We start from the raw sequence: 56,424 nt of genomic DNA on the forward strand, positions 1-56,424 counted from the left end.
CCCGCGGATCAATTCTCCATTATTTTCTATGGGAATAAATCTCTATAGGGAACAACAGAGTTCACAGCAGACATTTCCCTCCCCTCCCCCTGCTTTCTGACGACCCTGAAGCGGGGGGAGGGCCTCCAAATCGGGGGATCCCCTCCCCCCACCAGGGGATTGGCAACCCTAAAAGAAATGGAGATGGAGGCTGCTAGGAGGAGGGAAAGAAGAAACAGTGTGTGGAAGTGAGGTCCTCTACAGGTGTGCCATTGCACAACTGATGCAAACTGCTTTTGAGTCCCTATTGTGGAGAAAGGTAGAGTATAGATGAAATAAATATAGCTGAAGATGGGGTGTAGCTAAATGCTTGACTGGTGAAGGGGAAGTAGAGAAGAAAGCAGGGAGAGGGAAGAGGATAAGGGGGTTGCCAAGAGCGGGGAAATAGGAAATCATATGGGGAGGGAGATATAGGCATTCCTCACAAGTTCTTGCATGTTCTCCACTTTCCAAAGGGGCACGGCAGCCAGTATTTTGCAACTGGGCCACAGCTTTCCTGGGGAGAAGCTGCCGTAGGTTTGCCAAGTGCCAGCTGTGACTTGGAGTTCTCCCAGAATTATAGCTGATTTCCAGAACACAGAGATCAATTCTCCTGTTGAAAACAGTAGCCTTGGAGGGCGGACTCTATGGCATCACATCGCTGGTGAACTCCCTCTCCTCTCTAAACTCTGCCGTGCCCAGGCCCTGCCCACAAATCTCCAGGAACTTTACTATTCAGATTTGTCAACGGAGAGGGAAATGAGAGAAAGCTAAAGACAAGAGGGGCAGAGGAAGGTAGGTTGGCTGGTAGGTGGGAAGGAAGTAGGAAAAAAGGAGAAATGGGGGATGAGAAAATGAAATTTCACCTGCAAGTCCTTGCAGGTCCCTCATTTGTAATGTTTTCATGTGCGTTTTGTTGTAGAACGGCTAGTGCAGGTGTGTTGTTTTCAGCTAGGGTTGTCCTACCTTTGCACCAACAGAGGGATTGGGAGGGGGGCATTCCTGGAGAGGGAGGTGATGACATAGCATTACGTGGAAGTAACATCAGGGTTGTCATACAATGATCTGTTTTTGGGGCAAAACTCTATGGTAAAATTGCCCTCAAACAATACAGTTTTGCCCCAAAAGCAGAGTGTTGTTGTGCAATGTCCCCAGTGTGATGAGATCACTTCTGTGTGACATCATCATGTTGCGGACATCACTGTGCAACATTGATGTCTGAAGCCCCAAAAAGTTGGCCAACCTTACTGCAGCCTCTTTTCCCGTGCGGCTCAGTCTTTAGAAGTTTTTACCACCCCAGCAGCTCTGGCCTAATTTTCATTGTACTCCAGTTGATGGCTGTCTGTTTTATTTATATCTTTAACTGTTTTAATTAATTGCGTAATTGTGTATTTTACTGTCTGATATAACCTGCCCTGAGCCCACTTGCGGGGAGGGCAGAATATAAATCTACATAAAGAAATGTAAATAAAAGGGGGGATTCCCCAACCTGGCCTGGGGAATGAGAACCCTATTTTCAACCCTAAAGGTTCTGTTCCTTTCTTTGGATGGGAATCAATCAGTACACTTGAAACTGCACGATGATACTATGAATATTGTCTCTGTGTTTTGGCCTGAATGAAAAATCACTATGTAAGCCTTTCTAGACATGGATTGCTAAATGTTGATAGCACATTGGATTTTAATTCTCTGATCTTTCTTCTTTTTGCCCTTAATTAACACTGTTATTTTTCAATTGGCTGATTACCCACAGAGGTTAGTGCCCATAATTGCATAGTATAGCATGCAGATGTAAAGCAAATGGGAAAGCTCTGGATGACTCAGGCTGGCTGGAAAGCTAAATTCCACATATTATCCACTAAAAAATGTCCAGCTCATTGGCTGAGTCAAGGCTGTTTTTCCCTAATACTCTAGTGCTAGCAAAATTAACCTTCATTCTAGGCATTTGAATGCTTCCCATAAATAGTCATGAACACAGAAAACTAGCAACAGTCTGTTACATTTCAACCTACACTTTCTCCATTGAACTTAGGGCTGTATACGTGGTTTTCAAAGCCACCAAAGGATCTCACTTTAGACTTCTTTGTTTAACTTGAGGAACAGGATGGCTTAGATATTTACTAGAATGTTATTTATTTATCTATTTAAACATTTTAATGCTACCTCTGCACCCCACTGGGTCCCCAAGATGGCGCACTTTAAAAAAAAACTATTAAAACATTTGAAGAATGTTTTCTTCATACCATCCTTCAAACATTTAGCTCTATGTGTAAGTCTGCCCATCAGTAGAGACAGAGAGGCACATCTCTCTCTCGGCTTGACTTCGCGAACAAAGATTTAAGAAAGGTGCAGTAGTCCACGTCTGCTGCAGGCTCGCTGGTGGCTGACAAGACCAATGCGGGACAGGCAGGTCCAGCCACAGCGGCTGCAGGGAAAAGTCTGATTTAGGGTTGGTGCTGTAGCAGTGCGATTCTTCCTCAATCTCCTTTTGTCCTCAAGACCAGCTATGCGTGCGTTCTCAAAGGAAGAGACAGCCTGGTGGATGGTGTGCCTCCATGCTTTGCGATCTGAGGCTAGGTCAGACCACTGGTGATGGTAGTCCTTTGACAAAAAATAGCTTTGCAGGTAGGAGTCCTACTTTTGATGGGGCTTTGGAATGTGATCTGTTTTTACGCTATGTTTCTGTGATTCTACCTGAAAATTAAATACTATTCATTTTTCTCGGCTATGGCTTTACTATCAATTCAGATGAGTTTGGATCAGTGTCAGTCTCTTTAACGAAAGTTTTCCTTCCACTGTCACTCTAGAACATGCTTATGAAAATCAGCAAGCAACTGTGGCAATTTGTGGTTTGAGATGATTTCATATCCTGCTGTCACAACTGAAGTGCAGGCAAACAAAAAAAGAAAGAAATAGTCTTTTTCCAGCCATGTCTAGTAAACCTGTGGTTTGTCTGTTCTAGTGCATACTGAACGCAAGAAGAAAAAGGGTATTGAGATAGAGGCTGGTACAGTGCAGATACAGAAATATCATGCCGTTGTTGTAAATTAATATCATTCCTGTCTCTATTACATTTTTACATTCTCCCGTTCCTTCAAGGACCTCATGATCAATGTTCCTTCTAATCCACCCCACCCCTGCTGGGCAGAACACTTCACATCCTGAGCGGCATATAACTGCTATAATTTTAAAATGGCCAATGGGCAGTGCAAGACCCTTTGCAGCTGCAGATTGCTGCTGAGCAGCCACTCATGCACCCAGCTCTGAGGGAACACTGCTTGTGATTCTCACTTCCTCAGTTTTCCTGACAGCATTTTCCGCAGTACCTTCTCACCTCATTTTAGCAGTGAGTGAACCCACATCTGATGCTTTGACTTTGCCCCACTTGTTCCACAGTATGGCCGTTTTCCCACTGAGCTTACCTCGGAGCAACGTCCCTCTTCACCGCGCAGCGTCTGCAAAGATTTCCCACCAACTGTTCCGAGTAACCAAGTAGAGTCGCGGCTTTTGCATCGCTAACGTAAACTGGTTTTTAGCGGTTTCCATTTGTGACGCAAAAGGTCAGGAACTTTCTGGTTCCTCGGAGCAGCCTCGGAGCAGTTGGTGGGAAATCCACGCAGACGCTGCGCCGTGAAGAGGGACGTCGCTCCGAGGTAAGCTCAGTGGGAAAACGGCCTATGTCTTTTGCCTCAGGATTGGATTCATTCTATGCATTCCTCAACTAATTTCAAAGGGGGCCAAGCTGCCTCCCATCATGCACTATATCAGTGACATAGCTTTTTTTTTTTTTTTTGCACATGTGCAATTACATTACAACGTTATCAGAGTGGGGAGAATGAAAGCACCAGGAAACGTTGCGAGGGAGAAGTTTATAACTGTAGAAAGTGCTAGTATCCAAATAAATTTTCCTGTGTAAACAAGGCATCGAGATCGAAGGCTTTCGAGAGGTTTCATTTTAAAATTAGGAACCAGTGAGAGGTGGGCAGAGAAGAGCAACTAGAGTGCTGACTTTTCACAAAAGTCTGGGTGCCATGACCAAGAGGTCGGAGTAGGCTTCCCAATCCCCAGGTCCCAGCAGGGGATCCCCTGGTTTTATAGGCTTCCCCCCTCCCCCAGCCAGCTGGCCAGCGGGGGAAGCTCCACCCCCACAGCCATTATGCACCTCCAGAAACGATTCCCATAGGGAATGATGGGGAATTGATCCGCGGGTGTCAGGGGCACTGGGGGAGCTGTTTTTTGAGGTAGAGGTGCCAAATTTTCTGTATAGCATCTAGTGCCTCTCCCCAAAATACCTCCCTAGTTTCAAAAGGATTGGACCAGGGGGTCCAATTCTATGAGCCCCAAAAGAAGGTGCCCCTATCCTTCATTATTTTCTATGGAAGGAAGGCATTCTAAAAAGTGTGCTGTCCCTTTAAATGTGATGGCCAGAACTCCCTTGGAGTTCAATTATGCTTGTCACACCCTTGCTCCTGGCTCCACCCCCAAAGTCCCAGATATTTCTTGAATTGGACTTGGCAACCCTAGGTCGGAGTCTGTCTTTCGCTCTCCCATGGGGCTCAAGCTGGCCGCCCACCAGCTGCAGCCTCACCTACATGAGCTGCACCAGGCTCCTTTGCCCTTGGCTACCAGGAGGTAGTCAACTGGGAGATGCTGCTGCTGTGGTCAACTCGGCAAGGCCAAGGCACACATTGTAAAAAAAAACCCCAAAAGACATTGTAAACAAAAGAAGAAAACGCACATCGCTGTATCGTAATGGTTAAAATTGTGCTGTAGCGCAATGTTATTTTTTTTAAATATATGTCAATTTAAAATGGGGAGGCTTGTGTGCAAGCCGGAAAGGTCAGGGAATCTGGGATTGCCCATTGTCTTCCTAAAGGAGCAGCTGCAGTACTTGGTGGCGTACATAAAGTGACCATTCAGAAAAAAACCAAGATGAGTAGCCATGTTTGTCTGTAGCAGCAGAAAAGAGTAAGACTCCTGTAGCATCAGAGGCAACCCGTCCCCTAGGCGGCTGCCTAGGGTGTGAGCCGGGAGATGGCACTGGATGTAGGCCCTCCATCCATCCCTGTCTCCAGGGCGATTGATATCGCCTGGGAGAAGAGGCCCCTGGTACTATAGAGTCCCCCCAAAAAAATTGCTAGAGCATCCCCACACGAAACCATAGAGTTTCCCATGAATTCCTAGAACATCTCTGCGCAATGCGCTTAGGCGTCCCAAATCTCCCGCCCTGGCGGGAGAACACTGGATTTTGAGCCTCCTCCCCCGGTATGCAAATATTCGGAAGCGGGAGAGGGGGCCATGCTTCCCCCTCACAGCGTCGGGCCGCCGCCGCCGCAGCAACACCAGTGCAGCGCCGCCACCACAAGCGCTGCTGGCCCAGGCCCATCACTGCGGCTGCGGCCCGAGCTACAGGCTGCCAGTGCCTGAGGAGAGCGGCAGAGGGTCTCCTCTCCCCCCACCCTTTGATCCTGCCTTCTGGGAGGGACTTGCGAGATTTTTTTTTACAATAAATACCAATTGCCCTTCCTTCCGAGGAGCGGCTGTAGCTGGGAAGGAGCGATCAGGAAAGTCAAAGGGAGGAAAGGTAAAACAGAAAAACAACAACCCCATGCAAGCCCCCCCCCCCCCCCCCGTCTGAGGCTGCCAATCACAGGCCGTTTTCCAACTCGACCCCGAAGAAAAGCTAAAACCGGCATGAGGAAGCCCGCGCCTGCCTGCACTCTTTGCTTTCTTCCTGAGTGAGAAGGAAGCCGTCCACTTTCTTAACGCTTGCAAGGTCCGGGTAAAGTTAGAGAGTCCAGCGGCTCCTTTAAGACCAGCAAAGTGCTATTCAAGGTATGAGCTTTCGTGTGCACGGCACGCACACCTCAAATACGCAAGGTCTGGGTAAATAATTTTAAAAGCACATTATGCGGTGGGAAAAAAGGCCAGCAAGGCATCGCAACCAGCCAGGCAAGACTGCCTCCCTAGCGAGAGAGAGCATGTGACTTACCAGACTGGGGAGGAAACTGACTGCTGGGCATTCATTATTCCCTATGGAAACCAATTCCCAAAGGGAATAATGGAGAATTGATCAGCGGGTATCTGGTACTCTGGGGGGGGCTGTTTTTTGAGGTAGAGGCACCAGATTTTCAGCATAGCATCCGATGCCTCTCCTCAAAAGACCCTCCAAGATTCAAAAAGATCTGACCGCGGAGTCCAATGCTATGAGCCCCCAAATAAGGTGCCCCTATCTTTTATTAATTCCAAGGAGGGAAGGCATTGAAAAGGTGTGTGGTCCTTTTCAATGTGATGGACAGAACTTCCTTTGGAGTTCAATTATGCTTGTCACAACCTTGCTCCTGGCTCCACCCCAATGTCTCCTGGCTCCACCCCCAAACTCTCCTGGCTCCACCCCCAAAGTCCCCAGATATTTCTTGAATTGGACTTGGCAACCCTAAATGCGCTCCATGTGATATGTCACTTCCAGGTGATGTCAGGGTATGAGCTTTTGTGAGTCACTGCTCACTTATTCAGAAAAAAAAGGTTGTTCGGTGGTTGCTTTTTTAAAAATTCCCATTTAAAGCAAAACGCTCTGCTCCCTTTGAGGTTCAAACGAAGGATTTCCTGATTATGAGGCTGACGCTGCTGGCTCCCTGCCTCTCCACTGCCTCAGGCTCCCTCTTGCAGCCCGGTTTAAAGGAGGAAGCCTGAGACTTCTGAGCTGGTGGGGAGAGCTGCACAGCCTGGAGAAAGGAAAATGGGAAGCCTTCCCCAAGGCGATCCCATCTCCAGTGGCCAGAGGGTTAGATGAGACGCACCTTCCCAGGCAATCTCAACCTCACTTTCTCCTGGCTGCAGCCAGGAGAGGGGGAGATGGGAATCACTTGGTCTGACGATCCCAACCCTGTTTTCTCCTGGCCTCAGCAGAACGAGCAGTCACGTCCGTACTGTTTCACATTATAACATTGGTGTGTAGTAATAGCCAGAATTGCACAATCAATAGTATGTCTTTAAAAATAGTGAATGTCTCCAGGACAATCTGGGAGGAGGGAAGTAGGCAGGGTGAACAAGCATAATTGATGATGCAACATAAAATGGCGGTGTGGTGGTGGGGGGGAATTGACTATAGGAATTCCTTATTAGAAAATTACGAAGTTGGGGTCTGGATTTTTATTTAAAAAAAATCACTGAATATGATGAATCTGAACACTCGGGAAAAGGGGGTGCAAAATTCAGATCTACTCCTGGGGAGGCAAAATTGTGGAAATGTTGCACAGTTCAAATCCGGGCTTTTTTTTTTTGTAGCAGCAACTCCTTTGCATATTAGGCCACACCCCTCTGATGTAGCCAACTCTCCTGGAGCTTACAGAAGGCCCTGTACTAAGAGCCCTGTGAGCTCTTGGTGGATTGGCTACATCAAGGGGGTGTGGCCTAATATGCAAAGGAGTTCCTGCTACAAAAAAAGCCCTGGTTCAAATATTTAAGAACAGATGCAGGAGGTTGGTCTTTTGTGTAAATGGTCTGGGTAAGGTCATTCCTGGTGGGTATCCATTATAGTTTTTAACAGCAAAATAAAACAGGAGTCCAGTGGTACCTTAAAGAGTAACCGATTTTATTCCGGCATAAACTTTTGTGAATCAGAACTCATTTCATTAAGAAAAAGCTGTCAACGTCTTTACACAAGATGGATGAACGTTGCCCCAGGTAAAAAAAAATTGTTCCCCTGTTGCCATATAGATGATTTCCAACAGAATTATAAATGTAACCATGGGCATGTCTGGATATTTTTGTTTCCAACAATGTTCCATTGACTTCTCAAGGTTCTTTAAGTAGACAATTGCAAAACCGTGAATTAAGTAGCTACAAGTACGTAACATGAACAGGAATAGGTTCCAAAGTTTTAAAAGAATGTAGTAATCTTTATTTTAATGAAGAGCAAAGCTTTCTAAATTGAATAAAAATCTCCACTGTATATGTGCCTTATTTCCCAACACACTTGTTGATGCTGACAATGTGTGAGGTACTCTTTCAAAAACGAGAAAAATTGGGACAGTTTGTACTGCCAAGAAAAGTGTGGGTAATGTAGGAAAGGTGGTCTATTAGTCCTTTCCAGACCCTTGCAGAGAAGAAAACGCCATCTGTGCTGACTTTGGATACTTGGATTTAAACCTGGCAGACAAACCAAGCAGAAAGGTAGGTTCTAGGTTTGCAGAGATCCTGAGGGGGTCCATAATGAAAAATTAACACAATGACTTTGCTCCTATAAATATGTAGCAGAAACCACAGCATTACATCAACAATGAGAGAAAATCTGCAGTAACGTTTGATTAACAGATTGTTAATCAGATTGTAAAATACAGCAAGGAGCAAAGACAATTCATATAAACGTATCAGTCTATCATATTTTTCATCCCATTGTTTCTCCAAGAATCCCAGGGCAGCAGGCATGGGAATTCCACAATTAATCTTTATAACAAACCTGTGAGATAAATTAGTCTCTAACAGTATGATTGACCCAAGGCCATCCAAGGATCTTGTGACTTGTATCTGGGCTTTTTTTTTTGGAGCAGGAATTCCTTTGCATAATAGGCCATACACCCACGATGTAGCCAATCCTCAAGAGTTTACAGTAGGCCCTGTAAGAAGAGCCCTGTAAGCTCTTGGAGAATTGGCTACATCGGGGGAGGGGTGTGTGTGTGGCCTAATACACACCAGTTTGGTGTAGTGGTTGGAGAGCCAGTTTGGTGTAGTGGTTAAGTGTGCAGACTCTTATCTGGGAGAACCGGGTTTGATTCCCCACTCCTCCACTTGCACCTGCTGGCATGGCCTTGGGTCAGCCATAGCTCTGGCAGAGGTTGTCCTTGAAAGGGCAGTTGCTGTGAGAGCCCTTTCCAGCCCCACCCACCTCACAGGGTGTCTGTTGTGGGGGAGGAAGGTAAAGGAGATTGTGAGCCGCTCTGAGACTCTTCGGAGTGGAGGGCAGGATATAAATCCAATATCTTCATCTACCTCACAGGGTGTCTGTTGTGGGGGAGGAAGGGAAAGGAGATTGGGAGCCGCTCTGAGACTCTTCGGAGTGGAGGGCGGGATATAAATCCAATATCTTCATCTACCTCACAGGGTGTCTGTTGTGGGGGAGGAAGGGAAAGGAGATTGGGAGCCGCTCTGAGACTCTTCGGAGTGGAGGGCGGGATGTAAATCCAATATCTTCATCTACCTCACAGGGTGTCTGTTGTGGGGGAGGAAGGTAAAGGAGATTGTGAGCCGCTATGAGACTCTTCGGAGTGGAGGGCGGGATATAAATCCAATATCTTCATCTACCTCACAGGGTGTCTGTTGTGGGGGAGGAAGGGAAAGGAGATTGTGAGCCGCTCTGAGACTCTTCGGAGTGGAGGGCGGGATATAAATCCAATATCTTCATCTACCTCACAGGGTGTCTGTTGTGGGGGAGGAAGGGAAAGGAGATTGTGAGCCGCTCTGAGACTCTTCGGAGTGGAGGGCGGGATATAAATCCAATATCTTCTTCTTCTTCTAATATGCAAAGGAGTTCCTGCTACAAAAAAAGCCCTGTCTGGTCTTGTATCTGGTCTTCCTAATCCCACTTTAACCATCACACCACACTGACTTGAGTCATGCAGTTGATCTATTAGCGGGACTCACAACACAGTCCGTAACTTGGACTCCATGGTAAATCTCTGCCAACAGAATGGATTTCTGTCAGAGGAACAGGACTTGCTCACCTGCCCCCTTATAACGCAGCCCAAAATTGGACCTTGAAATACTGCTGTTCAGGAAAGTAGAACCCCTAAGAACAGTAGAAGGGGAAAATTGAAGAAGGATTGCTGGATATTAACCTCTTCTAATAACATAAATTTTTCACAGTATCCATTCCAAATTTACTCTTTCTTTTCTTTTTTTTGCCTTCAAGTTGCAGAGGATTTATGGCAACTCTGTAGGGTTTTCAAGGCAAGTCATCCAGAGTTGGTTTGCCATTGTCTGTGAAGCAATCCTAGACTTCACTGGTGGTCTCCCATCTAAATGCACCCTTCCAAGTACTCCCCCATCATATATTTCCATAAGCTGAGTTGAGCAAAAGCATGATATTAACATGCGTTGAACTCTGAGTTCACCATGTAGCAAAAGCTATCATGACCACTTCTGTTGGCAATGCTTGAGCAATGTCCCTCTGTCTCAGGCCTCCAGAAGCAGGTGACCACAAAGATTTCAGGCAGATAGGTGTAGAGCTTTGGGGATTTATGCTGTTAGGGAGAGCAATGAAAGTACTTAATTTGCATATTGGAAGTAGGGTTGCCAAGTCCAACTCCAGAAATATCTGGGGACTTTGGGGGTGGAGCCAGGAGACTTTGGGGATGGAGCCAGGAGACACTGGGGTGGAGCTAGGGGAGGGGGGGAAATGCGCCTCTTCTCTGCTCGCCGTGGCTGCTCCTCCGAGATGGGCTCAGGCTGGGCCCATCTCGGAGGAGCAGCTGCGGTGGAATCGGAGGGGGGGTGGAGGCGGGCCGGGGGCATGGCGAGCCACGAGTCCGGGTCCTAGAAGGGCCCGGATTCGCGGCTCGCCATGCTCCTGGCCTGCCTCCGCCCTCCCCTTCTCTGGTTTTGCTTCGGAGGCGGGGCGGGTGATGCCGCTGCACAGCTGCCGCCTCTTCTCTACTCGCCATGGCTGCTCCTCCGAAATGGGCTCAGCCTGGGCCCATCTCAGAGGAGCAGCTGCGGTGGGCGCAGAGGGGGCGGCAGTGGCACAGCGGTGTCACCCACTCCGGGATGGGGCTGCTCGCCATGCTCCTTGGCGCCGTTTCCCCCCTCCCCCCGCTTCCATTTTTTGGGGAGCGGGGGAAGAGGCTGGAAATCCTGGGGTCCCCCGCCAGGGCGGGAGGGTTGGGAAGCCTAATTGGAAGGAGTGTGCAGGAGTGACTAAAAGAAAACTGGGTAGTGGGAGGAGCAGGGGCCTATTCGTTTGGTCTCTCTGAGGACTGAAGTGCTGAGGCCTCAGCTGAAAAGATTTTTGTCTGATGTAGGCCCTCTGTTTTTGGAACTGACTGTTTTTCTGGAGGAGGTTAGCCCCCAGACCACCTGCCTATGAACTGAAGCCGACTTCTTCTGTTGGATGGTGAGGAGAGAGGCCCTGAGGACTTTCCTTCCCACTGGAGGTCTGCTGCTTCTGAGGGACTGCTACTGGACCAGCTTCATCAAGAAGGCAGCCCTTCTGGGATACCGACTGCTGGATCTCTGGTTTGGGAAGGGAAAGTAGTTTGAGGGTGGGGATCACCATAACCTCTGTACAAAACTGTGTTTACTCTTTTATAATAGTTACTTTGCTTAAGTCAAGGTGTGCGAGTGGGAGGGGGGGATTTAAGAAAGGAGGCCTTAAGCCTTGTGCTTGCCTTTAATTCCAGTGCCTGAGTAAATAGGCAAAACACTAAGCATCTTCTCTGTTGTCAGTCTCCCTTTGAAGTGCAGATCCACACTCCTTAGGGGAAATAACTTCCTTACATCTTCTCTCTCTCTCTGGTTTTCTCTGCAGTTCACTACAAACTGGTTCGTTCATGGTTCATTTCGAACTAGTTCGTTTGGTCACGTCATTCCAAAACCAAAAAAACAAACCACATTCTAGCCATGGTGGTTCCTTCAGTTTGCTTTTGTGGTTCATTCTCCCGACAACCTGGCATCGATTTAATCAATTCCTAGGCAATGCTGGGGGGGGGGAGGGGCTTGTGGAGAGCCCTAGAAACACTTCAAGCAGTTGTCCATAGCTTGATTGGCAGCTGTGGGAACTAGGCTTCCCAATCCCCAGGTCCCAGAGGGGGATCCCCCGGTTTTACAGACTTCCCCCCTCCCCCAGCCAGCTGGCCAGCAGGGGAAGCCCCACCCCCAGAGAATCATGCACCTCTATGAACGATTCCCATAGGGAATGATGGGGAATTGATCCGCGGGTATATGGGGCTCTGGGGGGCCTGTTTTTTTGAGATAGAGGCACCAAATTTTCAGTATAGCATCTAGTGCCTCTCCCCAAAATACCTCCCAAGTTTCAAAAAGATTGGACCAAGGGGTCCAATTCTATGTGCCCCAAAAGAAGGTGCCCCTATCCTTCATTATTTCCTATGGAAGGAAGGCATTTAAAAATTTGTGCAGTCCCTTTAAATGTGATGGCCAGAACTCCCTTGAAGTTCAATTATGCTTGTCACACCCTTGCTCTTGGCTCCGCCCCCAATGTCTCCTGGCTCCACCCCCAAAGTCCCCAGATATTTCTTAAATTGGACTTGGCAACCCTAGTGGGAACCAACCATGGGGCTCCCATTCTGCTCTATGGGAGCAGATTATATACCACACCTTGACTCAGCTGTTTTCGCTTTGCAGCATGAAGAGAGAAGATGTAGTTCTGTTTAACTGTTTAGGGGAGGCTTCAAGATATTTCTTTTCCCCTCACACAGTGGGACAATTTTTTAAATGCCTCTCCCAACTGGGAAGGTGTTCCTTGCTGTGGTTTCAGGGACCAAACCCAAGCTAAAGCTGACCTTTCCTGGGGACATCCCAAATCCAATCTTGGCCAAACTTGGAGGGCTAGCGGAAGAATTGGAGGGCTGCTGAAGAATTCCTATGAGTTTGGCATCTCTACCTTATGAGGAGACTGTACCACCACCTCCCAAACCAAATGAACGAAACAAACCACAAACCAGTTTGGGAAATCAAACAAACCAGGAACCAACATTAATCACTAGTTCAGGCAATCAAATGAACCACAAACCACCAATGTCCTTGTTTGTGCCCATTCCTAGTTGCTACCTTTAAATGTTTTCAGTGGAATTCCCAGTAAAGCCACTGAGGAAAACTCCAGTAGTGATTAGTCCCCCAGAGGTTTGTTAGGGCTCTTATGTTTGGTAATGAAAGCATACCTCTATTAAAATTATTTAATGGCTACAAAAATCCAACTCAAACATTAGTGTAACTGTTTCTAAAACATAAAGTACCATTATAAACTGTCAGACTCCAGCACTAGGCTTGAGTCTAGGGCTATCTCTTTTCTCCAGGGTTCTTTTAGTAGGGCTTGCCTTGGGAGAAGAACCTCAGAAAAAGAGTAGAACACACTCTTCCAGCCCCCACCAGTAACATCTCCCCAATTGCCTTAGGTGAAATCTTCCTCTTCCTCCCTGGTTTTCCCAGGGTGAACATATGAACATATGAAGCTGCCTTATACTGAATCAGACCCTTGGTCCATCAAAGTCAGTATTGTCTTCTCAGACTGGCAGTGGCTCTCCAGGGTCTCAAGCTGAGGTTTTTCACACCTATTTGCCTGGACTCTTTTTTGGAGATGCCAGGGATTGAACCTGGGACCTTCTGCTTCCCAAGCAGATGCTCTACCACTGAGCCACAGCCCCGTTCATGGCTCTCCAGGGTCTCAACTGAGGTTTTTCACACCTACTTGCCTGGACCCTTTTTAGTTGGAGATGCCGGGGATTGAACCTGGGACCTTCTGCTTCCCAAGCAGATGCTCTACCACTGAGCCACAGCCCCATTCATGGCTCTCCGGGGTCTCAAGCTGAGGTTATTCACGCCTATTTGCCTGGACCCTTTTTAGTTGGAGATGCCGGGGATTGAACCTGGGACCTTCTGCTTCCCAAGCAGATGCTCTGCCACTGAGCCACAGCCCCATTCATGGCTCTCCAGGGTCTCAACTGAGGTTTTTCACACCTACTTGCCTGGACCCTTTTTAGTTGGAGATGCCGGGGATTGAACCTGGGACAGTCTGCTTCCCAAGCAGATGCTCTACCACTGAGCCACAGCCCCATTCATGGCTCTCCAGGGTCTCAAGCTGAGGTTATTCACGCCTACTTGCCTGGACCCTTTTTTGGAGATGCCAGGGATTGAACCTGGGACCTTCTGCTTCCCAAGCAAATGCTCTACCACTGAGCCACTGTCCCTCCCCGAATGAGTCAGACTAACAAAACTCAGGGTGCACCTTTGAAAGGACTGCCTGGCATGGGGCAACTCTGGCCTCACCAGTCCCTCTATCCTGGGGGATGAGCCTATGGGAGTAGTGAGTCCTAGGCCTGTTGAGCTGCCTGCCTGGGATCCCATTTCCCCTGCCCCTCCCCTGTGGGAAGCCTTAAGACTTCTCATCTGGCCTAAGGAGGTCACTGCAGCCTGTTTCCTGCCGTACCCTTCCAAAGAAGCCTTCCTGACTCCCACAACAGATAGGAAAGGGCCATCATTTGTGGTGGGTTCTGCTTCTCTTCAGCCACCCTTGTTGCCTTGTGCCTCAGCTGCTGGCCCCTAGGGGTGTGTTGGCTGCTGGCCACCATAGAGAAGGAACAGGCTTTAGTAGCTGCCAAGTGGGCCGTATGAAGTAAGGGAACTGCTAAAGAGTGGCTAATACATTTGTAATCCCTTTTAGTTTCACAACTGCTTTGGCTGTCTGGGTGGGAAATGCACACAATGAACCAGACAATGATGAGCGTACACAAAATCACACATTCATTTTATTATAAGAAATAAGATGATAATTATGAGTGTGCTGCATAGGGTTGCCAATCCCCAGGTGGGGGCAGGGGATCCCCCGGTTTGGAGACCCTCCCCCCGCTTCAGGGTCATCCGAAAGTGGGGGGAGGGGAGGGAAATGTCTGCTGGGAACTCTGTTATTCCCTAGGGAGATTTATTCCCATAGAAAATCATGGAGAATTGATCTGCGGGTATCTGGGGCTGTGTGGGGGGGCTGTTTTTTGGGGTAGAGGCACCAAGTTTTCAGTACAGCATCTAGTGCCTCTCCCCAAAATACCCCCCAAGTTTCAAAAAGTTTGGACCAGGGGGTCCAATTCTATGAGCGCCAAAAGAAGGTGCCCCTATCCTTCATTATTTCCTATGGAAGGAAGGAATTGAAAAGGTGTGTGGTCCCTTTAAATGCGATGGCCAGAACTCCCTTTGGAGTTCAATTATGCTTGTCACAGCCTTGATCGTGGCTCCACCCCCAATGTCTCCTGGCTCCACCCCCAAAGTCCCCAGATATTTCTTGAACTGGATTTGGCAACCCTAGTGCTGCACCATTTGCTTTCCTGTCTTTTTGTTTCACACACAGAGAAACAAAGTAATAACTTGCTATAGGACTGTGTTATTTTCACATTCTTGTTTTGGTCTTAAGAGATCCTGTAACTAACTAGGCTAAAGCAAATCGTTGCCTCTGGAATTACAGACTCACTCTGACTTCGCTGCATCTACCCATGGGTATTACACAAACAACGTTCCTTGTGCAATAACAGGAACTGAGCTCCACCTTGAGACTTTTATGAAGAAGGGATAGCTGAGGTTTTTCCTCTCTAACCTCACTTCTCTGCACTAAGCGTTAGACTCGCCTACCACAAAAACAGCTGCTGAAGAGCTACAGTCTCCTTGAAGCCACAAGGGAAGACAAGCAGACAACTGTCATGTCGTGAATCAGACTGAAGGCATAGGTGGGAGAAGGCGGAATGAACTTTGCATCTCCCCACCAGGACATTTGGTTGGGTTTTTTAATGACATAAAATTACATCTTTTTTTCCCACCTGAAGATAAGGGCTATGATTCAGATCATTGCCATTCGTAGCAAGCTGCAACTGTGCATTCTAGACTCCTCTAATTGTTAGAGTTCATGTCATTCCGCAGAGGTGCTCATCCATCTGCTGAGAGATCCCTATGGCATCCCGTGGCTTCCTTGTCCTTTAGCTGCGCTTTCGCAAAGGTGATTTGAAAAGGCACAGAGAAATGAAAAGGGAAACACAAAGAAAATGAATGGGAAACAGAGAAGTGAGGAAGCTAAGGGGAGGGGAAGCTGTAGCTTGACACCCAAACCATGGGAAATCCTCCATGTGAAAAGACCTCGAGGTAACTGTTACCCAGTTCCAGTCTTCCCCTGCTCCAACTACTTTGTCAAGCTGTTGTGATGATAAAATAGAGGAAGGCAGACCCATGTACACTGCTCTAAACTCCTTGGAGGGAAGGCAAGATGAAAATGTAATAGATAACACAATCCAGTTTCCCCACTCCCCACCACTGTTCCTTCTAAGCTGCAGAGTCTTGTGAGCAAAAATTCTACTTTGTGAGCTACTGGCATGAAAGATGTAAGCTACTGACATTAAAGGTGTGAGCTCCTGCATAAATTAGTGTGTTCTGGGGCCATTTTCCCTGAGCTAAGACAAACATTTGTGAGCTGAAGGCTAAAAAGCTGTAAGCTGGAGGCTAAAAACTCAGTGTAGAGGGAATGCTGCTCCCTACCCCCAGTACCTAATGAGGAATGAGTGGTCTTTGAACATCACCCATATCCTATTCAACCCTCCCTCCTCTTCTTAGGCTTACCATGTGACATCCTCCATTGCCTGTACTGATCAATTGAGCAGTGGGAGAAAAATGGGGGAGGGGGTGGAGTGAATTCACGGCATCTGCAACACCCTAGGAATTTCCCCAATCTCAAGGGTCTTTACCTTAGAAATTGTGGAAATTCCAGAAGCATCCTGGGGAGAGGGAGCTGTGATGTCACTTCTGGGATATAACCCAGACGTTTTGCCACAGCATCTACAATGTGCTCCCCTCCGCACCCCACCCCCCTCCAAGTTCCTTGAATTGCCAAACACAGCCAGGCAACCTGCTAAGTCAGGGAATTCTTAGCTTACATTCCTCAGAAGATGGGATAGGGGAGGCTCACATATAAGCTTCCCATTCCCTATAGCAATCTGCAATGCTGAAACAGGAAAGAAAGTTCTCTGTTATGCTCTAAGAGGGCCTTTTTGTTTATGGCTGTTTCTCCAGCAGTGCCTGGACTGAGGCTCCCAGCCAATACTTTACAGGAAAGGGTGGGCTCCAGACAGCTGTGTTAGGATTGTGCTTTCTGTTAACTCTCTCAGATTACTCAGAAATGTGCCTGGAACAAAGGGACAATGGAACAAGCACCTCTCGTTGCTAAACTAATAGTTTATTTTGATTGATGGGGCCCTTCCCCCCCCCCCCAAAAAAAGGAAAGTAAATGCACTGATTGCACTAAAAATAATTATCTGGAAAATCTTTAAATACCAGAACGTCAATTAATACGCACATTGCCTCAAGCGGTTTCCTAGATCAAACACTCAGATGCTGGAGGCTTTCTATTGATCCCAAAGTACCTGTCCTACATTTTGTTCAATGTAGCTAATTAATTCTGAGCATGATAGGCAGGAAGATGGTGATGAAAGAGCAAGCAGGGAACAATGAATGTCAGCATTTCCCTCCGGCCCATTGACTCTGCAGCAGTCACTTTACAACAGATAGGGATCACGCAGGAAAGGATGCAACAACAGATAGAGACTGTGATGGAGGGGAAAGAAGGAGGAGCCAGAACTCGATTGATGATGCTTAGGAAGTGGGGGAGGTAAATTTAGGAGAGAGGCTGTGGCTCAAGAGCAGAGCATCAGTTTTGCATGCAGAAGGTCCCAGGTCCAATCCTTAACACCTGTGATTAAAAGATAGTAGATGAGGTGAAAGAATTCTATCTGGAAAGCAGATGCCAGTCATATAGTAAAGAATACTGCGGTGTAGTGGTTAGGAGCAGCCAGACTCTAACCTGGAGAACTTGTTTTGATTCTCCACTCCTCCACATGAAGCCTGATGGGTAACCCTGGGCCAGTCACAGTTTGGTCGTTTTCGCACTTACCTTATTCCGGAGCGACGTCCCTCTTCACCGCGCAGCGTCTGTGCGGATTTCGCACTACTTGCTCCGCAGAACCTGGAAGTCCCGCGGCTTTTGCGTCGCAAATGTAAACCGCCAAAAACCAGTTTACATTTGCGACGCAAAAGCCGCGGGACTTCCGGGTTCTGCGGAGCAAGTAGTGCGAAATCCGCGCAGACGCTGCGCGGTGAAGAGGGATGTCGCTCCGGAATAAGGTAAGTGCGAAAACGACCTTTCTCTCAGAACTCTCTCAGCACCACCTACCTCACAAGGGGACTCCTTGTGGAGAGAGGAAGGGAAAGGTGATTGTAAGCTGTTTTGAGACTCCTTAAGGCAGAGGAAAGTAGGATATAAAAGCCAACTCTTCTACAGACTCAGGTAAACTATGGTAAACTATCCTGAGTCAGTAATAGGTAGCTCCATGTGTTCACCAGCGTATTGTCACTGTGATGAATTGCATCTCCTGCCTTAAAGGGACAATGCTATACGAATAAACATTTAATATTTAAATTTACACTGAATGATGTAATGTAGAAGGTTTTTTAAAAAAAAGCATAGCCGCTGTTCTAATATATACCGATTTCGAAGAGCTCTTCACATGAGCATTGATATCTTGTGAAAGAACAAACTGGAGTCTTGGGATATCTCAGAATAGCACTTTTTTTGTTGTACTGTAAGCCCTTACAGACTACTGAATGACTATAACTTGGTATAATAATAATAATAATAATAATAATAATAATAATAATAATAATAATAATAATAATAATAATAATAATAATAATAATAATAATACTTTTTATTTATATCCCGCCCTCCTCGCAAAGCAGGCTCAGGGCGGCTCACAACACGTAAATACAATGTACAATAAAACCATATACAATAATTACAATTTCAATTATAAAATCATCCTTAAAATCATTAAAACTTACATTAAAATTAACATTGTGGTGCTATAACTTAGGTCTCTAGTAAAATTCAGTGACTAAAATATGTCCAGCGAGACTTTCTTGACTCGGCATTAGGTGAAGGCTATTTCGAAGAGGTAGGTCTTACAGGCCCTGCGGAATTGGTCTAAACATCGCAGGGCCCGTACCTCCTCCGGGAGTTGGTTCCACAGTAGGGGAGCTGCTATGGAGAAGGCCCGATCCCGGGTGGTCTTCAATCTGGCCTCCCTTGGCCCAGGGATATTCAGCTGGTATGCCTCAAATGATTGCCAGTTCGTGTTTCCTCCTTGCATGTTTTTTCTAGCGATAGACACCAAACGATCCTGTGACAAATTAACTTCTCACCCAACAAGAACAAAGTTGTATGAATGCAGTTCACCATTTCGGTGTTAGGGGCATGAAGGTTAAAAAAAAAAAAGTCTGTTTGCTTTGGCAAATTAGGATCCAAACAGTGACTTTCCTCCTGTAGACTTTGGACACTCATGCAAGGGAGACGTAAAATGAGTCAGACTAACAAAACTCAGGGATCGGATTTAATTGTGAGCAATACTACGACATATTCAATTGGTGCAGGCTTGCTGACCTCACCAATGAAAATACTATTTAAGATCTGGCAACCAGATGTTTCACTAGAATAAGCAGCTGCAAGCAGGGCTTCTTTCAGGCCACTTCAACAGCGACTGTGGAAAGGCTCCAACAGAAAATATGATTGTGTTCCCTTTTTTCTTCGCCTTGCTTTGGGAGAGAGCTCCTGGCTGGGGGTTCAAGGATGGCGTACTGCACAATTCGATTTGGTTAGGTAAGAGAGTTCCTTACATTTACATCATTCGCCCTAGGCTGAAGAAATAGTTGTTCTTTGTTATGTCACCACAAAAATGCCTTTGCAAAAACAGACAGCACCTTCCTGTGATTTTAACTGAATGAGGAATCATTACGTGGTTTGCCTGAATGTTCTTAACTTTACTTTCTAAAAAAAAACTGTGAAGCTTTTTATGCATGTGAAAGAATGCCTGTGAGATATGAGCAGTGGAAATTATATTATCTGAAAACTTGAGCTGAAATGAAAGCTAGATCTCTAGAGATGGAAGAGAGTAAGAGCCTAAAAAGAAACAGCTGCACAGGATATGTACCATTCATATATGTGAAATTCCTTGCATTTTTTTAAAAAAGTTTGGAAAATATGCCTTGTTAAAGAAATGGTTGGGCAATGTTTCAAAGTGGCAGAATTCTACTTATGAGCATTGGTAACTAGTTCAACCCAGAGTCGAAAACGACTGGTGCTTGCACAGGGGACTACCTTTATCTTTTTCATTGGTTTTATAGGCAGACCCACAGTGGTAAAGTTGGGGCTTCCACCCAAAAAACAGCATGCCCATAACAGCCCTCCCCCACAGTGCAATATCACCCCAGCATTCCCCATTTGCAGAATCGTGACCCAGTACTGGGCCACAGAAGCTTCAATACCGGGTCACAAGAAAAGCCAAAGCTAGCCCCGTCCTCAGCAAAGCATGAGCTCTGCTCTACTTCTTTCCTTTACTGTATCTCTGTTGTGCAGAGAAAAGCTAGGCTTGAAGACTGACACAGGCTGCAAAGCCTGAGCTCCATTTTCCTTCCCTCCTTCCTCTGTCTCTGTGTTATGCAGAGAAAAGCTAGGCTTGAAGACTGACACAGGCTGCAAAGCCAGAGCTCCGTTTTCCTTCCTTCCATCTCCCAGTGTCTCTATGTTGTGCAGATAAAAGCTAGGCTTGAAGAATAACACAGGCTGCAAAGCCTGAGCTCCCTTTTCCTTGGAGACCTCTATAGATGAAAGAGACAGGCTTTCCTGTCTCCTGGCTCCACCCCCAAAGTCTCCTGGCTCCACCCACAAATTTTAGTGGGCCACGAAGAAGAAGTGTAAAAACCAGGCCATGGGGGGAGGGGAAAGTTTGGGAAACCCTGACTTCCTCCATATAATGATGCCTTAACGTACATTTACCCACCCCTGCCTGCATCACTGCAGCAGTCCATGAGTTGGACTTGAGCCCTGACTTAGATGGCCCAGGCTAGCCTGCTCTCATCAGATCTTGGAAGCTAAGTATGGTAGGCCCTGGTCTGTACTTGGATGGGAGACCACCTCGGAAGTCTGGGATTGCTATGAAGAGGAAGGCAGTGGCACCTCTGAACATCTCTTGTCTTGAAAACCCAGAGGGATCAACATACTCTGCTATGCTTTGATTTGACAGCACTTCTCACCAACATCTTCCCTAACTCCTAAATTGTCAGGAACACCAAAGACCGCACATATTCACCCTGTACTGCACCAGCTGCACTGGCTCCCAGTGGAGTACTGGGTCAGGTTCAAGGTTTTGGTACTAACCTTTAAGGCCATGAGCAGTCTGGGACCCAGGACTGGATTAACAATTAGGCCAAGTAAACACTGGCCTATGGGGCCCCATGCCTTTTGGAGCCCTGGGCTGGCTTTCCCTCCCAGTTTCCCGCCCTGCTCGCAGCCCTCCAAGCCTGCATACACAGCCAGCAACTGAGCTGCTCTTTGCCCGACTTGCCTGGTGCGGCTGCTGCTGGCATCATCGTCAAGTTTGCCTCTCCCCCGCAGCTTAGTAAAAGGGGCTTTTAAGAAGGTGCCTGCAGACTGCAGTGATGGCCATAGATGGCAGGGCGGTAGGCTTCCCAATCCCCAGGTCCCAGCGGGGGATCCCCTGTTTTGACAGGCTTCTCCCCACCCCCAGCCAGCTGGCCGGCGGGGGAAGCTCCGCCCCCACAGTAATCCTGTAGTTTTAGAGCTCCTGCAGGTTTAGAAACCTGCAAACAGTTTTTAAAATGTGTGCCTTTAAGGCTGAGCAGGAAGGAGGAAACAGGAAGGGCTTCATGGGAAAGGAGCAGTAACACTTTCCTCAGAGAACAGCCCCTCCCTTTGTTTTGCTTTCGTTTTCAGAGCGAATAAAGTTCTGCAGGAACAAGACCCAGTAAATATTTGTGTGTGAGAGAGAGGGAGGGGGCAGGGGATTCTCTGGTTTGGAGGCCCTTCCCCCCCTCCCCCCGCTTTAGAAAGTGTGAGGGGGGAGGGAAACGTCTACTAGGCACTCTATTATTCCCTACGGAGAACGATTCCCATAGGGAATAATAGGGAATTGATCCGTGGGCATTGGGGGCTCTGGGGGGGCTATTTTTTGAGGTAGAGGCACCAATTTTTTAGTATAGCATCTAGTGTCTCTCCCCAAAATACCCCCCAAGTTTCAAAACAATTGGACCAGGGGGTCCAATTCTATGAGCCCCAAAAGATGGTGTCCCTAGCCTTCATTATTTCCTATGGAAGAAAGGCATTTGAAAAGGTGTTCTGCCCCTCTAAATGTCCCTTGGAGTTCAATTATGCTTGCCACACCCTTGTTCCTGGCTCCACCCCCTATGTCTCCTGGCTCCACCATATTTGTCAATCGAATGGGAGAGGGTCAAAATATGTCCCAATGTGGATCGTCCTTCCCTAAACCCAGCCTGCTCATCTACCAAATACATTTCCTGAGTCAGCCAGCACTGCAATTTCTCTAAGAGATGACTAGCGTATAATTTGCCCAAAATACTCAGGAGGCTAATTGGCCTATAATTGGCTGGATCATCCTTCTGCCCGGACTTGAAAAAAGGGATGATGATAGCCTCTCTCCAGGCCTCAGGAATATCCCCTGTTGAATCAATATATGTGAACAATGGGGCCAAGAGAGAGGCCCACCAGTCAATATTATTTCAATAGATCTGGGGGTATGAAATCCGGGCCTGGAGCTTTGCGTCTCTTGAGTCTGCTGATCAGAGATCTGACTTCTCCAACTGTCACCGGAGGCCAAGGTGGCAGGTCTGAAAGGGCCTCGTGAATCAGGGGAACTGCAGAATGGTGGGGATCAGAATACAGCTCTTGAAAAAATGATTCCCAATTCTTGGGGGCAACAAAAGAGTCAATGGGGGAGATATCTTTGTAGGAGTGACTCGAGATCAATTTCCAAAACCCTGTTGAGATCTTCTCCTTGGATGACTGTATAATGCTATTCCACAGCACTTTCATGGCCTCACGCTTCTTTGTGGCAATCAGTTCTTTATAAAACTCCTTAGAACATGAGAGATGGTGTTGTGTACACGGAGTATCAAGGCCCACGGAATTCTTATACGCATGATACGCTATTTTTAGATCTCTTCTTGCTTGCTTGCATTCTTTATCGAACCAGGGCTTGGAGACGTTTTTGAATCTACAATGTTGAACAGAAGCATCTTGGACCAATAATGGTTTTATGAGGGGGCCCCCAAGATTTTGACTGCCTAGGGGCCTCCACAGGGTTTAATCCAGTGGGACCCATGTATCTGTGGAACCACCTCCTCTGGTATATCCCCTGAAGAGCTTTATGCTCTGCTGAGAACAACTTACTGGTGATCCCTAGCCCAAAAAACATCTGGCTGTCCTCGACCAGAGCCAGGACTTTTTTGACCCTGGCTCCTACTGGAGAGCCAATTTGGTGTAGTGGTTAAGTGTGCGGACTCTTATCTGGGAGAACCGGGTTTGATTCCCCACTCCTCCACTTGCACCTGCTGGAATGGCCTTGGGTCAGCCATAGCTCTGGCAGAGGTTGTCCTTGAAAGGGCAGCTGCTGTGAGAGCCCTCTCCAGCCCCACCCACCTCACAGGGTGACTGTTGTGGGGGAGGAAGGTAAAGAAGATTGTGAGCCGCTCTGAGACTCTTCGGAGTGGAGGGCGGGATATAAATCCAATATCTTCATCTACCTCACAGGGTGTCTGTTGTGGGGGAGGAAGGTAAAGGAGATTGTGAGCCGCTCTGAGACTCTTCGGAGTGGAGGGTGGGATATAAATCCAATATCTTCATCTACCTCACAGGGTCTCTGTTGTGGGGGAGGAAGGTAAAGGAGATTGTGAGCCGCTCTGAGGCTCTTCAGAGTGGAGGACGGGATATAAATCCAATATCTTCTTCTTCTTCTACTGGTGGAATTCTCTGCCAGACAACATCCACGCCCTGTGGGACCTTATGCGGTTCCTCAGGGCATACAAGACAGAGATGTTCCACCAGGCTTTTGGTTGAGGACAGCAATGGCACCTTCCCCTCCCCCATCCTGCTTTCCCCACTTATTGCAAGACAGTAATACATATTGTATGATCGCTCTGGTGCCACTCTGACGTTATTTTTAGCTGCTTTACCTTGTAGATTTTAAATTGTACAATTTATATTGCTAACTGCCCTGAGCTCTGTGAATACAGAGAAGGGCGGTATATAAATCTGACCTATAAATAGAATAAATCAATTGGCCAGTGGATTAAGGATTTATTTATTTATTATTTAAACTTCTAGGCCCCACCCCCATCTTTGCACACTGGGCTCAGGGTTGAAGACTGACACAGGCTGCAAAGCCAGAGCTCCGTTTTCCTTTCTTCCATCCCCCAATGTCTCTATGTTGTGCAGATAAAAGCTAGGCTTGAAGAATGACACAGGGCTCAGGGTGGGTTACATCAAGATAAAAAAAAACCCTCTAAAAACAACAATCTAAATCAATTATATTAGGTAAGATTAAAATACACTAGAATTCTAATCTATGCATTAAAATACAGTAGAATTAAAATACAGTAGAATTATAATTTATGCATTAAAATACACAGGGCTTTTTTTGTAGCGGGAGCTCATTTGCATACTAGGCCACACACCCCTGCTGTAGCCAATCCTCCAAGAGCTTACAGGACTCTTAGTACCAGACCTACTGTAAGCTCCAGGAGAACTAGCTACATCAGGGGTGTGTGGCCTAATGTGCAAAGGAGTTCCTGCTACAAAAAAGCCCTGAAAATTACAGTAGAATTCGAAATTATGCACAGAAAGCTTTCATTGTGTTCCCTGTACAACACTGAATGATATACATTTGACTCATATGTCATTAGCTGTTCCTTCAGATGATGGGTGCAAACTGAGTAACAGCGATGCTTTTGTTCATTTGTTTATTTCGACTTACATTTCACAAATGGGCTCATTATTTGTCTGTTTGAAGTTTTTTCACCCTGCCTTTTGACCATAAGAACTTCAGGGCAGTCTACAAGACAAAACCTTAAAAGAATAGTATCTAACATTACAATTAGCATCCTAAGCAGAAATACACCTTTCTAAGCCCACTGACCTCAATTGACTTAGAAAGGTTTAGCATCGTACTGTAATCGCCCAGGACAATGACCCAAAGGGCGATGTCCTTGGTGCCTCCCCTTTGGTGGCACTTTGCCAGTGGAAAAATAAGCCTTCTTTCCCCTCCCAACTGCTTCATTTACCAAGGTCACAGGGTCTTCCTTCTCTGCAATATCCAATGATGTGTGGATGCAGCCCAGATCTAAGAAGAAAGAAAACTGTATCTCCAAGTCTGGCTCCCTGTTTGCAAACCTGTAACTGTCAGTATTATGCCCACGTTGGCTATTCTCTCTAAATCAGAGATAATAATAATTTCTCATTAGATCCCTTCAGGAATTTGATCCATTTCCATGATGCTTAGGGTTGCCAAGTTCAATTCAAGAAATATCTGGGGACTTTGGGGGCGGAGCCAGGAGACTTTGGGGGTGGAGCCAGGAGACACTGGGGGTGGAGCCAGGAGCAAGGGTATGACAAGCATAATTGAACTCCAAGGGAGTTCAGGTCATCACATTGAAAGGGACAGCACACCTTTTTAAATGCCTTTTTTCCATAGGAAATAATAAAGGATAGGGGCACCATCTTTTGGGGCTCATAGAATTGGACCCCTGTGTCCAATCGTTTTGAAACTTGGGGGGCATTTTGGGGAGAGGCTCTAGATGCTATACTAAAAATTTAGTGCCTCTACCTCAAAACATAGCCCCCCCCCAGAGCCCCCAATACCCACAGATCAATTCCCCATTATTCCCTATGGGAATCGTTCTCCATAGGGAATAATAGAGTGCCCAGTAGACATTTCCCTCCCCCCCCCATGCTTTCTAAAGTGGGGGGAGGGCCTCCAAACCAGGGAATCCCCTGCCCCCTTCTCTCTCACACACAAATACTGGGTCTTGTTCCTGCAGAACTTTACTTGATCTGAAAACGAAAGCAAAACAAAGGAAGGGGCCGTTCTCCGAAGCCCTTCCTGTTTCCTGCTTCCTGCTCAGCCTTAAAGGCACATATTTTAGAAATGGACCTGCAGGAGCTCTAAAACTGCATGGTGATTGTGGGGGGCGGGACTTCCCCCACCGGCCAGCTGGCTGGGGGCTGGGAAAAGCCTGTGAAAACGGGAGATCCCCCGCTGGGACCTGGGGATTGGGAAGCCTAATGATGCTCTAGTAACTTCTAAAATTTGGATATGACGTGAATTGGCTACATAGCACAGACTGTTCCCTTGGAAGTGTTGCTGATGGCCACAGGCAACCACACTATTTAGCAGCAATCTGTGTTACAACTCCTATCAAGCACTGCGGAACAGAGTTATGAGAGGCAGGGTTGTTTAGTGGGCAGAGAGTCAGACTAGGATCTGGGAGCCCCCAGTTCAGACCCCTGCTCTTCCTTGGATTTGATGGATGACTGAGGGACAGTCACACCCACTCAGCATAATTTGCCTCACAGGGTTGTCGTGAGGATAAAACAGAGGAGACGAGAACGATGCAAGCCGCTTTGAGAAAGGCGGGGTACAAATGAAGCAAATAAAGAAATATGGTAGAAGCATGGAAGCAACTTTCCCATAATAAATTTTAGATTGAGCTTCAGAGGGAAAGGTTCAGCCAGCTTGGTTTTGGATCAAAAAAGGAAGATTTTGATGTTCCTGCTGTTAATGAATAACATCAAAACATAGTGAATGAACTTTCTCTGTTATGCACTCTGCATTGGGAAAGATTGCAGAAACCTTGGGCAGCATGTCTCAGGTTCAATGTAGCCAATAACACCATCTCTGTTCCATCTCATGCTGGCTGGTTGGCCTAAACAAAAAAAATAAAAATAAACAAGTGAATTGATGTGTAATAAGGTCATTAACATACAGGAAAAAGGGGGAAGAGAAACAATCAGAATCTAGGGATTTAAAAAAAGGTAAATAATTTTGCCAAATTCAGGCTTGGCTTTAACTCCCTCTACAACAAAGTTTAGATCCAGAGCAGGGTGAAAGAGAGAGAGAGAGAGAGAGAGAGAGAGAGAGAGAAGAAAGAAAGAAAGAAAGAAAGAAAGAAAGAAAGAAAGAAAGAAAGAAAGAAAGAAAGAAAGAAAGAAAGAAAGAAAGGAAGGAAGGAAGGAAGGAAGGAAAGAAAGAAAGAAAGAAAGAAAGAAAGAAAGAAAGAAAGAAAGAAAGAAAGAAAGAAAGAAAGAAAGAAAGAAAGAAAGAAAGAAAGAAAGAAAGAAAGAAAGAAAGAAAGAAAGAATTGTGTTAGTGTGTGTTGCACTGCTTGTATGTGGAGTGTATATGTTCACTAGCTAATGTATTTGTTTAAGAGTTAGATATCTGTATTTGTTCAAGGGCTAGATATTTCTTCTGAAAGGCCAAAGAAGTGGGCTTTGCTGTTTCTGCCTTCTTAATTGAAGTAACCAAAGCCCAATTAAATCAACCAACCAAATCCCAATTGAAGCTTTGAGAGGATGTATGCTTGACCAACTTTCATGTCTTTTTGAAGGTTATCTCTTTGATGTTCTAGATAAAATCACATTTGAATTTCAGTCATAAAAGGCTCACTGTCCAAGTAATAATCCCTTTTTTATGGTTGTTCTACATGCAAGCATAAACAGGCCTAAGCGGACAGATGGGCTTTGGATCTGCATGGAACATTTGAGAAGTGTTTCTTCCAAGACTCCCCGGGAGAATGATTTCCTCAGAGCCAGCTCTTGGCCATTTGAGGGGACATAATCACATCCAGCTAGGACTTTCCTGCTCTTTGGTGCCAGCAATGCTACCCCACCCCCCTCATTTCTCAGTTGGAAGGGGCTGTGCCTGGATAAATACTTTTATAAATATGCACTGAGTTTGCATATACGCAGATGCAAATTACTCGTCCACAGCACAGCAAATTGTATCTATAATTTGTATATTCTTCTAGAATTTCATATATGAGGGATAGTAAATGAGGCTCAGGGAACTAAACTGGCTTACAAACTGTAGTTAAAGTGTAATCTACCTTTAGCAGTTAAAGGGTATAAGGAGAAATGAAAAGAAAGAGTTCCTAATATGCCTATTTACCAAGAAGGGCGATAAACACTAAATTGTATACAGGGCTTTTTTTTTGTAGAAAAAGCCCAGCAGGAACTCATTTGCGTATTAGGCCACACCCCTTGATGTCACCATCCTTTCACACAGGGCTTTCTGTAGAAAAAGCCCAGCAGGAACTCATTTGCATATTAGGCCACACACCCCTTGTGCCAAGCCAGCTGGAACTAGGGTTGCCAATCCCCAGGTGGGGTCAGGGGATCCCCCGGTTTGGAGGCCCTCCACCCGCTTCAGGGTCGTCAGAAAGCGGGGGAGGGGAGGGAAATGTCTGCTGGGAACTCTTTTATTCCCTATGGAGATTTATTCCCATAGAAAATAATGGAGAATTGATCTGTGGGTATTTGGGGCTCTTGGGTTGGGCTGTTTTTTGGGGTAGAGGCACCAGATTTTCCATATAGCATCTAGTGCCTCTCCCCAAAATACCCCCCAAGTTTCAGAACGATTGGACCAGGGGGTCCAATTCTATGAGCCCCAAAAGAAGGTGCCCCAATCCTTCATTATTTCCTATGGAAAGAAGGCATTGAAAAGGTGTGCCGTGCCTTTAAATGTGAGGGCCAGAACTCCCTTTGGAGTGCAATGACGCTTGTCACAGCCTTGATCTTGGCTCCGCCCCTAATGTCTCCTGGCTCCACCCCCAAAGTCTCCCGGCTCCACCCCCAAAGTCCCCAGATATTTCTTAAATTGGACTTGGCAACCCTAGCTGGAACTGTGTTCCTATGCCTTCCTGCTCAAAAAAAGCCCTGCTTGTCTAATACAGAATCAATCCATGGGTATCTGGGACTCTACAGGAACTCTTTTTTTGAGGGGTTTTGGCAAGAGAAATTCCACCCAGGAGTTTTTTCCGCACTTTCCTGCATCGGCTTTTTGCTGCTGCCTTCCCCCCTGCTGCTTTTCGTGTGCATGGAACAATTTCAAGTCTCAAACAACTGATGTCGGCCCTATAGGATTTTCAAGGCAAGAGGCTAACAGGTGGTTTATCGTTGCCTTCCTCTTCAGAGTACCCCTGAAATTCCTCGGTGGTCTCCCATTCAAATACTAACCAGGGCCAAACCTGCTTAGCTTCCAAGATCAGGATAGCCTGGGACATCCATGTCAGGTCAGCTCTGGGCTGCTTTCTGAAGACTTACAAAATCAGTCATTGCTGTAGCACTATAGCAATAGCTGACGTTTTTAAGGTGGACTTTTTAAGGCATTTAAGTAATGGTCTGGCACCCTCATATCCACCATTCTCCAGACCCCTCCCCCTAGAGGCTTGTGAAATCTGATTTTTTTTCTCACCATCTTGGAGTGGATTGTATTATTAATATATGTATTAGGGACGGTGGGTATTAGGGAGGGACGGTGGCTCAGTGGTAGAGCATCTGCTTGGGAAGCAGAAGGTCCCAGGTTCAATCCCTGGCATCTCCAACTAAAAAGGGTCCAGGCAAGTAGGCGTGAATAACCTCAGCTTGAGACCCGGGAGAGCCATGAATGGGGCTGTGGCTCAGTGGTAGAGCATCTGCTTGGGAAGCAGAAGGTCCCAGGTTCAATCCCTGGCATCTCCAAAAAAGGGTGCAGGCAAATAGGTGTGAAAAACCTCAGCTTGAGACCCTGGAGAGCCATGAATGGGGCTGTGGCTCAGTGGTAGAGCATCTGCTTGGGAAGCAGAAGGTCCCAGGTTCAATCCCTGGCATCTCCAAAAAAGGGTGCAGGCAAATAGGTGTGAAAAACCTCAGTTGAGACCCTGGAGAGCCATGAATGGGGCTGTGGCTCAGTGGTAGAGCATCTGCTTGGGAAGCAGAATGTCCCAGGTTCAATCCCCGGCATCTCCAACTAAAAAGGGTCCAGGCAAGTAGGCGTGAATAACCTCAGCTTGAGACCCTGGAGAGCCATGAATGGGGCTGTGGCTCAGTGGCAGAGCATCTGCTTGGGAAGCAGAAGGTCCCAGGTTCAATCCCTGGCATCTCCAAAAAAGGGTGCAGGCAAATAGGTGTGAAAAGCCTCAGCTTGAGACCCTGGAGAGCCGCTGCCAGTCTGAGAAGACAATACTGACTTTGATGGACCAAAGGTCTGATTCAGTATAAGGCAGCTTCATATGTTCATTATGTATTTTACTGCAGATTTTAAACTTTTAATTATTATATGTCCCTTTGTTGTAAGCCGCCCTGAGCCCTACTTGCAGGGAAGGGCAGCCTAAACATCTAATAAAATAAAATAAATAATAAAAATTTTTTAAAGCCCTTCACTTGCATAGCAAGGGAAATGATGGTTGCAAGAGTCTGGCGCCAGTGTGGGCCAAACCTATGTAATCACACGCTTTCACGTTCAGATCACATGATAATGCACTTGGCCTTCATTCTTACCAAGAGGCCTGGAGTAAGGAAGGCTTGGAAAGGGTATGAGGGACAGGAAAAACCTAGGAAGAAGAGGATTATAGCACCATGTCCTGTGAGCGCTTGAAAGAAAAGGGGAGCTCCAGTTTAGAAACACAAAACACTCCATGTGGAACCAGTGAAAGACGATGCACACATGCAGAAATGTCATCAGTACAGGCAAATTACTTTTATAAGCCAATAAAAGAAACTAACATTTCTGATTATTCTCAGTGCATCTAGACCACCCACAACATGTTTCACAAAGACAAAAGCTGTTGCAGTTTCTTTAGCAATTCCAAATAATATTCCACTGTTGACAATAAGTAGCACATCTTGTCTTCCCTTGAATTTAGAACTTTTAACTCAACTGTGGCAGCATCTGTTGGAAAAGAAAGAAGTGTTAAGTCCTTTTGATGTTAATTTTCTGAGAACTTTTAACCCGAATCAATGCCATTTCCTTTCTCTCCCCCTTGTGGTCATTATTTTTCCTGCTGTACAGCCAGTGGTATCATGAGGGCTTAAAAGAACAGCAAATTTTGATAGCGTTGTTATGCTCCAGCACTATAATTCTATAGTGTTATTACAATGACCTTAAAAAAAAAAAGTCCTCCAGAGGCTTGGCAGGTAAAATGCAGGGAAAACAGTGTCTGATAGAGGAAAGGGTACCAAAACATGTGTGTGAATGCTTCACTGCTAATGTGAACGCTTGAGGGCCAATGTAATTTGACTATAGGGTTGCCAAGTCCAATTCAAGAAATATCTGGGGACTTTGGGGGTGGAGCCAGGAGACTTTGGGGGTAGATCCAGGAGACATTAGGAGTGGAGCCAAGATCAAGGCTGTGACAAGCATCATTGAACTCCAAAGGGAGTTCTGGCCATCACATTTAAAGGGACGGCACACCTTTTCAATTCCTTCTTTCCATAGGAAATAATGGATAGGGGCACCTTCTTTTGGGGCTCATAGAATTGGACCCCCTGGTCCAATCTTTTTGAAACTTGGAAGATACTTTGGGGAGAGGTACTAGATGCTATACTGAAAATTTAGTGCCTCTACCCCCAAAATAGCCCCCCCCCCAGAGCCCCAGATACCCGCAGATCAATTCTCCATGATTTTTTATGGGAATAAATCTCCCTAGGGAATGATAGAGTTCCCAGCAGACACTTCCCTCCCCTCCCCTCGCTTTCTGACGACCCTGAAGCGGGGGGAGGGCCTCCAAACCGGGGGATCCCCTGCCCCCACCTGGGGATTGGCAACCCTATTTGACTGTAAAAAGGGATTCCTGATCAGGATTGGGGCTGTGGCACTGACGAAGGCAAGATTGCAGGGGTGCCAGATACCCACTGGCCACTGGTGGGGGATGGGGGCATAGCAGGGTTTCCAGGCCTTACCTTTGATCTGGCAGGGTCTCCTGGGTCTTCCCCAGGATCTTTGTTTGCATGGCGTAATGACTTCACCTGGAAATGACAACATCACACCGCCATCATCACATAGGAAATGACAACATCATATAGCAACACTCTAGATTTTGGGCAAAACTCTATGGTTTTGAGCCCATATTTACCATAGAGTTTTGCCCAAAGCCTAGAGCGTCACTGCGTGATGTCAGCGTCATGGTGATGCCACTTCTTGGTGACATCATCACAATGCTGCCATGGTGCGACAACATTTCCAGATGATATCGTTGTGCCATGTTTCAAGATATTTGCGGGCCAGGTTTCCTCCTGCAGGAGCCTGCAAACACAGGGGAATTCCCACCTGGACCAGAGAGCAGGCAAGCCTAGGAGGTAGGGTTGCTAGATCCAGGCTGGAAAATACATGGAGACTTGGGGGTGGAGCCTGGGTAGGACAGAGACCTCAGGGAGCCTTGGGATGGTGAGGCTTGGGGAGGGAAGCAACCTCAGCAGGGTATAATGCCATAGAATCCACCCTCCAAAGCAGCCATTTTTCTCCAGTGGAACTGATCTTTTACATCTGGAGAGCAATTATAATTCTGGGTGATCTGTAACCCTCACCTGGAGGTAGGCTTCCCAATCCCCAGGTCCCAGCGGGGGATCCCCTGATTTTACAGGCTTCCCCCCTCCCCCAGCCAGCTGGCCAGCGGGGGAAGCCCCACCCCCACAGCCATTATGCATCTCCATGAACGATTTCCATAGGGAATGATGGGGAATTGATCTGTGGGTATCGGGGGCTCTGAGGGGGCTGTTTTTTGAGGTAGAGGTGCCAAATTTTCAGTATAGCATCTAGTGCCTCTCCCCAAAATACCTTCCAAGTCTCAAAAGGATTGGACCAGGGGGTCCAATTCTATGAGCCCCAAAAGTGGGTGCCCCTATCCTTTATTATTTTCTATGGAAGGAAGGCATTTTAAAAGGTGTGCTGTCCCTTTAAATGTGATGGCCAGAACTCCCTTGGAGTTCAATTATGCTTGTCACACCATTGCTCCTGTCTCCACCCCAATGTCTCCTGGCTCCACCCCCAAAGTCTCCTGGCTCCACCCCCAAAGTCCCCAGATATTTCTTGAATTGGACTTGGCAACCCTCCCTGGAGGTCGGCAATGGTAGCTCTCACATAGGAAATGACTGAGCTGGAGGGTGGAGTGTATGGCATTATACCCAACTGAGGTCCCTGCCTTCCCCACACCCCTCCATCCCTAGGCTCCACCCCTCAAATCTCCAGGAATTACCTGCCCAGAGCTGGCCGAACTTTCTCCTTCTTACCCAACAGCCAACCTACCTTTCCTTGCTCCTCTATCTTCAGCTGTCTGCCCCTCCCCCCTCCCCACCTCTGACCAACTCTTGCCTTGAAAACCTTGCAGAGTTGTCATACGTCAGCTGTGACTTGACAGCAAAAAGAAAAAAAATTATGGTCAAATTCTGTCCATCAAGGAATGGCTGCGTATACTGCACTTGTCACAGCTGGGCAAAAGTATTATACACCACAGGTAGCTCTGGGCACGAAAGAGACTGCTCTGATTCCCCAGTAGCAAAAAATTTCATCGGGTGAAGGAAATCAGTGGCTACCATCGGTTAAAGCGCTAGCTAATGAAAGTGAAATGCGTCCCTGAGAGAACTCAGTTTAAGTTTTTGTTTTCATCTGTGCTCATTTTAGGTTTTTCCAATGATATATAACTAAGTCAAATAGATTCCCCTTAAATACAGAAGGTTTTATTCTAAAAAAAAAAAATTAAAATGATATTTAGAATGTACAATGACTGGAGATATTTGTGAATTCCACTGGGGATACATGATTGTTTACCAGTGTGTAGTTGTGCCTTAAAAAGAAACATCTACAGAGGGAAGAAGAAGTGGACTGTAAGGATGGTGCTAGGAAACGGAGGAGGCTAAATCTTTTCCCACTGCACCAGTTCCTCAGTTAAAAAATCTTCACCCATTCCAGACATCCCTTAACCCAGGTAGGGAAGACAAGACGGGTACCCTTGGTTTCCCTTTTCCCCCTACCTACCTAGGCAAATAACAGCTTGGGTTGGGATGGAATAGTTTTGATCAGGGAACCAAAACAGAAAGGGAAGAAAGAGATAACACCCTTAGCTACCTGATCCAACCCTCCCATTTCTACGTAAGGCTGCTTTTGAAGGAAAAATCAATTGCCCACCAAGGTCGGAATAACGAGTCGGACACAATGCATTGGATTGAAATTGGGCCACTTTATTAACTTACAACATGAACAGCAAGGGAACCCCACCAGCGGCCTGGCCAGGGCTAGGGGTCACCGCGACCGCTCCCCTGCCATTAACGGGCGAGGACCCAGCCCCCCTTCCGGAGCTGAGCTGCTCAGCTTTCTCCAGGCAGGCCCAGCAGGGAGGCCCGCACCAGAGGGCCCAAACCCAGACGCACGTCTCGGCGGAAAGGCACCCTCTAGCCGAGCCTCCTGGACAGTCTGCATTCTCCAACCCGGGTCTCCAAACCCCAAGGCCGATCATGCCAGACCCCAAAATTTCCCCCAAAGTGGGGGATGCTTCACAGTCCTCCCCTAGCCGCATAGTGTCCTAAACCCCTAAAACCTGCCAACTAAAGTGACCGCCTATTTAAAGGCACCTTCCCAGAGCCAATTCCACAATCCACTGCACTGCTATGCAGGGTAGGCGAAAAACACACCCCAGCACCAGCCAATCAGCTGGGGCGTAAAAAATTCCTACCCGGCTCCCCGAATGAGGCAACCAGCAATGCCCACATAGCAGACAGGGCGGGTGGGAGGGGCCGATCGTCACGGGACTGAAGAGAGGGACGGGGAGCTAGCCGTTGATGCGGCTAAACCCCGCCCCCTGTCAAGCGCGCCCAAACAGCGCGCGGACCAACTCTCCCGCCCTGTAGGGCAAACAGATCTAAGCAGCCTAGCAGCTACGCTGCAGGCTGCAAGATTACGATTGCCCACCAAGGTCGGAATAACGAGTCGGACACGATGCATTGGATTGAAATTGGGCCACTTTATTAACTTACAACATGAACAGCAAGGGAACCCCACCAGCGGCCTGGCCAGGGCTAGGGGTCACCGCGACCGCTCCCCTGCCATTAACGGGCGAGGACCCAGCCCCCCTTCCGGAGCTGAGCTGCTCAGCTCCCTCCAGGCAGGCCCAGCAGGGAGGCCCGCACCAGAGGGCCCAAACCCAGACGCACGTCTCGGCGGAAAGGCACCCTCTAGCCGAGCCTCCTGGACAGTCTGCATTCTCCAACCCGGGTCTCCAAACCCCAAGGCCGATCATGCCAGACCCCAAAATTTCCCCCAAAGTGGGGGATGCTTCACAGTCCTCCCCTAGCCGCATAGTGTCCTAAACCCCTAAAACCTGCCACTAATAAGGCCAAGTCTCTACTTAGGGCTTAGTACCCACCGGGAGGCCCAAAGCCACCCGCAACCCTTGCTGCAAATCTCTCAGAAAAAGCACGTTACCCTTTTCCGAGAGATGCACCCCATCCCCTCTGTAGAGGTCAGGACATCTCGCTGAAATATCCGGATGGGGTAAATAGTGGCCCAAACCCTTTGCAAGTAATTTTTTAATTTCTTTATTGGCTTTATACCTAGCTCTTTCTAAGGCTGCAGGGTCCACAGCATGACGCCACACTTGGCGGGGCAGCATGGCTGACCAAACTATCGTGGTCTCTGGCCATCGCTCCCTGATGCGCTGGAAGTCATCCCGGGCTTGCCACACCAAGGCCTTACCCTTCAATAACCCCAGATCATTACCTCCCAGGTGAACCATTAAGACCTGCGGAGGAGGACCCGCTCTACCTTTGAATAACAACGGCAGCAAGCCTGGCCACTGGAGGCCCCGGCGCCCCTGCCATTCGATAACCGCATGCTGGCTGAGTCCCAGCTGAGAGCCGACCGCAGTTCTCCGTGCTTGAAGACCAGCCCAAAAGACGTAGCTATGGCCGCAGATGAGAACTCGGCACCGGCTCCTCTGGCCAGGAACAGCAGCATCTAAAAAGAGAAAAACCGTTAAACACAAACGGAACCAACTCATGCACACAATCCAATGCACTCATTGCCAGCAAAAGGGGCGGATATATGCCTTATAGGCTGAAGAACGCCAACGCCCCAGCCTCTGAATAGAGGTGGAAGGCAACCCCATAGCAGCCGCTGTCGAGGCCGCCCCAATTCTAAAGGAGTGGGTACCAAACCGCACCCCTGATAACCCTAACTCAGAGGGAAGAAGAAGTGGACTGTAAGGATGGTGCTAGGAAACGGAGGAGGCTAAATCTTTTCCCACTGCACCAGTTCCTCAGTTAAAAAATCTTCACCCATTCCAGACATCCCTTAACCCAGGTAGGGAAGACAAGACGGGTACCCTTGGTTTCCCTTTTCCCCCTACCTACCTAGGCAAATAACAGCTTGGGTTGGGATGGAATAGTTTTGATCAGGGAACCAAAACAGAAAGGGAAGAAAGAGATAACACCCTTAGCTACCTGATCCAACCCTCCCATTTCTACGTAAGGCTGCTTTTGAAGGAAAAATCAAATGTCAAGAAAGTGAATACAGATCACCGAATAGTTTAGCCCTAGTGCACTAGGGCTAACAATCTCACACTTTTACATGGGATTCCCAATGATCTCCCTCCAAAATTTGGATGAGGTCTATTTCTGTTTAACCTCTGTGACTCAACAGCTTCAAGTGCTCCCGCTTAGAACATTTACTGGTTCATATGTTTTAATTTGTTAGCATGATGTTTTCTGTAGCCAGGAGAAAATACGCTTCCCGTTTCCTTGGATAAGGCCACTGCCTGTTTTATCCAAATGAAGAACATTTTGGAAACAATGATAGCCAAGTTGGAAGATTGTAAGAACATGGAAAAGTACAACATCCTCATTCATCTGCCAAAAGAAGTTTTCAACACCCTGTTATTCAGACCTCATAAAAGTCCAGACTGAGGATAGTGAGCTTATACAAGCTGTTCACAGGATATCTCTATGTCATTACTATTACTCAGTTATGGCAATTAAATATGTAAGAATAAAAATGCTAATTTTAAGTAACTAAGCCTTCATTATTCCTTCAACACCAACAGTGCCATACAAAGCAGACTTTAAGGTCCACTGAAGTAAATGTGCTTAGAAGGATGTAACTTTGCTCAGGATAACACTGTAAATGTCCAGAATTCCTAGTTATTCAGTATAGGATGTAGTTCTATGTACTTATATGAGAACGTCTCTCTGAATTCCATGGGACTCTCTTCCAAGAAAACATGCATAATATCAGCTGCTAAACCACCCAGATAAATAACTCTCTAAAACATCCAGATAGATAAGACTGTATTGAATGTCTACTATTTACCTTGAGCGCATTAACAATTGTTAACCATTGCTTTGTTTTCCATTTGTCCTTTTGGGATAATTTACTAGCCTCACAGTCAGTGGAATGTCCTGTAATACCCAGCACTTAAAGGTCATACCTTCAAATCTTCAGGACTGATTTTATAAGTAACACAAATGGTAGGGATGTTACAGATGTAGATTCCTCTTTGGTGAAACACCAGATAACTTCTGCTATTCTCTGGCCTATTTTATCTCTTCCTGACCCAGGAAACCTCTGCACAATGTGAAAAATTTTCAAACAGAGGGAATAGGTAAAGATCCCATTGAGACAGAGAGCGTTTTCCCACATAGCTTACCTCGGAGCGACGTCCCTCTTCACCGCGCAGCGTCTGCGCGGATTTCGCACCAACTGCTCCGCATAACCAGGAAGAGCCGCGGCTTTTGCGTCGCAGATGTAAACCGCTAAAAACCAGTTTACATCTGCGACGCAAAAGCCGCGGCTCTTCCTGGTTATGCGGAGCAGTTGGTGCGAAATCCACGCAGACGCTGCGTGGTGAAGAGGGACATCACTCCGAGGTAAGCTATGTGGGAAAATGCCCAGAGACTGGGTGGAAAATCTGGGGGTAGCCTGAGGGCGAAATGCAACAGCAACTCTTTGGGCTCCTTAGAACCCAGGACCTTTTCCCCTGGGGGAATGTGGCAGAATGGAGTTCCAGAACCTCTTTGTGGAAACAAAATTCTAAAAAAAGTCTAAAAGTTCATGAGGGGCACCTGTGTGTTTCTCCTTCATGTCCCTTTTGAGAGTTCCAGCACTTCTTTTGCAAGAGAAAAAGCCCTGATAGAACCGATAATAAAACATGGAGAGGAAGGTTTAAAGAGGGAACTTCCACTTGGGGAAACAGGTATAGATATGATAATGAAACAACCAGCTGAGGTGAGTGAGAAGACTACCAAGCCAAGGAACACAAGTGTTTCCCAAAATAGCACACCCTGAGAATATTGGAGGATGGAAAAATGACACAAGGGTGAAAGATGAAGTACCTTCTCTAAGTAACTTGGACCAGGATAGGGCAATTCAGTAAACTTAAACAATAACTCTATTTTGTCTTGGCAAATCCAAGATCCTTCATTAGTTGGGACTGGGTGGGACTGTGGTGTATTAACCTTTGGCCTCTCAAACCATCAATCAACTGCTTTTGAGTCACATTGGCTTCTCTCCTTCACCCACTGCTGGCCCCAGGACAGATGAGGATTTGGCCCTCTGGGGAAACTGCTTGGCAGTGGCTGCTGCTAGGCAACTAACCTTGCTTCTCTCAGTAAAAAAGCAACCAAGCTTGGTTCTCTCAGTAAAAAGCATTGTGGGGGGGCCCTTTCAAGTCCTATTTTGGCCTTTGAGGGAGAACTCATTAGTTGACTCCTCTCCTCTCTCCCGCCTGAGTGGCTGTTGCTAGCCAGCAAAGCTGCTTCTGTCAGCCAAAGGCAACCAATCTTGATTCTGGCAGTTTATGGCTTTCCCTACTCTCCCATTGGCTAAGCCACCTGTTGCTATGCTTTGCAAAGGAGAGAAAGAAAGCCTCCCCTTGACTAGCTGAGGGAGGAAGAAGGGAAGGCTTTCTCTCAATTGACTGAGGACTCCTCCCTATCTTCCTTTGGAAGGGAAACTGACACGGGGTGGGGGGGGATGGCATCCTGTACCAGCAGACCAGATATAGAGAGGAAAGTGAGAGTCAGAGAGAGATTAAAGTCCTATGCTTAAGACCAACAACATTGTCATGAGCCCTGACAAACATCATCAGAGAGAGTGTGTTGGTCTGAAAGTTATCACTAAAGGCTCCTGAGGGAGAACTCATTGGGGACCATCCTTACTACAGCTGCCAATTCCAGGCTGGTGGGAAATTCCTGGAGATTCTATGGTGGAGCTTGAGGAGGGCATAGGAGTTAGGGCTTCAGAGCAGGGTCTGCTAGACCCAGAGTCTTGCTGTGGAAGCTGACTAGGTGATTTTGGACCATTCACAGACTTTCAACCCAACCTGCCTCACAGGGTTGTTGTTCAGATGAAAGGGAGGAGAGAATGATGTAAGTTGCTTTGGTCCCCACCACTGTGGAGAGAGACTGTCCTTTCTCTAGGTGGAGGCTACAGGGAAGAAGGAGGTGATGGAAAGCTGAAGTCAGAAGGGCAGATAAGGGAAAGAGACAGGGTTGTCAACTCCAGGTTAGGAAATTCCTGGAGATTTAAAGGGTAGAGACTGGAGAGTGATGCTTTGCATTCTTGGTGCTTGAGGGGGCGACAGGGGGAGGGCTTCTAATAAATAATAACAACATTTTATTTATGTCCCGCCCTCCCCGCCTAGGCAGGCTCAGGGTGGCTAACAACATGTCCCTACAATAATTATACAAAACTTTTAAAATCAGCATTAGTCTTAAAACCATTCTAATTTACAATTAACAATTAACAGTAGGCATTTCTGGTGCTATTCTGTCAGTTAACATGATGGCTTCTAATGTCCTGGCCCCACTGGTGGACCTGCTGATGGCACGTGGGGGTTTTTGCCACTGTGTGACAATGTTGGACAGGATGGACCACTGGCCTGATCCAATATGGCTTCTCTTATGTCCTTATGAGAGGATGGGGGTTTGAGGAAGGGTGGGACCTCAGACAGGAACAATGCCACACACTGCACCCTCCAAACCAGCCCTTTCCTCCTCGGGAACTGCTGTTGCCAATCACTCAGAATTACAACTGCTCTCCAGATGGCAGAGATCAGCTCCCCTTGAGGTATGTGTGTGTGTGTGGGGGGGGGGGTGAATCTCTTCACTTGGGTGAACAAGAAGACAGCAAGGGTAGGCACTCACTCAGAGCCTCTTTCTAGAGCCTGTTGTGTTTTTCTCTTCGACAGGCATTATCATTATCATCATCATCATCATCATCAACAACAACAACGACATGATCCTGATTCTAACTGGGCACCACAAAGCCACAAATTTAGGAGAACCCGCAACTCACGTGTGTGCATGTTGTGTCTGTATTGTGCCTGACACAGGGTGGAGACCTAGACTGAAGCGATGTATCTTGTAATAAATGAAGAGGAAGCTTCAGCAAGGTTGCTACATCATGTAACTTCCAGTCATACCTTAATTTTCTGGAATGGGCTTCAAACTAGTCTACATCTGTATTGTAGACAATTCGTAATGTAGACAAATCCTGAGGTCATCTCTCAATACTAATTTTTTTTTCCTGGTTGTTAAAAAAGCATGAACAGTGTATACCCACCGACACTCCCAACAGGTTCATATTAGCATGGATTACCTATCAGGTATAAAAAATCCACTGTGATGCTGTCTAGGAAGACGATTTTGAAGGTATGGCTATAAATAGTTTCATATGGATCCTTCAGAATGATTACTCTCATCATTCTGGGAGTGCTACTGCTTTCAGAGTACGGTAATTTGTTTCAGTCATTCCGCAACAGACCCTTGGAAAGGATAGATCTTTCGAAGGCATGAAACCATTGAATGAACACTAATGTTCACGTTGGACCTAGGAGCCAATAGCTATTATTCCAGAGAAATCACAGGTGACGATGAAAAGTATAATGACATCGTCAAATCTTTGCCTTTGAGAGGAAAAGAAAAGATCCATCGAAACAGTGATTTGTTTATCATTCACAGAGCGAGCAGCTGGAGTATATCACAGAGAAGGAAGAAACGGAAGATACCAGCTTACTTATGCAGATGCAAAAGCCGTGTGCGAATACGAAGGCGGGCATCTAGCAACATACCAGCAGCTCGAAGCCGCAAGGAAAATAGGTATGAAAGAACAATATATGGAATGAATTGGGAATTGTCCAGTGTAAGCAGCATTGCAAGAGGGGAAAAGGCTGCACAACAGAATGTTTTGCCCTTTAATTGTCACACCACAAACCTTGCACATTGTGGATCTCTCAAAAACTGATATTTCTCTCCCCCCACCCCCCCAACCCCAACCCCCAATTTGTTCATCTGTTCTCCATTTGTTCACAGCATCTCTGCCAATAATCCTGTTCATTACAAAAATTTACTTAGCAGTATGGGTGAAAATCTAAGAATGCAATTAATACAGTTAAATGGATTCAAGCCAGTTTAGTCTTAATACCAATGTGGAACAAATGCCACAATGCTTACATTATAATCCTGAACAGAGTTACGTACTTCTGAGCCCATTGACTTCAGTGGACATAGAAGGGTAAACTCTGCTTAGGACTGCACTGTTGATGTTCTGCTTAGCAGTAATTAGATTTCAAGAAATTTTAAGTCCACTTTTCAGCATTACTAATGTGTGGATCCAGCTCCCAAAAACAGCCTCAGGAATTGTAAACTACTTCAGCAAAACGTGTTTTTTTTGTTTGTTTTGTTTTGCATTAAGAGAAATATGGTGTTGGAAAGTGTTGTCAGGTCACAAGCGACTTTTAGCAACCCCATGGGGTTTTCGAGGCAAGAGATACAGAGGTGGTTTCCATTTGCCCGCCTCTGTGTGCTGACCCTGGATGTCCTTGAAGAAGAAGGCTGCAAATTTAAACCCCGCCCTTCTCTCTGAATCAGAAACTCTGAGCAGTTTACAATCTTCTGTATCTTCTCCCCCCACAACAGACACCCTGTGAGATGGGTGGGACTGAGAGGGCTGACATAGCAGCTGCCCTTTCAAGGACAACTCCTGTGATACGGGCCCGTAGGTACGAGGGGGCTTATGGGGGCACAGCCCCCCACTTCTGGACGAGGCCCCCTAACTTTGGGCTCCCACCAGCCCCCAGGGCCTCTGGTCTCCTTTCCACCACCCTCCATTTCCTGGCACCCAAATCCTATGCGGGGGTGGGTGGCAGAACCATCCCCCAGCCAGTTAAAGCACCTGCCGATCAGCTGATCCACGGACCCTTAAACTGGCACGGAAGGCTGGGACTGCATCTGCTGCCCATCAGCCCGGACGTGCTATTTGAGTGGCAGGGAAGGAAGAGCAGTCCCTTCCTTCCCTGCCACCAGGCCCAGCCTGTGGAGTTCTGCTGCCAGCGCAGGAAAGAGGAATCGCCGTTTTCCCTTGGCTTTAAGGGGTGGGGACTCAGTTTCCCTCTGCAGCACTGGCCAAATTCAGCCAGTGCTGGAGAGGGGAATTGCTGGTTTTCTTTGGCTTTCCCCCCACCCCTTAAAGCCAAGGAAAAACACTTGTCAGTTTCCCTCTGCAGCGCCTGCCGAGTTCGGTCAGTGCTCTAGTAGCTGCTGCCCTCCCTTCCCCATCACCCAAATCATGTAGGGCAGTTTTATTTGAAGGGAGTGGGAGGGAAGGCTATGGGGTGGGGCCACTGAGTGCCCCCTGAAAGATTTATAGCCCCCCCCCAACCTTCCAAATCCTGGCTACGGCCCTGCTGTGATAGCTATGGCTAACCCAAGGCCATCCAGCAGCTGTAAGTGGAGGAGTGGGGAATCAAACCTGGTCGGAGTCCACACATTTAACCACTAAACCAAACTGGCTCTCCTCGGTGATCTCCTATCCAATATGAACCAGGGCCCACCCTGTTTAGCTTCTGAGATCCAATGAGATCAGGCTAGCCTGGGCGATCTTGGTCAGTGTATTAAGAGAAATAGAAAAGTGCAATTGGTTTGCTACAGTAACCAACCGAATGATAAATTGCAAAGCTGGTTATGTGTCTGTTTTGCTAGCTCATCTACATAGAAAATTATCAGTTTAATATGTTGTACCGCTTTCCAACGTTCAGAGCGCTACCTGTTCGTTTGTGACCCGCTGCAGAATATATCCCCAACATTCCATAAGTGTAGCTCACTGAAAATGTCAAGACAGTGTGCGATTGCAATAAAAAAGGCCAATGCCATGCTGGGTATTATTAGGAAGGGAATTGAAAACAAATCAGCCAGTATCATAATGCCCCTGTATTAATTGATGGTGCGGTCTCATTTGGCATACTGTGTGCAGTTCTGGTCACCACACCTCAAAAAAGATATTATAGCATTAGAAAAAGTGCAGAAAAGGGCAACTAGAATGATTACAGGTTTGGAACACTTTCCCTATGAAGAAAGGTTAAAACGCTTGGGGCTCTTTAGCTTGGAGAAACGTCGACTGCGGGGTGACATGATAGAGGTTGACAGATTATGCATGGGATGGAGAAGGTAGAGAAAGAAGTACTTTTCTGCCTTTTTCACAATACAAGAACTCGTGGGCATTCAATGAAATTGCTGAGCAGTCGGGTTAGAACGGATAAAAGGAGGTACTTCTTCACCCAAACGGTGATTAACATGTGGAATTCACTGCCACAGGAGGTGGTGGTGGCTACAAGCATAGCCAGCTTTAAGAGGGGACTGGATAAAAATATGGAGCAGAGGTCCATCAGTGGCTATTAGCCACAGTGTATATACATACATACATACATACATATATATATATATATATATATATATATATATACACATACATATATATATATAAATTATTGGCCACTGTGTGATACAGAGTGTTGGACTGGATGGGCCGTTGGCCTGATCCAGCATGGCTTCTCTTATGTTCTTATGTATCAGCATGCAGTCAGCATTGTAGTCTTAAGTTAGGTGAAAAGTACAGTGCTGTTGCAAGTGATAGCTGGATGATTTTCCTGCATCAAACATGATGCCACAGATTCCGGTATTAATGCAGAGGAAGCATGCCGGCATCTGAGGATACACTGTAGAAGACTATTGGTTGGGGGCGGGGGGGCGGGGAGTGAAGTACAAAGTTTTCCTTTGTGGGAACAAGAATTATACCAAGGTTCATAGGCTAGAATCCATATTATTGAAACCTAATCCTTTGTAGGTTTTCTCAGATGTAAGTCTCACTGTGCTCCTTGAGACTTAGACTGATTCCCCACTAGCCTTATGCCACTCTCATGCTCCTGTGATATAACCTCTGTGATACAGGCCCGTAGCTATGAGGGGGCTTGTGGAGGCACAGCCCCCCACTTCTGGACGAGGCCCCCTAACTTTGGGCCCCCACCAGCCCCCAGGGCCTCTGGTCTCCTTTCCACCACCCTCCCTTTCCTGGCACCCAAATCTTATGCGGGGGTGGGTGGCAGAACCATCCCCCAGCCAGTTAAAGCTTCAGTCAGATTTCACACTATCTGCCGCAGGGATGCAACCCGCTTCACCTTTTTCGTGCAGCAAACAGAAACTGGTTTTTAGAGGATCTTGTTTGCTGCACAAAAGAGGTAGAGTGAGTTGCAGCCCCCGGGGCAGATAGTGTGAAATCCGATGGAAGTCCCGCGGAGAAGAGGAGAGTAAAAGCGGCATAAGGCTAGTAGGGAATCGGTCATAAGAACATAAGAGAAGCCATGTTAGATCAGGCCAATGGCCCATCCAGTCCAACACTCTGTGTCACACAGTGGCAAATTTTTTTTCTGGCTGATAGCCACTGATGGACCTCTGCTCCATATTTTTATCTAAACCCCACTTGAAGGTGGCTATTCTTGTGGCCGCCACCACCTCCTGTGGCAGTGAATTCCACATGTTAATCACCCTTTGGGTGAAGAAGTACTTCCTTTTATCCGTTTTAACCTGTCTGCTCAGCAATTTCATCGAATGCCCACGACTTCTTGTATTGTGAGAAAGGGAGAAAAGTACTTCTTTCTCTACTTTCTCCATCCCATGCATTATCTTGTAAACCTCTATCATGTCACCCCGCAGTCACCCCGCAGTCGACGTTTCTCCAAGCTAAAGAGTCCCAAGCGTTTCAACCTTTCTTCATAGGGTCCTAATGTATATAGGACTGTAGACAATTTCTCTTCTGTAGAGAGGAAAATCAACACATTTCCCTTATAAGCCAAGAGTGCAAGGTCTGCAGTTAGAAGCTTTACAGTGCAATCCTACACAAAGTTATACTTCTCTGCGTCCACTGAAATCACTATGCTTAGAAGGGTGCAGTGCCACTTAGAACTGCATTGCTAGTGAACATCTGTCTTTCGTTTTTTATTTATTCATTTCAGAGGAAAAACACTTCTTGTGTTGTAAATGACAAAAGATGGCAATTAAAAAATATGAACCAAACACAGAAAGTTCTCCATGCCCAAGGCAGAAATTCAGTTTAAAATCACTGGGCAACAATTATGTTTTTGGCAACGAGAACAAGAGTTGTTGGTCCAAGCACAATATTTCTTTCATAGCCCATATGGGACCACTTTGACACTGCCTTTTGTCCTTCAGGTTTTCATATGTGTTCTGCTGGTTGGCTGGCTAAGGGAAGAGTTGGGTATCCCATTGTTAAACCTGGAAGCAACTGTGGTTTTGGAAGGATTGGAATTGTGGATTATGGCTTTCGACTTAACAGAAGCGAGAGATGGGATGCTTATTGTTTTAACCCTAACGGTATGTGTGCAACAGATGTATCCCTCAGGGCCACATATCTTTGCCAGTGGCCAGGATCAAGAATGCTTTCTCAATTCGTATTTTAACTCTTTAGGAAATGTATGTTTCCACTAAAAAAGGGAGGCATCTTAAGAAAATAATACAATTACAAAATATAAGAACATAACACAGAACATAACGTGATGAGAACATTAGGAGCATAAGAGCTTAAATACTCTTAATTCAATACACATAAGAACATTTATTGAAACAAGCCAGAAGCATTAAAATCAAATTAACTGTTGAAAGCCTAGGAACAATTCTTGCCACCCCCTCCCCAAGACCACATGCAGGGCTTAAAAGAAAACACAAGAGAATCTTGGATGGTTACTCTGTAATTGCAACACCACTGAAGACAAGATCCTGTCCTAGGATCCTGTCTACTTCAAAAGTTGGAAGATGAAGAACATATTGGATTTATATCCCGCCCTCCACTCCAAAGAGTCTCAGAGCGGCTCACAATCTCCTTTCCCTTCCTCCCCCACAACAGGCACCCTGTGAGGTAGATGAAGATATTGGATTTATACCCCGCCCTCCACTCCGAAGAGGCTCAGAGCGGCTCACAATCTCCTTTACCTTCCTCCCCCACAACAGACACCCTGTGAGGTGGGTGGGGCTGAGAGGGCTCTCCCAGCAGCTGCCCTTTCAAGGACAACCTCTGCCAGAGCTATGGCTGACCCAAGGCCATGCCAGCAGGTGCAAGTGGAGGAGTGGGGAATCAAACCCGGTTCTCCCAGATAAGAGTCCGCACACTTCACCACTACACCAAACCAAAGTTGGGGCACATGAGCCTGGCTGGGAACCGGGTAAGTTGATATAGGTCAACTTGGACATCAAGTACTTAGCTCTTTGCAAGTCACAACCAGTACACTGTGCCCAGAAAAACCCTGGAAACTGAGGGAGATATTTTGAAGCTGGAAGACAGAACTACACATTAGACATGACGTGGAGTTGCTACTCAAACTGAGATACCACATCTCCCTCCTTCATAACGGGTAGGATCCTATATTCATTACACTGTGCATTGCCTCATAGCATGTGGAAAACAGGGCATGGTAACAGAACAGAGAGAAGGGAACAACAATATGCGCTGTAATTAAGTATCTGGTGTTTTTCGGTTTTAACAACCGTGCTGTGTTTTTATGCTTTACTTATGTTAAATGAATGCTTTATATTTATGTTTGCGGTACCTTGCTCTGAGTGTGCTGTGCAGGGAGAGCAGGCTAGAAACTGAAATAAATAAATCAAGCGATTGTATCCTGAGGCGCAGAGAGACACCACAGGTTGCCAGTAAATACACAATTCAAAAGGAGGGTTTAAAATCAAGTAAGAACTCCATACCAAAGCTGTAGGGCTTGTTTGCCTACAGTATTTGCGTCATTAATAGGCTCCTTTGTTTCCCGTTTTTGTCCCCCAGTGTGGAAAGTTTAGGGCAGACTCCATGGGGCCAGTTTCCATCGAACACTGGAGACCTATGAAGCCATTGTGCACATTTGTTTATTTGCCAATTTACTTTTGGAGAAGGAATAGTAAGAAAACAGCTGCTCCACAGGCAGTCTGAGTTCCAAGGTCGCATCAGAATGGGTCCCAGAGTTCAGTAATGGCAAAACACACTAGGCTGATTCCAAGCCTTTCCTTTCGGAAGGTAACACAGCCAATTCCAGTACTGCTGGAATCAACTCCTGTTGCTGATTTCTAGACCTGAGGGCCTCCGTGCTTCGCCTGTTAATTACTCCTGTTATACATTAGGTCTCAACCTGAACTGAGGGAAGAGTTATCCCATGTTATCCATGGCAGATATAGGCTAGTGGTACAAAATCAAGGCAAAGAGAAAAGGTAGTGGAAAAAGAAGAAATCATTATATATCGTCCCATGTGTTTTATCAACAGAATAACAAGGTGCAAAGTTCTTATGTCTACTGAAGACGCTGTCGGAGATGAATTATGTATGGCCTGTGGTTAAAAAAAACATGTGCCAGATGCTTCTGCTGTATTATAAGAAGTTCCCAAATGGTGCATGCATACATACACAGACACAGAAGCGAGTCTCGCAATACATAAAAGTGACCCAACATATAACAGTCATGTATCACATACAGAGATGTATAAGGAAAGGAAAGGTCCCCTGTGCAAGCACCAGTCGTTTCCGACTCTGGGGTGACGTTGCTTTCGCAACGTTTTCATGGCAGACTTTTTTTAATGAGGTGGTTTACCATTGCCTTCCCCAGTCATCTACGCTTTCCCCCCAGCAAGCTGGGTACTCATTTTACTGACCACGGAAGGACGGAAGGCTGAGTCAACCTCAAGCCAGCTACCTGAAAACCCAGCTTCCGCCGGGGATCAAACTCAGGTCATAATAGAAATCCACCCCTAAACCTGCTACTGTTGTTTTGTCTTTTTCAGGAATAAAAATCTTCCATAGAGTGTGTGATATATCCCAATAGCCCCACATAGAAATGGCATTGTTCAATACGTTATGCTTTCCCAGTCCTAGGAAGGAATGGAACTTTTTCTGATCTGTTTTGTAATCATGTGCTTTAGCATAATGCCTTACACTGTGTGAAAGGAGGTGGAAGGCACTGTAGTAAACAATAAGGGTTCGAGATGAACAGCTGTGTAGCTCTGCCTATGTATTTAGCTGAGTGACCTTTCAGGGTGGAGAACTCTCAACAGACGTTGAACACGTAAGACAAAATGGGTGAGGCCGCACATGGTTCTTACAAGCCAGTAACAGCCTTCCTCTTCTTTTTTGGCCATATCCTCTGAGAGGCTTAGATGGTTTCCAAATGTATTGTTTGGGTGGTAAGCAGCATAAATTAAACTAAGCTGTTAACATGTGTCCCTCCTATTCTGAAGAACTGTCTTCGTATTTTGTAAATAATGTTGTTGGCAAAGCAGTTCCATTGCTGAGGTGGAGGCACAGCTTCAGAGGGGAGATCGCTGTTATTCTTAAAGGGTTTCGCGATAAATGAAGACCATGGAAAGTACAAAGGAAAAACATCTCTATATGAACATGGGGTTCTTTTATTTCGTTTGCTTCATTTGTACTACATTTTCTCCCCAGTGGGGACTCAAAGTGGCCTACACCCCCTTTTATCCTCACAGCAACCCTGTGAGGTAGTTTAGGCTGAGAGAGAGTGACTGGCCCAAGGTCACTTGGCAAGCTTCCATGGCATAGAAGATATTGAAGAAGATATTGGATTTTATATCCCGCCCTCCACTCCGAAGAGTCTCAGAGCGGCTCACAATCTCCTTTACCTTCCTCCCCCACAACAGTCACCCTCTGAGGTGGGTGGGGCTGGAGAGGGCTCTCACAACAGCTGCCCTTTCAAGGACAACCTCTGCCAGAGCTCTGGCTGACCCAAGGCCATTCCAGCAGGTGCAAGTGGAGGAGTGGGGAATCAAACCCGGTTCTCCCAGATAAGAGTCCACACACTTAAGAGTCCACACACTTAACCACTACACCAAACCGGCATGGGGGGGGGGGCTTTGAAGCTGGATCTCCCAGATCCTAGTCAGACACTCTGACCATTACACTACACTGGCTAGATATGAAGCTACCTTAGCTTAAAGTCAGACCACTGTTCCAAGCATTCCCTACTCTGATTTGCTGTGGCTCTCCAGGATCTCAGTTGGGAAAGGTCTTTCACAACACCTGCTAACCCAAAAGCAATATCAACACCCTCATTTTCAGCACTTTCATTCTTGCAATATTTTGTTTACTTAGCGGTCTCTGATAACTGACACCTCTTGCTCTGAATTATTGCATCAAAATCTGGAGACAATGTCTGCACTGTGGCAATCTTGAGTATGCTGTTCTGGTGTTGTTCAGTTGTATATCTGTATGTTGCAAACCTACTTTTGATTTATTGACATTCATTACAGAAATCTCATGGTCAATGCTTTGAGTCTAAGACCCAGAGGAAAACATGAAACGGCCAGGCATTGCAAGTTTTTGTACATAAGTTGCTTCATATGCTGGTCAAGAACATGTGAAGGCAGCATGACACAGACTGAGGGCTATGTGTTTGCCTACAAAACTATAGCCTTACCCAGAGAAATAACTACAACTCCTACAAAGCAGTGCAAGAATGCAGAGACAGCAATGTATAGTGGTCAGTATCAGCCTACTTATATAGGAAGCCTATGTTAAAATCCCCATTCCACAAAGGAAATGTGCTGGGTGAACTTGGTTTGGACACGTATTTCCAGCCTAATCCACCTCACCTCTCTCTCCCCTTCTCTCTCTGTAGCAAGGCAAAAAGCTTGTATCTTGAATAAAACATCATTAGTCTTAAAGGTGCTTGCTTTGTATCTCTCCCATGAGATCAAGGGAACTGAGCAAAGGTAGCTCTCGCTCTTTCCCTTCTTCCCCAGGTGACAAAGTGGGGTGGAGCCTCAGCCAATAGAAGGAAGAGAGGCTTGACTCAGTAGCTCTGCTGTGTGATTGAGAGAGCATGGCAAAGCAAGCTCTCCCTCCCCCCACCTTCCTCCTCAAGGGAGGAGCCTCAGCCAATGGAGAAAATAGAGGCTTTGCTCTGTAGCTCCTGTGCAATTGAGGAAGCCTGGCAAAGCAAGCTGAGACACAGAAGGAAGCAAAAGAGGGAGAGGAAAGTAGATGACAGCGAGTTGCTCACAGGCCTGATAGGAGCCCTTGGGGGCCTGATCTGTCCTTCAGGCTGCATGTTTGACATTTCTCTGGCATAGAATGTCATGTATATACCCCATGTCAGTTTATCTTCTGTTTCTGTTAACAAACTGAACATAAATGTATGTTACAGTGAAGGCACTTACTCTAAGTGAGGTGCCAGAAGTAGGTTATTCTGTTTCCTTTCTGAGAATGGAAAACAGACAACTCTCCCCCAAATCCTTCCTAAGAGCCCCATTCAATATCTGTACCTGATTCTTCTTTGTTCTCTCCTACTAGGAAAAGATTGTGGTGGAGTCTTCACAAATTCGCAACATATCTTTAAAACCCCTGGCTACCCAAATGAGTATGAAAATGATCAAATCTGTTATTGGCATATAAGGGTGAAGTATGGACAGCGGGTCCAAATTCAGTTCATTGACTTTGACCTCGAAGAGGATACATCTTGCATGTCAGATTACTTAGAAATCTACGACAGCTACGATGATGTCAATGGCTTTGTGGGCAGGTAACCTGTATTTTCACATCTTCTTGATACACCACAGCAGGGGCCCAAAACCTTGTATAATTGAAGAGCAAGAGATCAACTAAAAACCAGTATAAGATAATATTACTGAAAATATTCTGCTTAACATTACAGATAGTTGATGTCAGATTTCTGTAACCCAAGCTCTGATCGTTGGAAGTCCGTAATTAGGAAGTGGCACACACAAGGTCACCCAAGAATAAATCTACACAGGAGTGCCCTGTGCAATAGTTTTAGTACAGCACAATAAATCTGTATATGGTTCACATTTGGATTGCTGGCATTAGTTCACCTTTGTCGTCTCCGTTTCTCTAAAGAATCTCTAGGAAGCCGTTCCTTTAACACACTCTTTATCCTAGTATCTGACCTACCCCTTGGATAAAAATCAACATAAAGAATTTGCTTTCATTTTAAAAGAAGATATTGGATTTATATCCCGCCCTCCACTCCAAAGAGTCTCAGAGCGGCTCACAATCTCCTTTATCTTCCCCCCCACAACAGACACCCTGTGAGGTAGATGAAGATATTGGATTTATATCCCGCCCTCCACTCCAAAGAGTCTCAGAGCGGCTCACAATCTCCTTTACCTTCCCCCCCCCCCCACAACAGACACCCTGTGAGGTGGGTGGGGCTGGAGAGGGCTCTCACAGCAGCTGCCTTTTCAAGGACAACCTCTGCCAGAGCTATGACTGACCCAAGGCCATGCTAGCAGGTGCAAGTGGAGGAGTGGGGAATCAAACCCAGTTCTCCCAGATAAGAGTCTGCACACTTAACCACTACACCAAACTGGCTCTAAAAGAGCTATATTGAATTCTCTGCTAAGCCATGTTTGGTTCTGAAGCCAACGGCTGCACCACAGAATCACAGACAAAACTTGGATTGGACCCAGCAGAGCATTTCCACAGATGGAAGGATTTCTGTGGATGAAATAGGACTTTCTCACCTCCTGTTGTAGCCCAAGATACTCTCTAAAATGCTATGCTTAGTAGTAGCATGTTGGGAGGACTGCAATAGGAAGGGGGAGGTGAGAAAATCACACTCCTCAGGCACCGATCCTTCCATCTGCTGAAATGCTCAATTTGATGCTGGCCCATATATGGTTCTATTTATCACAATTTTTTTTCTTGCTCTACTTGAAATCCTGTTCCATGATACTATTTTGCAAATCTCAGGTCAATTTAGATCAATTTTGCATTCAAACCTCAGATCAATTTAGAAATTACATCAACCCATTGTAGCACGGGGGTACTTTCACATGATTCATTCCGAAGCCACATTTTCATATAGAAATGAAATGGAATATATCTTAATTCTGCTTAATTATTTGCCCCGCCTCATGAGATTATCAGTGCAGCATGAAATCAAGTTATGCGAAAGCAGATTCCCACACTGCAGCGGTAACATAATATAACATAACTTCATCATAGCTCAGTGGAAATCTATATAAATCAGCCCCGCGTCTGGTAGATTAAGACAAAGGCATGGATCTCACCTAAAAATTCTGCAGATAGAAGAATTTCCATTTCTAGAGTCTGATTTCCCAGCTTCCTCCTACCTACTAGAGTCCAAAATGCCCCCATCTTGTCCTAAGGAACAGAAGATTCCAAGGAATGGCATAGAGTGGAGTCATGGGTCTGCCATGGTGGGGGCGGGGTGGGTGGGGAAGGAGGGCAAAACCACCCGTCTTTGCATATGAGGAACTTTTAGGTGGAATCCAGTCCAAGGTAGCCTCTGTAGTCCCTGTGTCATTCCATTCTGGCTTACTAACATTTGACTAAAAATTCACTTGTCATCTTTTTCAGATATTGTGGAGAGGAACTACCAGATCCAATTGTTAGCACAGGTAAGAAGAAGAATTGCAGATTTATACCCCGCCCTTCTCTCTGAATCAGAGTCTCAGAGCGGCTTACAGTCTCTTTTATCTTCTTCCCCCACAACAGACACCCTGTGAGGTGGGTGGGGCTGAGAGAGCTCTTGCAGCAGCTGCCCTTTCAAGGACAACCTCTGCGAGAGCTATGGTTGACCCAAGGCCATTCCAGCAGCTGCAAGTGGAAGAGTGGGGAATCACACCTGGTTCTCCCAGATAAGAGACCACGCACTTAACCACTACACCAAACTGGCTCTCTAAGTACTACGTAGAGCGCCAGTTTGGTGTAGTGGTTAAGAGCAGTAGACTCTAGTATGGAGAACTGGATTTGATTTCCCTCTCCCCTACATGCAGCCAGCTGCGTGACCTTGGATCAGTCAGTTCTCTCAGAGCTGTTCTCTCAGAAGTCTCTCAGCCCCACTTACCTCACAGGGTGTCTTTTGTGGGGAGAGGAAGGGAAGGAGATTGTAAACTGCTCTGAGAATCCAAGTGAAGGGCGGAGTATCAATCCAACCTCCTCCTCCTCTCCCCCCCCCCCCAAATATATCATAGACAACACTATAACTATGATCTCAATAAATGTCTCTCAAATAGCTCTACAGACAGAAATGTGATATTTATTGACTGGATGCCCAAGATTTGTTAATATTATTGTTCACCACCCAAAGCTGAGATTGATGAATTTCAGACTTCACATAATCTGTATAACCTATCATAGCAGATTTGTACTGACCAGTGGCTGGAGTGTTATTAGCAGATTTGTACTGACCAGTGGCTGAAGTGTTATTAAAGTTTCTTAGCACACATCACAAGCTGAGCATCGGTTTGAGATTTTGATACCACGCTATTCACATGATCAAAAAGTAGGGTGATAAAACATGAGGTCAAGTGTTGCTGAACTGAAGTTGAAAACACAACGTTTAGCACCAGTCTTTATGAGCGGTAAGGATAGGAAGAGACCGTTTTCACACCAGTTATTTGCCCTGGGCTCAAAGCTGTTGGGAAACCATTCCCGCCCACCCACCCACCCCCCCGCTTCACCATAGCATAGTCGTGAATTTGTGCCCCTCCTGGGGTCTCCCTGACTTTTCTCTAATCTTTTTCAAAACTGCTTTCCTGCAAAATTTTAGGAAAGATCGCAATTTTAGGAAATATGGTTGCCGTGTGAGTGGGGAAGTTTGCATTTTCCCACTCATGTCTACTCATGTTTTGACCCTCAAAAGCTTATACCCTGAAACCTTGGGCCCTGTTCGGACACACAGTATCATCAGATGTCTCTAATGTGCTTCCGGACTTGAATCTAACTGTTTTATGGTAGACCAACATGGCTGTCCTCTCCAACTATTTACCCTGTCCTTGCCACCATGCTGGTCACTTTCTCCCACCACCACCAGGCGGGTTTTTTATTGACTGAAAATTGTTACATCAATATAACATTATAGCAACCCGTGTCTTGAGTTCAGTGAATTCCCAGCTTCCATATTTGAGAAAAGTAAGAGGAAAAGCATATCACCATGACAAATGAGACCCTGGAGAGCCGCTGCCAGTCTGAGAAGACAATACTGACTTTGATGGACCAAAGGTCTGATTCAGTATAAGGCAGCTTCATATGTTCATATGTTTAATAGGGACAGAGACTTACATTTTCTGGTGGGGCGGGAATGAAAGCTAGACATTCGCTGATCCTGTTATAGTGATTGTTATTGGTATGATGATATGCTGCCCACTAGTTTAACATCCTTTTTCAACAGAGATTTTTGGGAACTGTCGTTCTGCAATGGAATAGCTCAGATTTTTCTTACCATGCTCATTCAGTAATAATCTCCAGTATCCTCTGGGGGTTTTTCAGCTTTGTTTCAGATTTCTGCTTCGTTTCAGACTTCCACAATTCTAATCCTATTTCATTGCTTATTCAATGTCCCTTCTGTTGACGGCATCAATTTATGCTATTGTTTAAATATTTAATTGTTTTATACTCGAACTGGTTAAATTTAATGTTTGATTAAATGTTGGAAGCCGCCCTGAGCCATTCGTGGGAAGGGCGGGATATAAATCCCGAATAAATAAATAAAAAAAATAAAATATGCTATGCCATCTTCCTTGAGTCGCCGTGAGAAAGGCAAATAAATAAAACCAGTAACGGTTCATGCTGTCGATATGCTGAAAGCCTTGGGGGCGTTTTGAAAATCGTACAAACTTTTCATCTCTCTGCTCAATAGCCTTTAAAGAGCCTCCATGCATATTCGTGGTGATGCGTTATGTTACCATTCAGATTTTAGTAATACGAATACAGGCACTTCATAGACAAAGATTTTATTTAGATATTAAACATTTTTATATTAAGAATTTTAGTTGCTCTCTCCATGGCTTCCTGCCTGCATTAGTCACTGCATCCCAAATGCCAAGGGACCACCTACCTATTCCCATTCAGAACTACCCTGTTTCCCTGAAAATAAGACCTACCCCAAAAATAAGCCCTAGCGGGATTTCTATGCATTTGTTAAATATAAGCCCTACCCCGATAATAAGGCCTAGTGATGGGCGTCACAAAACATTCAGGATGGAATTCCGGGTCTGGAGAGTTATGACAGTGTTCCAGAAGATGACTTAAGTGCATTTGAATAAATGTAGATTGTTGTATCATACTTAATAATAAAAAAGACATCCCCTGAAAATAAGCCTTAGTATGTCTTTTTGAGAAAAAAACAAATATAAGACAGTGGGCATTTTCGCACAGGGCTTATCCCGGAGCGACGTCCCCCTTCACCGCATAGCGTCTGCACGGATTTTGCACCAACTGCTCCGCAGAGCCGCGAAGAGCCACGGCTTTTGCGTCGCAAGTGTAAACTGGTTTTTGGCGGTTTACATTTGCGACGCAAAAGCCGCGGCACTTCGCGGCTCTTCCTGGTTCTGCAGAGCAGTCGGTGCGAAATCCGCGCAGACGCAGCGCGGTGAAGAGGGACGTCGCTCCGGGGTAAGCCCTGTGCGAAAACGCCCAGTGTCTTATTTTCGGGGAAACACGGTATTTTAGCAGGCCTGGCCCTGTCACCCCATGTGACTCAGTGACATTATCAGGGCGGGGGTCCCAGACAGTCTAGGGCCAGCCCTGTCTGTTCGTGTCAATATCTAAAGTTACACAATCCTCACAACCAGACTATGCCTAAGGGAGCATTGTTTTACACGTCAGTACAACAGATTGAACAGCGAGGAGGAGGGGCTAATTTTGCCTCGCAATGATCTTCTCATTTCTTTCTCTCTCTAGGAAATGTCATGACGTTGAAATTTTTGTCAGATGCTTCTGTGACGGCAGGAGGCTTTCAGATGAAGTACATCGCTCTAGATCCACCAAAAAGGAGTGCTGGGAAAAATACAACAACCCAGAGCAACAAAAATTATTTAGCTGGGAAATTTGGTATTATGTGAAAGAACATTGCTATGAAGTGGGAGGAGGGAGAATGGCCTGGAATGTCTGCCTATGGAAGGGGTCTCGTCTCCATGTCCTGCAGTCACTGAGATTGCCGCTGAATCCCCAGTGGATTCCTGTCCCTATCATCTCGTCATCTCTTCCCAGTCTTCTCTTCCCTGGATCTCCAGTTGAAACACACTCCCCATCCAAATATCCCCACCATCCAGCAGATCTTCTCTTGACTCTTCCTCCTTTTGCACTTTTCTCCCCAGATGGGAAAACCCTTCTTTTTGTTACATTTCTTTTTACACGTTTTCATTTTTAAAATGTCAGGAGCCAAGTGAACTGAGCAAATAAATTATCTTTTCTGCTTCAGGGTTGCTGTTTGATAGCCGCGTTGTATGCAGCAATGATCTCTTTTGAGCCAGAAAGCGATGAAGAAACATCTCAATCGCAGATTTTATAATAAACAGAGTTGCACTTCCCTGTAACTGCTGCTCATCGGTGTCTTTGGTGCAGACACACACTGGGATTGCGCTTGCACAGGCTAGCTGAAGAACATTTTCTTTCAAGCTCAAGAACTCCGAAGAGGGGGTGCCCTGTCCCTTTCT

General features: G+C 46.3%; 1 protein-coding gene across 1 annotated transcript; it reads left to right on the top strand.

The window, feature by feature from the left end:
- Positions 1–19,137: 19,137 nt before the first annotated feature.
- Positions 19,138–56,188, top strand: TNFAIP6 (TNF alpha induced protein 6). The gene is made up of 6 exons (XM_060257287.1): positions 19,138–19,429; positions 40,625–40,762; positions 45,167–45,328; positions 50,294–50,522; positions 52,343–52,383; positions 55,670–56,188. Exons 1-6 carry the CDS (start codon positions 19,336–19,338, stop codon positions 55,828–55,830), a joined length of 825 nt encoding a protein of 274 aa, XP_060113270.1. The 5' UTR covers positions 19,138–19,335; the 3' UTR covers positions 55,831–56,188.
- Positions 56,189–56,424: the final 236 nt, after the last annotated feature.

This window comes from Heteronotia binoei, chromosome 16 (genome assembly GCF_032191835.1).
Source record: "Heteronotia binoei isolate CCM8104 ecotype False Entrance Well chromosome 16, APGP_CSIRO_Hbin_v1, whole genome shotgun sequence".
In the NCBI taxonomy this organism is placed as follows: domain Eukaryota; kingdom Metazoa; phylum Chordata; class Lepidosauria; order Squamata; family Gekkonidae; genus Heteronotia; species Heteronotia binoei.

Coding starts and splice junctions, on each gene's coding strand:
- TNFAIP6 (XM_060257287.1), top strand. CDS start 19,336: ATGATTGTGTTCCCTTTTTTCTTCGCCTTGCTTTGGGAGAGAGCTCCT. Junction 50,523..52,342: donor GTCAATGGCTTTGTGGGCAG/GTAACCTGTATT, acceptor CATCTTTTTCAG/ATATTGTGGAGAGGAACTAC. Junction 52,384..55,669: donor AGATCCAATTGTTAGCACAG/GTAAGAAGAAGA, acceptor TTCTCTCTCTAG/GAAATGTCATGACGTTGAAA.